General features: G+C 43.1%; 2 protein-coding genes across 2 annotated transcripts; one reads left to right on the plus strand and one right to left on the minus strand.

Annotated features, from left to right (window-relative positions):
- Positions 1 to 4,991: 4,991 nt before the first annotated feature.
- On the plus strand, positions 4,992 to 33,453 carry scn4ba (sodium channel, voltage-gated, type IV, beta a). Its single transcript, XM_028808485.2, has 5 exons — positions 4,992 to 5,358; positions 29,553 to 29,725; positions 30,266 to 30,485; positions 30,564 to 30,693; positions 30,799 to 33,453. The coding sequence occupies exons 1-5, from the start codon at positions 5,310 to 5,312 to the stop codon at positions 30,890 to 30,892; spliced, it is 666 nt and encodes a 221-aa protein (XP_028664318.1). The 5' UTR covers positions 4,992 to 5,309; the 3' UTR covers positions 30,893 to 33,453.
- A 3,583-nt stretch (positions 33,454 to 37,036) lies between these two features.
- tmprss4a (transmembrane serine protease 4a) lies at positions 37,037 to 58,873 on the minus strand. Its single transcript, XM_028808483.2, has 13 exons — positions 58,617 to 58,873; positions 45,601 to 45,649; positions 45,399 to 45,509; positions 43,248 to 43,400; positions 43,007 to 43,136; positions 42,790 to 42,912; positions 41,214 to 41,257; positions 38,630 to 38,789; positions 38,292 to 38,458; positions 38,042 to 38,137; positions 37,733 to 37,878; positions 37,474 to 37,623; positions 37,037 to 37,383 (listed from the first exon to the last, which is right to left on the minus strand). Exons 1-13 carry the CDS (start codon positions 58,638 to 58,640, stop codon positions 37,372 to 37,374), a joined length of 1,365 nt encoding a protein of 454 aa, XP_028664316.2. The 5' UTR covers positions 58,641 to 58,873; the 3' UTR covers positions 37,037 to 37,371.
- Positions 58,874 to 72,089: the final 13,216 nt, after the last annotated feature.

Consider the following 72,089-nt stretch of genomic DNA (forward strand, 5'->3'; position numbering starts at 1 on the left):
TCCTGGAGTCACCATGTGGCTGCAGGGTGTTGTTCCATTCACTTTTGCAATCTGTAAGCCTTTCTATGTCAGAGTGATCTCGATCGTTACTTAGGTGGTCTTATTCTGTGTTCAGAAACGTGCAGTAGTGGGAGGGTGACACTTATAAGAAATGTAGTCTTAGTCTTTAATGCTTAATTTTTGTCTTTTTTCACCCCTTATTGTGTCCTAATCTTGGCGACTGATGACGAAACAACACAGAGTGATGAAAGGTTGCAGCTTCTTGAGTTTCAGAACAAGTGATGAGTGAAACAACCAGATAAACAGACCAAGGGGAGCCAGAAGGAGAGGAGGGGCACCAGCCAGGAAACTTAATTGGCACAAAAAGAAAACCCAACAACAAAAGAGGTGGTGCTCTTGGCACAAAACAGGGTGGTCTCTAATCAGCCTTGCGAGAGTAAAATTCTGCCAGCGGATGCTCTATCCTCACTGAGGGCACGGCCCACACTGTCAAGGTTCAGCCAGCATATTCCCTAAGTTGTGTTTCTTGTTTCTTTTGTATTATTTGATGCCATGTATTTCTATTAAAGGTTTATTTTCTTTATTATGTGCATTTTCCTTTGTGTCTGTTTATCCTTGGTTATGTGACTTGTGTTTTGTGGGTGGCTCCCCAATGGGCGGGGCACACCTGCCAATCACCTCCAGGAACGGCCCTCCACTCTATTTAAGGGAGGGCCTCCCATGGTTCCTAGCGGTTCATTGGATGTGTCGGGGAGAGGAGAGTTCTGGTGAGTAGCTGTGCTTTTTGCTCTTCTTGGCTTTGTGTTTTCCAGATTTTCGACTTTGCTACTTGGATTCTTGTATTGTGACTGTGTAACTGATTTTTGAACCCTTGCTCTGTCTTGACTTCAAATTTTTGGGATACTGTATTGGGACTCTGTTTTTACATTTCAGGCAGCTCTTTGTGCCTGCATATTCTTTTGTGAAAATAAACCTTTATTTTTATAAAGATTCGTCTTGGCCCTTTGGGATTCTACTTGGGGTGTTTTGATGGTGTTTTCCCCCTTTAGTGGGGGAAATTGGAAGTGCTTTTGCAGTTGTGCGTTTTGAAATCAGCCACTTCATGACACATACTGAAATGACACCTTCCAGGGAACCGCCCATTTTATGTGGAAGGGGCGGAGACAACTCAGGGCTCTGTGGGCGGGGTTAGGCCTCCTCCTTTGCTGTCTTCTCAGAACTACAGCAGAAAGAGAAGACACAGTTAGTACCAGCGCCACCTCTCATGCTGGAGTGGTACTGCGCCCCTCATCAGAGCCAGGATGGTGGTCCCCAGGCACACATACGTGACAGCATGAAACTGAACAAAATAATTTGCAAAATAAATGACATTTCACAACATGAAAAAAATCATACCATTGCCACATCTTTTTTTCATCACATCTGTAACCTTCTTCTCCAGAGTGGATACAGTGTGCTCAGTATATCAACATTTTTTTCTCATTAAGCGTTTTTCAGTTGCAGCAACTCACATTAAGTTTAGACCAGAAACTGGTATTAAAAAAAATTGGCAACAAAATATTTTAAAGGAAGCAAAACCTCAATGTGATGCCAATTGTCCGCCCTCAAAAAACACTTGCGGTGGCTGCGGTGACCCTAAGATTCACACCATCCGAGGATGGCGATTTGTTTAGTTTATTGTAGGGACCCCTGGAACACACCCAGCCATGACCCGGCATGGATTAAAAGGTCAGGGGGAAGGAAGGGGCGGGTCCAGGAGGATGGGCAACAAAATTGACATCAAAGATGGTGTGGCTGTCAGTCTTCCATTCTGCAGAAGGAGAAGAAGAGAAGGCACCAGTACTCAGAGCCAACCCTTGGTCCGGCTAGTAATTTCCATCACTAAAACCGTTAAGATGTCCTCCATGCACACACCTGTGACACGATCCATTATCTAATCCCTTTGTTTTCCACATAGGATGAGTCTTATTACATTTTGAAAAACCCAGGCACTGATACTCATGGCTCCTTACCATCAACAAGCCCAGGGCCATCTTACCAGCATCCTAGGCCCTCGGATGAAGTAGTACGCTGGGGTCCCTGTTATGATAGAAAAGCAGAAACATACAAAGGCATCAGAAACATCGTGGGCCCCTATGATCCTGGGGTCCCCATCCAGTGCCTATATGTTAAGATGGCCCTGTATTTATCTATCTATTATATAGTGCCTTTCACATCTATCTATTGGTCTTCCTTATATAGGGCCTTTCACTCCACCTGCTCATTGTACACACTTTGTCTACACTCAGTGTATCCTATTAAACTTTCTCTTTCTTTGTACACACAATGACATGTGTCTCATAAGTGACACTTTTACATTATACACACAAGCACATGTAATACACACCACCAATAAACTCATCCACCATCTCTTCACCATTCCACACTGATATGCCTCACAAAGTGAGCACTTACACACACACATACGCTCACACGCATACACCCTCACCTATACAGCTGCCTTCAAATCCCTGTAAGTAAAGGTAAGGTATTAATAATAATAAAAATAACAGGAGTTCTGAATCTTGAAAGTATGCTTTATAAGAAAGATCTAGAAGTCATGGTGGCCTCATCACTATCTACTTCCAGACAGTGGGCAGAAGAATGCTAATAAGATGTCCGATGACATGGTGCCCCGACATGTGAAGTACAAGTCGAAGGAGGTGATGTTGAGTAACATGAGGCCTCACCTGAAGTACTGGGCACAGTCTTGGTCTCCATATTACTAAAAAGACATAGCAGCACCAGAGGAAGTCCTGAGAAGAGTGACTAAGCTGATTCTGGGACTGAGAGGTCTGAGCCATGAGGAGAGACTGAAGTAGTCAAATGACGAGAAGCAGGTGTTCAAAGGATATAGTACGGTGGATTATACTTTAAAACAAATCCAGCAATAAGAGCAAGGGGTCACAACTAGAAACTTGTTAAGGGTAGAACTAGAGACATATCGAATAAATGACCAGGTAGTGTGGTGGAGAGCAGGCCTTCAAATCTCGACTTCATGTTGATGTATTGGATGGATGAGTTGTCCTGTCCTCCTCTCCACTGCTCTCCTGTTTTTATGTTTTCAAGGCACACACCCCATTCGTGTCCACGTTTTTCTCATGAACCTTCTCTCTGTGATGGTGCACAAATCCAGTAGTGTAAGATACCCCACCAGAATTTGCACAGCAACCTGCCCTGCTCTCCGTCTATTTTTGGCCCTCCAGAGATGCCACCTTGTCTCATTTCCAATTTTTCCTTTATCGACTATTTTCTTTCTGCCTCGGCTGTTCCTTACAGTTGAAATTTTCCGCTACCCTTCTGTTCATTGTGGATGGAAGGCAGATGACTCATTTGACATGTGTTATTCAGATAAGGATGAGGACAAGCAAAGCCCTGACTGACAACTCATGAGATCAGAATTCAAAACTAATACCTCACACTTTGCAGAGTTCCAAGCTGCATAACAAGAACATCTCTGGGACTGCGAGGCGCCGCTATATAAGGTAAGTGGGTTCTGAAATCAGTGCAATGGAAACTTCAGACACCAGCTGATGGACAGCAACTGACTACGCTTCTCAGGGGTCCGTATCACACAAGCATATGTGAACATACTTATCACCCCACTCAGAGGAATGTGTGTCTGCAGCTCCATTTAGGGGTGGCTTCAAGTGTGTGACGACCGCAGCTTCGTCCTTCGGTGCCTGTGTGCCGCGTGTATTCAGGTACAACTGCAAATGCCTGAAGAGGCTGAGCGGTGCGACTGAAGGTTCTGTCAGAGGTGCGTGTGAAGTGAGCAGTGATGAGAAGAGTGTGTGACGGCAGGTTGTTTCAGGTTTGTGAGCAGGTGTGAGATTGCGGACACACTTAAACATTGTGTGTGTGTGTTCTGGAGCTTGCCTTCAGGTCTGTGTCTGAGGTGGGACTGCAGCTGCACTCACGTGGTGTCTGAATTCAGTTCTGCTCAGTTGACTGTGTTAAGAGTTTGAAACTGCAGATGTCCTTGTGTGTTGTGCGTCCGCAACATAATCCAAGTGTGTGCCCGTGTACGCGCAATCTGCAACTCCACAGGCACCAGAGTGAGCTGGCAGGTGCTCAGGTGATGCTCGTCTGCATTCTGCTCAGGTGTTGGTTGTTGCCCTCAGCCATGTGATTGCTGCAAATGTGTATAGGGTTAGTGGAGTGTCTTAAAGTGTGAAATTGTAGATCATGTTGTATGAAATTAGCACAAGTCAGAGGAGTGTGCACGACTCTGTTCTGTGGTTTGTGAGAATTGAAACTGCAGGTACACCTGCCTTGCATTTGTGTGGCTGCAGATCTGTGTGTGTGTGTGTGTGTGTGTGTGAGTGTAAACTGGGCATATCCTCAGGTGTTGTGTAACTGCGGCACACTCCACGTGCGTTTATTCTTGTATCGCTGCTGCTCTCCTCGAGGGTGCTTTTCTAAATGTGAAACTGCAGATACAGTTTGGTTTTGTGTGACTGCACCACCGCTCAGGTGTGTGTACCTCAGGAGGAAGTGCGGTCCACTGTGCATGTCTGTGTCTGTGTGCGTGTGTATGCGCGTGTGTGTGTGCGCGCGCGCGCCTTTCCGCAGCACTCCGAGCTCACGGGCCGCTGGCTTGGCTTGTCCAGTTAGAGTGAGATGGACAGGTCCGATGTCAACCTCCCTGGAGAAATGACTTCACCACGGACCCGCACCCCCGCATTGCAGAAATCCTCCAGCCCTGAAAGTCCTGGGCAGAAAAGTGCAAGCGTCTGCAATCGCAATGAAGAAAGGAGGGAGGGAGGGAGGGAGGGAGGAGGGAAGGGAGGAATGGAACGGAGCCAACATAGAGAGAGCGAGAGAGAGAGAGAGAGAGAGAGAGAGACATAAAGAGAGAGAGGAGAGAATGAGCGAGTGAGCGAATGGGGGGGGGGGGGGGGGCAGAGAGAGAGAGAGAGAATGAGCGAGAGAGCGAGCGAGTGAGAGAGAGAGAGAGGACAGCGGCAGCGGGCGGCTGGCCAGCGTTGAACTGAAGAGCCAGGATTAGTGGGAGCCTCCTCCATGGAATCGGATCTCCAGCCGGAGAGCCCTCATGCGATCCTCCCGGGCGCCTGTCCAGTTCACTCATCCCGGTGCTAGCGACGAGTTCCTTTCGTCTCGACTCGCCTCGCCTCTCCGCTCAGCCAGCGGATGCTGCACCGGCGGATCTGCCCATCCTGGCTCTGTGTCTTACTGGCTGGCGCCTTTGCCGACTGTCCCCTCGCCGAGCTGAGTGAGTGACCAGCGCAACCCCCGGGACACGCAATATGTGGCGCATCCCGCCTGAGACAGGGCTGCTGCTGGTCTACCTGATAGGTAAGTGTGTACAGGATTAAAAAAAAAGAAGAAAAAAAAGAAAAGAAGGGACTAGGGGCATTGGTGACTCCACACAGTAAAGGGGACTAGGGGTATTGGTGGCTCCTCCTAGGATTGCAGATGGGGTAGATAGATCGGAGACGCAGCGTCACAAACTACGAGATACAGTACTGGAGTGTCCAGACGGTGATCTATAGGCGCTTCGAACCGTCATAGTGTCATCATGTTTGACTGCATGAACCGCAAATGGGTCGCATTTCAAATCTGGACGCAAACACCGGGCATCTGACGTAGTCGTAGTACCCATCCCATTGCTCCACATCTTTTAAGGCTGATGCCACCTACGGTTCTGTAAAACCAAGGAGCGTGGGAATGTGACTTATTGAAGGTCTGTTAGGCACTGCCAGAAGGAGGTTGCAGCCTCCCCTATCAGGGCGGTCTACTAGGGAGAAGGATGGGGGCCCGTTCTTGTGGAAGGGGGGGGGGGGGGTGTGTGTGTGTGTGTGTGTGTGTAAATGATGACTTTATGGCTGTTTCAAGAACACGCCTGGTGTTGGCGGTGATAGCAGGACTGCTTGGGATGACAGCAGAACATCGCGTTCTTATTTTCAAACTTCTTGGTGGAGAGACTGGACAAGCTGGAGATGTCAGGCGGCTTGAACAGCTGCCTAGAATACCACAGAAAAGAACGACTTTTGAATTTCTTGAGAAAATTCTGCAATGTACATCTATCTATCCATCCATCCATTTTCCAACCCGCTGAATCCGAACACAGGGTCATGGGGGTCTGCTGGAGCCAATCCCAGCAAACACAGGGCACAAGGCAGGGAACCAATCCCGGGCAGGGTGCCAACCCACCGCAGGACACACACAAACACACCCACACACCAAGCACACACTAGGGCCAATTTAGAATCGCCAGTCCACCTAACCTGCATGTCTTTGGACTGTGGGAGGAAACCGTAGCGCCCGGAGGAAACCCACGCAGACACGGGAGAACATGCAAACTCCACGCAGGGAGGACCAGGGAAGCGAACCCGGGTATCCGAACTGTGAGGCAGCAGCGCTACCACTGCGCCACCTCTATCTATCTATCTATCTATCTATCTATCTATCTATCTATCTATCTATCTATCTATCTATCTATCTATCTATCTATAAAAAGAAATCCTGTCCTGGAAAGCAAAAAGCAAGTCTACTATACGTGATCTTCTCGGGAGACATTTTAAAGACCCGCGAGACCAAAGACACACCCTACTTACAATCTATCAAATAGGACAATAGGCAGCAAAATATTCAGTCTTGTGAAGGATTTGAGCACACACAGATCCAGGGCTCTCAGCGCATATAAAGCGTATAAGGACAGTACGTTATAAATTAAATGTCGACATATAAGCGAAGAAGAAAGCAGCGCGGAGAAAAGAGACTCAAATACGTTGGACAGAAAAAAGAGCAAAAAAGAATAATCGAGGTGCAGATCCAGAAAATAAGGAAAGTAATTATTAGCCCGGAACAAGTGGAATTGAAAAAAAAAGCACGTCCAATCCGGCTCAGAATTAAATGACAGTGATTAAAAGACAAAGTAGAACTTCATAAAGACGTTTACAAACGTTGGCGCTAAACACATGTGGAGAAAGTTAAAGGATATAAAAGTAGGAAAATTAGAAAATATAAAAAAGTAAAGATCGCAGTAGCGCAAACAAACAAACTGCCTCATTTAACTATGCACCAGTCTAACTTTGGTTTTGCACAATAATTACTACACTATTGCACCTTAACACTTAATTCTACTTTATTCACATAATTGTACTTATTTATTATGTTCTACTATACTGTTACCTTTCAATCTATGACTTTTTGTTAATCTAACTGATATTCTTCTAACTTTGCACAGTTTTTGATAAGCAGATCAGGATGCATTTCACTGCGTGTTGTCCTGTATAACTATGCATGTGACAAATAAAGAATCTTGAGAATTTCAAAAACGGAGTTTACCGCACATGCATTTATTGGTTACTTTGTTCATGTATATATATTTATCTGTCTGCTTATTTAAAAACCTAAATTTATCCCAAGAGTCAAAAATGTTCTGTCTAGCCCTTGTACAAAAACCTAGACAAAAGCTGGGGTATCACTTTGGTAACCCCATGTACTTTTGGAACTGTGAGAGGAAAATAGCACGACATTACAGACAGGAGTCCAATGCAGAACTCTACTTACTTTGTTACTTTGTAAAAAAAAATGATTAACTGCTGATGATGTCGATCGTTTTGTCTGTGCTGAAATTCCAAACAGATAGACCTATCCTGACCTCATTATAAAGATTCAGCATATTGGAACTCGCAAGATTACAAATAACTGTTTTTACAGAAGTTCTGAAATAAAAGTGAAACTAATGAAATAGCAACAATTCAAAGAAAAAAAAAATTTAAGTGTGTATCCAGAAAACCAAATACGGGGGTTGGTGAGCGAAGCCCCCTAGTATGTTAAAAAATAAACACAGCATTTTACCTTTTTTAACTTTTTGTTACCGCGAATTCGGATCGCTTAGGGGAAAAAAGGGGGAAATTAGTTTCAAAGATAACAAAAACATCATGTGTATGTCTTTTTGTCGTTAAGGCTATGGACTTCAAACTCCAAGTGTGTGGGTTCAAGTCGCGCATCTGTGTGACCACGAGCAAGTCACTTCACCTGCCTGTGCTGTAATTAAGAAAACAAAAAGAAATGTAACCAACTGTATGTCGGTCGACCTTGGGTAAATGTTTTGAGCATCACTTGTGTCCGCCAGTCCGTCTGTCTGTAGGTATGCTTCAAGAGGTGAGCGCGCACGCGTGAAAGTAAGAATTTTTCTATGGCGATCTTAAGTTTACACGTCGCTGTGCTTCTGTGCATAGCCCTCAAGTATGCGTTTGAGTATTGGGCAGAATATACGGGCTTGTTATGCGTGAGTCTGTGTAAGTCTCTGTCTTTTGGTCTTTCGGTATACTGCATGAGTGTGCGCACGTGACGGCCTGACTACCCGCGTATACGCATGCGTGAGTGATGCCCGTCTCTGTAATCTGTCAATATGTGTGACTGAGCGAGTGCAGACTCCGCGTATCTGTATTATAACTTTTCTGTCTTTGTACATACACTGTTAAAATAAACAGGTACAGAGCGATGCCATAGGGGAATAATTTTTGGTTACTAAAAGAACTATCCATATTAAGGACCCCGAAAAAAAAAAAACAAGTTTTAGGCGGATCTGTTATATAAATAGTTATGAACAGATGATAACAGATTTGTGAAATACCAAAGGGTTTGTGACTTTACAAGGTCTCCTGGTGCAGAGACAGACACAGGCTATTATACAATTAAGATTTCTGTATTGTCCATATATTTAGAACATTTTTAAATCCCAAAGAGAACCAATTTCATAAAAAACAACCCTTCTCAGAATAAAATGGTTCATTATCAAACAACGGTTCCACGAGGAAAACACAACCCAATAAAGTGCCACTTTGTAACTAGCATTCTTAAGAGTGTACAGTGTGTACATGTGGGTACAAGTGTTCTCACTTGCTGGGTCTAAATGAACTTAATGGCACAGATGGGGTGTTAGGATGCGATTGCCCTGCTGTACGTGTAGCTCCATGTGTGTGTGTTGGTGTGTCCTTAAATGTGTTACACAGTAAAATCAGCAGTGTAAATCTAACACTTAATAGTGCTAAACTGGTAAGTCTTAAAAGAGCAGATATGGAGAGGTGGACCCACACACTGCTTTGTCATGTTAGGGTCTTTTTAGGGGATCCTACTCCCCTTTTATATTCTTTATTATGTAGACCCTAACCGAATACTCCAAATTCCATACTCTTACCACACAAACAATTCAAATTTTCCCCCTTTCTTTCACATTCTTAAACCCCCAGGCAATTAGACAGAGTACAGAACAGGCAGAAGAAAAAGTTAAGCATATATTAATTATGTGTTATAATATGGCCAAAATAATAAACAAAGTGCAAATGTAAGTGTTGGTAAAATAATATCAGTAATAACTGGGTAATAACCAGTTCATCTTACCTAAGATACCAGATGGCTTTTTGTCTTGTTTGTTAGCTGGCCTCTGGTTCAACGTGGTCCTTGAATCGAATGGCAGAAAAACACAGCATGGCCTGTCAGAATATGGCAGCTGAGAGAGAGAGAGTGTGTGTGTGTGTGTGTGTGTGTGTGTGTGTGTGTGTGTGTGTGTGTGTGAGAGAGAGAGAGAGAGAGAGAGAGAGAGAGAGAGAGTTTATTTGTTGTCTTTTCTTAATGTTTGTCTGGGTTCCATGATGTATCTCCCAGACCAATGGGGAAACCCGACTCCATAATTCATACCAGTTCAAGTTCAGCATGACACAGTTCAGGCAGATTCAGCCCCCATTCTAGACCATGCTTTCCTATTGAAGGCAGAAGATGTGCCATACATTTTGCTTATCCCTTCCATTCCAGGCTGTACTGCCTTTCATTTCAGCCCATCTGCATTCCCCCAGGCTAGCTGGACAGAATTTCTGATATTTTTTAACGATAGATGTTCTAACCTGCAGTAAGTACAAAGATTTCTCTCTAAAGTATTATGGTTAAGTACAAATTAATACACTGTTCTCATGACATATACACACACAGACAGAAATATATACTGTAATATTAATTGGTCCTTTCTTCTCTGTTAAAACTAAACAAACAAGCTTGATGGACTGAATGGTTTCCTCTTGTTTGTTAAATTGCTTCTGTTTCTTTGGTTATTTTGTTTAACATATGCACACACACACACATAATATATATATTCCTGCGGTGGGCTGGCACCCTGCCCAGGGTTTGTTTCCAGCCTTGCACCCTGCATTGGCAGGGATTGGCTCCAGCAGACCCCTGTGACCCTGTAGTTAGGATATAGTAGGTTGGATAATAGATGGACGGATGGATATATATATTCACTATAGCCAGTCCAGGGATTGTTCCTGTCATGATGCCTGCTTTGATAGTCTCCAGTTATCCTTCAATCCTGCTCTGGATAAATAGCTTTAGAAGATAGATGGATGAATATATATTAGTAGGTTAGATTACTGTAGATCAGATAAATGTTATTAAATCCCACGGGGAAATTCAGATGCATACAGCACTAGAAACATAAAAAGCACAGATACGTATTCACAGGACAAATAATACAGCCAATCTATCAATCTAAGCTATGAGTGTAAGACTTGTTCAAATCTAAATAATCAAGGTGGTAATGTTTGCAATGTACCATGAAATTCATCTCTGTTATATGCCACTTGGTATGAGATTTGTAAAAGCTGCGTTAAGTGTGATGCACCATCTGTTGGAATGACAGAGATATAAAGTGTATCCAGAAAGTATTCACAGCACATCACTTTTTCCACATTTTGTTATGTTACAGTCTTATTCCAAAATGGATTAAATTCATTTGTTTCCTCAGAATTCTACACACAACACCCCATAATGACAACGTGAAAAAAGTTTACTTGAGTTTTTTGCAAATTTATTAAAAATAAAAAAACTGAGAAATCCCATGTGTGCATAAGTATTCACAGCCTTTGCTCAATACTTTGTCGATGCACCTTTGGCAGCAATTACAGCCTCAAGTCTTTTTGAATATGATGCCACAAGCTTGGCACACCTATCCTTGGCCAGTCTCGCCCATTCCTCTTTGCAGCACCTCTCAAGCTCCATCAGGTTGGATGAGAAGCGTCGGTGCACAGCCATTTTAAGATCTCTCCAGAGATGTTCAATCGGATTCAAGTCTGGGCTCTGGCTGGGCCACTCAAGGACATTCATAGAGTTGTCCTGAAGCCACTCCTTTGATATCTTGGCTGTGTGCTTAGGGTCGTTGTCCTGCTGAAAGATGAACCGTCGCCCCAGTCTGAGGTCAAGAGCGCTCGGGAGCAGGTTTTCATCCAGGATGTCTCTGTACATTGCTGCAGTCATCTTTCCCTTTATCCTGACTAGTCTCCCAGTCCCTGCCACTGAAAACAATCCCCACAGCATGATGCTGCCACCACCATGCTCCACTGTAGGGATGGTGTCAGGTGTCTGGCATTCACACCAAAGTGTTCAATCTTTGTCTCATCAGACCAGAGAATTTTCTTTCTCATGGTCTGAGAGTCCTTCAGGTGCCTTTTGGCAAACTCCAGGTGGGCTGCCATGTGCCTTTTACTAAGGAGTGGCTTCCGTCTGGCCACTCTACCATACAGGCCTGATTGGTGGATTGCTGCAGAGATGGTTGTCCTTCTGGAAGGTTCTCCTCTCTCCACAGAGCACATCTGGAGCTCTGACAGAGTGACCATCGGGTTCCTGGTCACCTTCCTGACTAAGGGCCTTCACCCCCATTGCTCAGTTTATATATATATATATATATATATATATATATATATATATATATATATATATATATATACACACACACACACACACTTAGAGAGTTAACATTATTGATTTCAATATGCATATGTGACAGACAGTAATGTTAGACTATAAATTCGAATGTGTGAAGAGCGTGTTATAATGAATGTGCTGAGTGTGTCTGGTGATCTTCACGTGAGTTGGCACGAGTGTGTTTGCTATCACTGTGTGTTATTTGAAAGTTTTAAAGGGTGAAAAGTTACGTGAAATATCGGATTTAAATTCCCCAGAATTATCGTGACGTCCGAAAAATCAACTGTACAAGTTTTTCTCCTTATACTACACGTTAAAAATTACATTTTTTTGGTTTGTTTTGTTTGATTGCATCCTTGTGGAGTTTTCACCATTTTAAAACTCGAGTGCCTCAAATTTACTTCGCCACAGTCCGAGGAAACGCGCGTCTCTTATGGCCGTTTGTTTCCGCCTCTTTGTCCTCAAGTGCGAAATGACAGGCGCCACAGAGCATCACACGCAGGGAGCCACGTCCATCTGACCGGCAGGATCAGATACATATAATCCTTTGCATAATGATGCAGATTAGCAGAGTTTTAAGAGTACAGATGGACGGAGCATTAAGTGGCGAAGGAAGCCATCCGAACATACAGGCGGCTTAGGCGCTCCTTGGCTCCCACACCCCTCAGAGACCCGGACAAACTATAAAGTGAGTGCAGGTAGAATCTAGAGGGTGGCACCTCGCTAGGGTCGTAGTAGGGGCCAAAAGATGCCCGATGTCCTGAATTGAAGTGACTCTGCCGACACAGTATTAAAAGGCAGAATGCAAAATCCACTCGTATGGTTTTCCCAAAACGTTACGCAAGTGCCTGCTATTAGTGAAAATGCCGTCAGTTACATGAGCAACCTTTACATGAACCCAGTAATCAACCTGAACTGGGTTTAGCTTTACGAGATCGTGAAGAATCAAAATCTGGAGCCCCCGCATTCCATCCAGCCAATATTTTGTAACTTGGGCTGGGCATACATTCCATCAGCATTGGGCACAAGGCGGTAACAACCCTGGTCGACATGCCAGTTCATTAAGGCTACACTGATAACTCAGAGAGGGAACAGAATCGCCAATTTCCACACAAAGGCATGCATGCCTTCCATAGAGAAAACCCCGACAAATTCGAAGATAACGTGGAGATGCTACCCAGCGACCTGGTAATCGAGATGTAAAACAATAGCGTTGAGGCCGCCATCATCTCCGCGGCCAGTTGTTAGATGCCTCACACAAAAAGAAAGACAACGAAAAGCTCGCCAGACCATCGCAGGCTACATCCGTCCATCCGTCCACCCACAGTAATAGGAGCTGTAGCTAAGTGTTTGTTAATTTAACTAATCTGCCAGTACCTGAAATGGGGGCTTGGGGGTGAATCGAAGAACGCAAGGAGGCTGTAATTTCAAAATTTAAGTCACGGGACAGTGATGTGATGTCGCTGTGAATCAATTGTAATTGATTTTAATTACAATTCAGTTTAACTTAAATCAGTTTTTTTTTTTTAATATAGCATCTATCTGGGTGGTCCATACGAATATTTTAATGAAACTTATTATTCTAAATGTGCTCGGTGTGAGTGAGTGAGTCTCACATGCGCCGGACAGCTTTTTCTTTTTTTTAAACCAAGTTTGGTTCCTGCTTTGGGGACATCTTTGCCCAGATAGGCTTCATCTTCCAGCGAAACTGTGTTGGAAAGTCAGTTTATATATCCATCCAACCATTATCCAACCCGCTGAATCCGAACACAAGGTCACGGGGGTCTGCTGGAGCCAATCCCAGCCAACACAGGGCACAAGGCAGGGAACCAATCCTGGGCAGGGTGCCAACCCACCGCAGGACACACAAACACACCCACACACCAAGCACAGACTAGGGCCAATTTAGAATCGCCAATCCACCTAACCTGCATGTCTTTGGACTGTGGGAGGAAACCGGATCGCCCGGAGGAAACCCACGCAGACACGGGGAGAACATGCAAACTCCACGCAGGGAGGACCCGGGAAGCGCTACCCACTGCGCCACCGTGCCGCCCCAGTTTATATATAGTGATGACAAAGTCGATTTATATTTACTAAATCCGCCAGTGTTACATGAACACTTGAGTTATATAGACCACATACTGAAGAGATTGTAAATAGTTGGGGGTCTATTGCAAAAATAGGAATGGGGCTCACATAAATGCCATTGATCACACTTTTCCCTACTTCTTAGTGTAACGCAGGGGTGATTTTATTTTTGTGAAAGCGGGTCAAATTTTAAATATTGACTGAAGCAGTGGGCCGGTGTGTCTATGAAACCAGGTAAACTCGCGTATGTCTTAATCACAAACATTATGTTTAAGAACAGTTCTAAATATAGTTTGAATTATGAAGGTTTTTATTAACAGCTAAGGCAATGCTAATCATTAATAGTTATTTTATGCCATTGTTCTGGTCATGAACCTGATGCTGCTTGCTTCTGCCTCAACGGTAACTATCAAATGAACTGCTGGCTGGATGTCGCAACAATTTATTACAAAGATGGGTATCTGTTAGTGCGCTTCCCTACATGCTTTTACGTGATTTCATTTGTTTAAAGACTTACACACAATTGAAACTGACACCTCATACTGATGCCAGGACAGTTTGTCTGCAAAACCTTGAGGAAGGAAAAATCCTAAGCAATGGGCAGTCTGTAGAAATCATGAAAAGAAACGTTAATAAGGTTATTTTGGAATTGGCCCAGTTGCCAAGGAGTTCAATCATTTCAGCTGCATAGCGTTTGGCAAATATATGGAACTCGAGAAACTTGAAAAATGTGTCTAGCGGCGCTCCAAGTCCTGGAATCAAAATTCAAATTGACGACAAAGGATGACAATCTGAGCTGCATGTCTGGGAGTAATCAATTTCCATAGATCTGCTTTTAACCTCCACGTCCGGAAACGGCGCTCTTTTTGCTGATTTATGTACAGCGACACCGTGACACCCGTCGTTCCGCTTTCAGGGTGCCGCTACACCAACGAAATAAAATCACGCAGCGCAAACTCATGTTCTTTAAAAATGAGCCTGCAAGACAATGGCAAGCAACGAGCTAAAAACGTCGCCATCTCTCTCTCTCTCTCTCTCTCTCTTCAAACGGTCCCTGTTCCAATGGAAAAAAAAAGCTTCGTTTCTTTGGATGACACCGCTTGGCGACTTACTGTGCTTACACCAGCAAACTGCAGTAACATTTTGTTAAGAGCACCTCACGAGGTACGAAATATTCCGATAATTCTACAAGTAGGCCGCGGGCTGTTTGCACCTGTGCCGCAGGTTACAGTCTGCCCACCCCCGACTGTACGAGGCGGGGCTGTCATGGCTGGCATCAGGAGTGGATGACGCGGTGGTGGTCGGTGTTTGATACTCGCGCATTATCCAGCAGTTTGCGTTCTATTTTCTCTGGCTATTGCACTTATTGAAATGTTTTAAAAAGACCGTCTAAAATATATAGTATCAAGCATTTCAAGAAAAAAGAAATTACTTTTGGGTGGTTCGCAACATTTTTTTTTTTTTTGCTTTCTTCCTTGTTTTCGTTTTTCTGCTCCACTACGGTATCTTTGTTTAATTTTTAAGTCATTAACTTGTTTTTTTGTAGAAAATACTAATGCTTGTATTCTTAGGTATGTTGTAAGTTTACTCTTTCAAGCTTCCCTTCCAACTGTGCAGCATAGTGTGGCAATAACGTGGAATAGTCCGGACCGAACGGGGGAGCCGTCACGTTGACACAAGGTCGTTGAAAATAACTTCTATAACTGCAAGTTTAAGAAGTTTTAATTAAAGAAAGGGTCCAAAATGCAGTTTATCATTGGGCCTTGAGCTACTTTGGGACCCTGGGCACTTACCTATTGCCTTGCCTAATGGTTAAGTCCGCCCGCATACGCATGTAAAGCGTTAAATTGACAACTGGTGGTTTTAATAGTGGTGAGTGTACAATCAGTGGTTATGTCGTATTATGTTTGTTCAATTTTTTTTACTGCACTACTAGTAGTATAAACTAATACCATAAATTGCATATAAAACCTACATTAGGGAACCGCCTGGACCAGGGGTCTTAAACTTGCACCTGGGACCCCCTGTGGCGACAGGTTTTTGTTCCAGCCAGCTTCTGTTTTAAATTGGACTCCTGGGCTGATTGAGCGAACTGTTATTTCCTGGCGTCTGTGTTTTGGGTACAAAAGAGAAATTAGAAAACAAAAAAAAAAAAAATGATGTATTTTTTTCTTTTTAACAATATTGACTTTATTCTCTGCGGTGGGTTGGCACCCTGCCCAGGATTGGTTCCTGCCTTGTGCCCTGTGTTGGCTGGGATTGGCTCCAGCAGACCCCCGTGACCCTGTGTTCGGATTCAACGGGTTGGAAAATGAATGGATGGATGGACTTTATTCTACCTTTCCACGATTCTAATCGGTTAATTAATCGATTGTTTACTAATTAGAGGGTCTGACCTTAAAGTAGTTGCAGCCTTTAACGATTCAGTGTTCTTTTAACTGGGTGTGTCTGCTCTGCTCGTTTTTAAATGCCATTATTAAGGTACAATGAAGGAAGCAAGCTGCACACAGAGAGAGGGCAAAACATAATGAAATCAACAAAAAAGTTAAATTTAAATCTATAGAAAATTATTCTAAATGTCTTGTACATGTAAAAATCATGCTGCTTTTCTTTTCTGTATGTAGATTAAGAGAAAAAAAAAAGATACCAGCTAATTAAATGAGATCAGTGTTATCAGTTGTTGTCACTGATTATAAATCGGGTTGAAACTAAAACCTGAATCTACAGTGGGCCCCCCATGACCGAGTTTGAGAACCCCTGGCCTGGACCATTCCAGGTAATCCCACCAGGAGTTCATTAAAACGCAGAAACTAGGGCATGAGCGCCAGTATGTGCGCAGTGCTACCACCTAGCGGCGCTGATCTGCTACTACAATTGATACGAGTTTTGGCTGGCAGACGCAACGGCATTGTCCTCTTTCTTTAATGGTGCTCTGTATCAAATTTCCTATAAACGAAACGTGAACCTTTTTTATGACCGAAGGGAAAAGAGAAATCAGTGAGGAATATAACAGATACACGCCAAATAAATGCAGTAGACACGGAATTAGATTAGATAAACGTTATTAATCACAAGTCAAATTTACAACAGCAGTAATAAAAATGCGATCAACAGCCAATGAACAATGAAATAGTATGTACAAAGAAAGGGAAAGTTCATAGAGAACCATAAATAAATAACATTCCCAAACTACATCCTTAAAATATAAAGGTGTCAGAGCCGTTCTACAGAAAGATGCCACAGTGGATCCATTTTGGTTCCCTAAAGAATTATGCACACGGAGGTTCCAGACAGGACCTTTCTTTATTTGCATCCATCACAGGCTCCTTAACTCACCTTGAACAGATGGTAGCAGATTTATCAAATTTCAATGGGTTCTTCTTACTATACACAGGTTGAGTTGAAGTCTTCTTGTTTTTATTGTATCCTGCAGTACCTTGCAATACAATAAAAATGTATTTTTTTCTACAGAATGCTTTTCAAAGACAATGTTAAGGGCTATTGCCAGAGAAAGTTAGACAATGGCTCAGCGAGGAACCACACAACATCCAAAAGTGCCATTATGTTTAAATGCGGCGTATAGTTCAATGAAATTCATGGTCGTGGTATCCTGACATTATCGGCTGAACGACAGGAAACCAGATTCCACCAGGGCGTCAGTCTATTGGGGAAAAATACATACAAGTTAACATGAAATAACAAAACGTAGCATTATCAAATCTGCATAATTCATGTCATGGTAGCAGGTGCATAAATCACCCACCCATATTTACATAAATCACAGAATGGTTCGGAGTCGACTATTAGTCTAATCTAGACAACTTTAGAATAAAGGAACACAATTGGGTTATCTTGCGGAAAGCCTATACAGTATCGAGAAATGACACAGCTGGACTGAAATCTACATTATGAATTGTGGAGCCGCGAGGCAGAATCACTAACAGCTGTGCCCAGTGGCGTCACTATAGGACAAGGTGTCACACAGTACCGCCCTATACGCAGAGTACGTCTGCGTAGGGCACCAACTCCCAGGGGGGCACCATCGAAGCTGCTCAAAAAAATTGTTTTTATATATTATAATAATAAATTAATATTAATAATATACATATACAAATAAACAAAAATATAAACGTATATATTGCATTTTACGGTGAACGCAGAGTAGGCTAAGCACACGTGATGACGCGCGCGCCCTCACCTCTGTTACAGCTGCCTAACTAATATTTGGGGGAAGGGGCACAAAAGTAAATTTCTGCTTAGGGCACCCATTTGGCCAGCAGCGGCCCTGGTGTCACCCAATGTGGTGACTGAGACCTCCACAGGTTCCTGAGTGACTTCATGGACAGAGACAGACACCGCGATAATCCCCACAATTAATTCAAAACGCTGCAGCTAGAACACTTATAAAAACCTCCGAATCACATCACGTTACGCCATTTTTGCGTGACCTTCCTTTTTTTACCCTTTTCATTTAGAACAGATTTTGTATTCTATTTTCTCACTTACGAAACACTTCTTGGACTAACACCTTCAAACATCACTGATCTTTTAACTACAGGGTGGTCCAGATCTAATTATGCAACTGTTCGACAGAACCGTCTCCCAGCCATTTTGGAATGCAGGGCAGATGCTGCCATCTATCGGAAACAAAAAGAATTTTAAATGAAATCTCTTTGTGCAGGGCAGGTGCTGTGAATTCTCTGTGTAATAAACTAAATAAGTTATAGCGTAATAAAAATTGCATAAGTAGATCTGGACCACTCTATATTTGCACTCCCCATCATTTACTAAGGTCACCGAATTGTAAGGTTCTCCACATACTTAGTAGTAGCAAGTACAGCTAGGAATTCATTGTTTGACGGAAAATGTCATTTTCAAGAGTAACATCGATAACAGAATATAATTTACTTGTGTTAGTGGACTTTATTAGATGCGTGCTTTATAACAGCACTTTACATTGGAGTTAAAACGGAGCAGATAGGCTAGTGCCCAATGGCTTTCATACACAGCAGACTACAATTCAACCGATGTGTGTTAGTGGGGGTCGGTGACTAAATGTTCAACTTTCTTATACATAAACAATTCTGGACGTATAACCAATAGAGAAGTATCCAAAAATTAGCAAATGAAAAGTAACTATCCATCCATCCATTTTCCAACCCGCTGAATCCGAACACAGGGTCACGGGGTTCTGCTGGAGTCAATCCCAGCCAACACAGGGCACAAGGCAGGAACCAATCCCGGGCAGGGTGCCAACCCACCGCAGTGAAAAGTAACTATTAATTCAAAATTACCAATACTAGCATATGTACATCACTATCAATATTACCGTGTTAAAGAAGAAACGCAACTGAAATAAGGTCCCCATAGCTATTAATATTAGTTCAAACGCAGTGATGTCTTAAAATGAAATAAGTAACTACGAAATTTAGAAAGGATCTGATTCATTGAATAACTCGGGAATACGCAAGGTGACGATTATCTTTAAGATTTTTAATCTAGGCTACACGGAAGCAAAGGCGGTCCTTTCAGTTTTAAAATCCCTAGTTCTGCAGTGGCACTTGACTGGGCTGAGTGGTCCCTCGCAGAACCATTGCAAGTGTTTCATTATAAGGGTTCTTTGCGTTCGAAAGTGACTCTTTGGGCTTTGAAATTTGGACAACACAAAACAAAACCTTTAATATATAGTATAGACTACCTAACAGGAAAATCTGAACTTGGCCTTGGTTATTAATGTCTTTTCAAAATGCTGTATCCGTGCACCCTTATTTAACAACTCTGTTATCATCAATTTGTGGCTATTTAAGTAACCTGTTACAGATCTACATAAATAAAATGCATAAAGGTTCTTTCTGAAACCTTAATGTGAACGAATAATAATAATAATAATAATAATAATAATAATAATAATAATAATTCATTACATTTATATAGCGCTTTTCTCAGTACTCAAATCTTTATTGAATCAAAAATTGTTCCCACTGCGGTATCGTCCTGAAGAAGCTCTCTGGTACCTTGATGTTTAAGAATGTTTGGGTATGGATAAACCTTACAACGCCCACTGCATATCAGTAAATACATCAGCGCGACGCAAACTGCAGTCCTGTCCTGTCCTTCCTTGTCCTTGCTATCGGAAGACAGCACGGACCGCGTTGTAAACCTATAGCGGCTCCGACCTTCTGCCCACAGATCAACGTCAGTTTGTAAACCCGTCTCATGTGCGTCTCATAACGCACCTCAAGCAACAAAGGTATGAGCTGCGTTATGAGCAATTTGCGCATGCGTTCTGCCAGACGTTCGACTCGCTTGCATTGGGCACCCGCGGGGCTGTAAAATGAGATTAGGAAAATACACAAAATATACAAGCCGAAACAACCGATCTCAAGGTAAAACTTAAAACAGTAAAGTCATTCTGATAGCTGAAGTCACACAGGTCGTTCTCCTATTAAGACAGAAAAGTTTGCAAATTCTCCAATACTTTTTAATCTGAGATTTTAAAATTTCAAAACTTTGTACAGCGCAATCTGTTCGAGATACGTCAACAAACTGTTTCGATACATTTCCCTGAAGAATAAACGTGCAACACGGAAACAGAATTGGCCCATGAGGGAGTCCGAGTTGTTTCGTGTAGACAGATAGATGGACGTGGCTATCACAACAGGTGGTTTGCGCATTATATGCGATAGAAAAGAGGCAGAAGACATTGTCTGTGATGGGCAGGCGCCCTGCCCAGGGATTTGTTCCTGCCTTGCGCCCTGTGCTGGCTGGGATTGGCTCCAGCGGACCCCCGTGACTCTGTTTTAGGATGTAGCGGGTTGGATAATGACTGACAGAAGACATTGTTTTATTGGAAAAAAATGCCTGATATTGGAAAAACAAAAAGTAATCATTTGTTCAAACAGTTTGAAAAAACTTAAAATACTGCAGTGGAAAAGAACGAGATAGTCAGGAGATTGGCTGCCGCTCCCAGCCGCTTTGCCAACAGTTCTGCGGAGTCCGACATAGACGGGGACATCAGTGTTGTAGACATCAAGACCACTGCACGAGATAACATGCAGCACCTAACGAATAATTCTATTTTCATGTTTTTATTATATTCGGTGCAATTTTTCCCCCCAGGAAGCTCAGTTATATAGCACCTTTTGGCTACAGAGTGGCAAAGCTGTTTTAAAAATGTTTAGCTGATGTTCGCTAACTGCGCTGCTGTTACGTTGGTTTCTTGCAGATGTCATATTTCACTTATCCGTTTCTGATATTCACTGTGCTTTTTTGTTCTTTATTTCGCCTTATATTTCTTGTATTAGGTACTTGTTAGTGTTCGCATACCCCTTGGGGTCAGAGCGCAGGGTCAGCCACTGTACAGCGCCCCTGGAGCAACTGCAGGTTAGGATCCCTAGGATACGAACCGGCTGAAATGAGTTTCCTCCGCAGGGTGTCTGGGCTCTCCCTTAAAGATAGGGTGAGAAGCTCAGTCATCCAGGAGGGGCTCGGAGTAGAGCTGCTGCTCCTCTGCATCGAGAGGAGTCAGATGAGGTGGCTCGGGCATCTGATCAGGATGCCTCCTGGATGCCTCCCTGGTGAAGTGTTCCGGGCACGTCTAACCAGGAGGAGGCCCAGGGGAAGACCCAGGACACGCTGGAGGGACTATGTCTCCCAGCTGGCCTGGGAACGCCTTGGGATTCTCCCAGAAGAGCTAGAAGAAGTGGCCGGGGAGAGGGAAGTCTGGGCATCTCTGCTCAAGCTGCTACCCCAGTGACCCGATCTCAGATAAGCGGAAGAGGATGGATGGATGGATGGATGGATGGATGGATGGATGGATGGATGGATGGATGGATGGATGGGATTTGAACCGGCAGCCTTCCGAGCACCCTTAGCCTACACTAATGAACAAAAAAAAAAAGAAGATGAAGCTGAGCCCATTTAAAGATCTGGACTTTTTTCCCTACTTCATTCCGTGAAGCTGTTATATTGTTTCACGTATGTGACGTCCATAGTGCTTAAGTATTTGCCTGTGTGGCCAGTGGAGGTGTCCTAGGTGGGGGGCTAGTGAAGTGAGAGGTTGCCTTTGACATCTATGGAGCTTTGACATCCATGGGGCCTGTGGGGGTCTTAATCTGACCTTGAGGCTGTTGTGGTTTAACAGGAGTGCAGATGCTATCAACAACACGTCGGCCTTCATAAAAACATAAACAATCTGGAAGAAGAAAAACGCATTCCAGAAATCAAACAGAGCACATCGGGACATGTTCACAGTGGATCATAACTGGTAATCAGCTGCCAGAAAGAAAGAAAGAAAGAAAGAAAGAAAGAAAGAAAGAAAGAAAGAAAGAAAGAAAGAAAGAAAGAAAGAAAGAAAGAAAGAAAGAAAGAAAGAAAGAAAGAAAGAAAGAAAGTGCTAATCTCAGCGAACACAGAACTACACTGTTTGGACCCTCACAAATCACTGACAGTTTCCCCCATTTAACGCTCTGCCCCATCATTCCATTTAAAAACTCAAAATAGGGGCTTTACTGTGTTCCAAGCCCACCTGCCCCTCCACTGATGTTGGAAACTGTTTTTGTGACTGGCGTCTGGAGGTCCCCTGCTCTGTGATTATTGCAGGGGCTTCTAGGCCAGTGTTATTAACTGTAAAAAGATGCTTTATAAAATTAGTTTGTTTTTGTTTTTGACATATCTGCTTACCTGCTTTCCTTTTAGATAGATAGATAGATAGATAGATAGATAGATAGATAGATAGATAGATAGATAGATAGATAGATAGATAGATAGATATGAAAGGCACTATATCATAGATAGATAGATAGATAGATAGATAGATAGATAGATAGATAGATAGATAGATAGATAGATAGATAGATAGATAGATAGATAGATAGATAGATAGATAGATACTTTATTAATCCCAAGGGGAAATTCACTTACTCCAGCAGCACCTTACTGATACAAAAAAAAACAATATTAAATTAAAGATTGATAATAATGCATGTAAAAACAGACAATATTTAACACTCACACAATCTTCCTCACTGCTCTCTTCTTCCACTAGGGACCAATTAGCTATGCCTTTGAGTTCAACGGTCCCCGGTGGACCACCCCCACACTCACTTATAGACTCCCCAAGTCATTTGCAAGACTAGGACTGCTCTTTATAAATTTTGTGGCCCAAGTCACAGTCCTGGGTGCTCTTCAGCCTCACTGTCTGGTTAGCCATTAAAGGCGCTGGTTGCAATTCCAGGCTGCCTGCCCTTCTCTTATTAAAATTGAGCTCCAGCACCTATGGGTGTTTCAGAAAGCCTCTGGACTTTTGCTTCTTAGATCATCAACTATGGAGATTCTGGGGCTCTGACTGTAAAAATAGGACCCTTATCCCAAAAAAAAAACTTCCCAAGCCCAGGGATGACCAGGGACTTTTTTTTCCCTGACCCTTACCAATATCTCCGAGATTGCACAGGTGGTGAACCAGCTGAGGGTAGGATCTGTGTTATCAGGGGTGAACTTCTCCAGCCTGGTTGGTAAGGCTGTCCTCATGGCATTGCAGGCAATCTTTGCTTCTGTTTGGGAGACTGGTGTCATTCCAACTGAATGTAAAATGGGACTTGTCATCCCTATCTGTAAAAGGAAGGGTGATCACCTGGATTGTGTCAACTACAGGGGGATAACACTGCTCTTGGTGCCGGGTAAGGACCACGCTAGGGTCATCCTCAATAGGTTTTGTGATCACTTGCTCACCTACCAGTGACTGGAGCAGTCTGGTTTTACGCCTGAGAAGTCTGCCGTCGACCACATCCTGGCACGGAGGGTTCTCATTGATCACATAAGCAAATGTTTTCAGAGTTTCCTTTGCAGACTTTGTCGATTTTCATAAAGTGTTTGACTCATTTGATTGAGCTGCGCTGTGGGACATCCTGAGACTTTGTGGGATCCCACCAAAGTTACTGGAGATCATGGCTGGCCTGTCCAATGGTACTGTGAGTGCTGGGCAGAGTAGAGGCAGAACCACTGTGTTCTTCCCAGTTAATTCTGGGGTACATCAGGGGTCTGTTCTTTGTTCTACTCTGTTCAACTGGGTGTTGGGCAGGGTCATGGGGTCCAGCAGCTGTGGGGCATCTGTTGGTGAAGAGAGATTCAGTGATTTTGCCTTTGCTGACGATGCAGTGATCTTCGCGTAGTCAATGAAGACTCTGATCGGGGGTCTCGAGAGACTGACTGGTGCTTCTTGTTTTTCTATATGGTTGCGAGTCATGGACACTATCCATTGACCTGAGATGAAGACTGGACTCCTTCAGTTCTGTGTCTCTTTGGAGAATCCTTAAGTACCGCTGGTTGGACTTTGTGTTGCTCATGGAGTCCCTAATGAGGCACATTGTGAGGGAGCGTCAGTTACGGCACTACGGCCATGTGGCACGATTCCCCCAGGATGATCTGGTTCACAGGACCCTCATTGCTGACACCTGACTGTGGCAGATAGATGTTCTTTTCTGCAGGGCGGGACTGGATCACGTGTCTGCCTGGGGGGTTGCCAACCGGTGATCCCGAGGTGGGTCATTGTGTGGTGGGTGCGGCAACACGCTGCACCAGTGCATGCCCCCAACCTGACCTGACCTACCACAGGCCATATTGGAGACAGCCCCTTGGTATTTTGGGCCAGTACTTGGACCTCTCCTTCTCCTCCATGGACTTCTCTTCCTGGCACCCTACCTGCTGTCTTCCTGTTGTTCTTTGCAGTCACTAAGCTTCATCACAATGCACAGAGTAGAATTGACATAAAATTTAGAAAGAACTACTGAGAATGTAGGGAGATATAAATAATAATAATAATTCATTACATTTATATAGCGCTTTTCACAGTACTCAAAGCGCTATCCACACAGGGAGGAACATATTATGCCATTACATCCTGCACAAAGCAACGCCTGAGTGATGAACTTATCACAATTCACGTACTACAATACAGGATTCCTAAATAATATTTACTGATGGATGAGCCACACAAAAACAGAATCCACACTAGGCTGGCAAGTATGACAAAGTGTGACGTCAGGGCTTGACGAAGGCATTTAAAGTGACTTTAGAAAGAATTCAGGCCCCTTTACTTTTTTCACATTTTCTTATGTTGTAGCCTTGTGCTAAAATCATTGAAGTTCACTTTTTCCATCATCAAGTGACACTCGATACCTCAAAATGACAAAATGAAAACAGGACTTCAGAAATTTTTGCAAATTTATTAAATAAATAAATAAAATCTCACTTTGACACAAGTATTCAGGCCCACTGCTACAAACACTTGACCTGTGACTTGGGTGCATCCCATTCTATAGATCACCATTGAGATGTTTCTACCCCTTGTTTGGGGGTTCACCTGTGGTCAGTTGGCTTGACTGAACGTGATTAGGAATGGCACGCACCTGTCAACAGAAGGTCCCACAGATGAGCAGAACCCAATTTATGGGGTCAAAAGGAATTGATTGCCTGGAGAGCTTAGAGACAGGATTGTGTCAAGGCACAGATCTGGGGAATGCTGCAGAAAGCTTCCTGGAGCACTAAAATGTTCTCAAGCACACAGTGTCCTCCATTATTCTTAAAGAAGTCTTGGAAGAAGTCTGGAATAACAGTATGCCTTTTTAGAGCTGGCCAAACTGAGCAATCAGGGGAGAAGGGCCTTGGTAAGATAGGCATTGAAGAATCCAGTGATCACCAAAGCTGAGCTCCAGAGAACCTGCGTGCAGATAGAAGAAACTTCTAGAATGACAACCATCATTGCAACACTCCGCACACATTATGACAGAGTGGTCAGACAGACGCCACTCCTCAGTAGAAGGCACATGGGGTTTGTATAAAAGCACCTATAGAACTCTCAGACCATTAGAAACAAAATTCTGTGGTCAATTAAAACCAAGTGTGATAGACGGCCAGGAACCCTGCCCCGCCGGGATGCTTGGAGGAAGGAGGGACCGAGAGAGTGACACTTCTCTTCCCTGGGCACCTGGATGGACCTTGATCCCTGGAGGACAGCGCTTCCAGTACACCAGGAAGTGCTGACGAACCAGGGATGGTGCACGCCTGGAGTGCTTCTGGGTGCAAGGGCTGCACTGGGGAGTGCTGCCGGAAGTTCGTCATCAGGCACCTGGAGCACATCTGGGGCGTTAATAAAGGGGCCGCCTCACTCCATTCGAAGAGCCAGAGTGAGGCTGAAGTGGACAGAGCTTGCGAGACAGGAGTGGAGGCGGCCCGGAAGAACAAGGACTGAGTGCAATCGTGTAAATAGTTATTGTAAATAGTGGAATAAACGTGTGTGTGTTTGAACATCTGGTGTCATATCTGTCTGTAGCCGGGCTAGCTCTTACACAAGATTGAACTGTTTGTTCTCAGTTCTGGAGGAAACCAGGCCTCACTCATCATCTGTACAATACCTTTCCAACAGTGAAGTATGGTGGTGGCAGCATCATGCCGTGGGGTTGTTTGTCAACAGCAGGGACTCAGAGACTAGACAGGGTTGAGGGAAAGCTGAACAGAGTGAAGCCCAGAGACATCCTTAATGAAGACCTGCTCAGAGGGCTGCGGACCTCAGACTGAGCTGAAGGTTTACCTTCCAAAAGGACAAAGCAAAGACAACACATGAGCTACTTAGAGTCAACTCTATGAGTGGTCTTGAGTGGCCCAGCCGGAACCGGGATGCAACCCAGAACTAGAATGTCATCCAACATCCCTGCTGAACCCTTAAAATAACTGTCCACTGATGGTCTTCATCCAACCAGACAGAACTTGAGGAGCTCAGCAGAGAAGAATGGGAGAAAATCCCCAAATCCAGGTGTGCAAAGCTTGTTACATCCGAACCAAGGAGACTCCAGTCTGAAATCTCTTCCAAAGGGTCTTCAATGGAGTACTGAGTAAAGGCTCTGAATGCTTGTGTCAATGGGATACTTCAGTATTTTATTTTTACTAAACTAGGGGGCTCTGCCCGCTGCTCGCTTCACTCGCCAACCCCCGGGCAGGCACTATGCGCTAGCCACTTCGCGGCTCTGCCGCTCACGTGTGGGGAAGCAGATGTACAATTAAAACAGATTTTTATTTTCATTGGAATTGTTACATATGCATAATAGAACTAACTATTTAACATTACAGTGAGTAATTAACCATAGTAAAAAAATAGTAAAGCATAATAAATCGGAAGAAAATGATGTTTAATGTTGCATTAGAGGTATTCATTGCGTAATATGTTTTCGTTTTGTTTGACTTTGACAATAATGGGCAAATACTTTTTAAACTTACACTTTTACAGTAAAAACAGTATTTGGAATTAACTTTTCGTCAATATTGCATTGAATTTTGATTCCGTGTTTGGAGTTACATCGTGACAACGCAACGTATAACTGCCCATGAGTTAAATTCATTTCTTTCTCTCTAATAAATAAACCAACTTATTGGAATATTTGTCCCTGTGATTTGTCAATTGTCTTTGCTAAAGCTATGCTAACGGGAAACTGTAAATGTTTTAATACGAATGGCATATCAAGATCTCCTTTGGTGTCTAATGTTATCCCCTGAAGATTACCTTTCTCATTGCCTGTTAAAATTCTACATGTTAGAATTATCCATCCATCCATTATCCAACCCACTATATCCTAACTAAAGGGTCATGGGGGTCTGCTGGAGCCAATCCCAGCCAACACAGGGCGTAAGGCAGGAAACAAACCCCAGGCAGGGTGCCAGCCCACCACAGGGCACACACACACACCAAGCACACACTAGGGACAATTTAGAATCGCCAATGCACCTAACCTGAATGTCTTTGGACTGTGGGAGGAAACCGGAGTATCTGGAGGAAATCCACACAGACACGGGGAGAACATGCAAACTCCACGCAGGGCGGACCCGGGAAGTGAACCCGTGTCTCCTAACTGCGAGGCAGCAGCGCTACCCACTGTGCCATGCCATGTCAGAATTATTTTTTACCAATTTTGAATACCACTAATCTTGTCCCATTGCATAGCCCATCACTGAGACATAAATTACACAATAACATTATGATACATCCTTCCTTCTACAGTAATTCGGCCAGTGGAAGACCGGACGATGTTAATTGTTGTAGATATTTTACAGGATATTGCAAGTTGATGTTTTCATCTTCCGCACCGTCACCACCAACTGTCTCAGCATAGTCTATTCATATGCATTTAACTAATATGGCGTGTAACTGATTTTCATGGTGTTTCATTTGACTTCATCGTTTCTCGATGCTAGGATTGCCTGTGTACTAATTTCTTCTGTTGATAACCCTTGAATAAGATTTGGACATAATAAGTCTTCTTTTATTGGGAACTCAAAGTGAGGAAAATTTAAAAATTTATAAGAGCTGAGAGAGCAGGAACTGCGTCTGACAAAAGCATTGACATGAATGAGAGGTGAGAGGACCGCGGGCGTGGGCCGTTAACCGGAAATGGTTGAGAAGAGGGTGGGACTTGAAAAAATCTGTTGGCAAAAGTCTTGTCTCAAGATTTTCTTTTATAATAGAGAGATATGCAGAAGTTCCTAAAATCCTTTTTCCCATTGCTTTGTCTTGGTGGAGTTCTCTATTACTCAGCTTTCCCCTTTTGTATTATTAATGCATAGTCTTTGTCAGAATGCCTCATGTCCCATAGACTTGCCACTGTTTCTAAGGTATTGAACTTTATAACTTCTCCCCACCTTCCCTTCTACATTTATAACCTTCAGGCAATTAAATAGAGTAAAAGACAAGCAGGAGTCAAGTTACAACTTTAAATAATGTATTGATAATATTCATAAAAAATAAGAATAAGCAAAGTATAAGTGAATATTGGCAACCATACAACCTGATAAATACTGATGCATAATTTCAGGCGGCACACAGACTTGTCAGTTACTTTAAATGTCTCCAGTTAAGTCATCATTTTTGGTCAGCTTTCTTCAGAACAGGCCACATGCCTGCCTCAATATTGGCTGCTTCTCAGTGTGGTCTTCTTTTCAGTTCATGGTGTTTGAGGTGGTCCTTCATCGTGATGGTGTGAGAGAGACAGAGAGGGAGAAGGTTACAGCACTCAAATGTATACATTCTCTGTCCAAATCTGTACACCGATAGGGTGTCGTGGTACAGAATGGCCTCTGATTAAAAACCAATCCCAAACAGCCATACTTGAGACCAATGGGGGCACACAGTACCTTTCACACCTGCCCCCAAAACCATTTGTTGAGCTGATGCTTTGACATTTCTGTGGGTGGTGATTGAGAGAGTCCTGCAGAGAATCACTGGTCAAACTGGTTTTAGGCGTTTCACCCGACCCTGTCATAAAATAATAAAGACTCAGTTCTAAAGGGGGGGGTGGGGGGTTAATTAAACATCAAACCATTGCTGTTCTTATCAATGATATAACACTAATATTGCATTGTTTTGTCTAAGTTACAAATAAAGACATACAAAATATTTATCAACTTATATCCAAAATTTCACACCACAACACCCGTTGTCCTTCTGGGGTATTATGTGTTATTTGACAAGGGAAACAAATGAATTTACACAATTTTATTCCAGAACTGCAACATAACAAAATCTGTAAAAAAGTGAAGGGGTCGGAATACTTTCTGAAGATACTGTAAGGTGGCACTGGCAGAGAACCCCCCTGTCTGACCTGTTCAGCTGCATGCTTCATTCCGGTTTCATCCTTAATGTTTTTCAGGACTAGCATGGCTGCCTGCGATTCAGCCACTGGAAGTGTCCGTCGGAAAGACATCAAGTCTGGAAGCTCTGAACGGGACGGACGTACTGCTGCCATGCACCTTCTCCAGTTGCATCGGCTTTGATAACCTTTACTTTGAGTGGTCCTATGACCAGAATGGCACAAAGGAAGAGGTAAGAGAGTGGCAAGCACAATAAGGCATCAGTGAGCTTATATTGCGTCTTTTAAACCTTCAAAAAAGATGTGGCAAAAAGTGGGTAGACACCAGAGGGAATGGAATGAATAGGAGGTCAGTGGGTGGGAGCTGCAGTGATGTCCCTAAGTAAACTGCTAGAATGTCAGTCCAGTGCCCAGCCAATGGCAAGTGTGTCACTACATGGCACCTTGACAATGCACTTTTGACCTCACCTTGGGAGATTGTTCTGTGCCCCACTGCCAGAATAAAAGCTTTGGCATGTGGGCCTACTGGGTATGTGGTGATCATTTGGACTGGCTAGAGGTCAGACCAGGCTTTGATGCCAGCTGGGCACTTCATAACTTTATAGTGTGAATTGAAGGTCAGGTTACCACACTCCCATTCTCAAGTATCAGGCATTTCGTCACCCATTTTCAGTTCTTGCACTTTTTCTGGACTGTTTGCAGAGTCCACTTTAAAGAATGAAGTATGGACCCTGCTACCCACATCACTGTTTTGTTCTTCATTCTTTTTACAGTTGTTAAAAGGGACGATAAAGTCCCTTGGCATGGAGCCCCGTGTCCAGTTCAGCACAGACAGAGTGGTCTTTGCTGGTAACACCAAGCTCAACAACATCTCCATTATTCTGTTCAATATTGACTTTGAGGACAGTGGGAAATACACTTGCTATGCAATGAACCCCCGGGAGAAGTATCGGGACCACCAGGCAGTCTTCACATTGACGGTGGTCTCACAGAGTGAGTGCTGTCTTAACATTGCTCTCCCTCTCAGTCTCATCTGGTGGTTAATCCAAGTCTTCCTCTTTGTCTCGACAGTGAAGGTGGTGGACAAAACCCTGACGATCATCATTGCGTCAGCTGTCGGGGGGGTCATCGGCCTCATCATCGTCATTATGATTCTGAAGAAGCTTATTGTCTTCATCATTGCAAAAACTCGGGAGAAGAAGTGAGTCAAAGCTTCTGCTACCTTTCAATTCTTTTTCTCTAAGGTAGATCCCACAATCCTTCTCCTCACTTCCAAACCTCTCTTCTTTTCTCTCTGTCTCTCCAGTAAAGAGTGCCTTGTCAGCTCCTCAGGTATCGATAACACGGAAAACGGCCTCTCAGGATCCAAACCAGATACGAAAGCCACGCCCAAAGCATGAAGACTACATACTTTACACTTCAAGGACTGTTTTTCTTTCTTAGTAATAATAATAATAATAATAATAATACGAGTAATAAGTTATGCTCAATTATATGGATGCATAAGAAGCATCCCCGAAGAGGCTGGGCTGGACCGGACTTCACTGCTTCTCCCAACAGGGGTATGTTGGACTTGTAAGACTCTCGCTTCACAGTGGTGCCCGAGCTCAAAAGGGTACCTGTGATGTCATGGTGTAGGGAGGGGCTTCCTCATTTTACTTCTGCAAGTTGTCCCGCCATAGCTCAGATCTGGTCTGGCCCAGCCCAGGTTTGAATCTCAGCGCTTGAGATGAACCCATGTGCCTGCTTCACGGCTGCGCCCCTACTGCTGGAGCAAATGGCAGCACTGAACCCCAACCCCTAGCTCCAATGTGAGCGGCTTGTTATGCGCTTCCTGTAGCTATGCAGTTTTGGATTTCAAGTTTATTGTTCCTGTAAAGAGTGGTTTAAAGTGCCCCCCTCCCAAACCCTTTCCCACCATTGCCCGTCTCAGTCCACCGACTGAATCTATCACTCCTTTTTAAACACACCAACATTTCATTTGCCACCCATGCCTTACATGCTTTGCCTCCTAGTCCACCCACTTTACCCCTTTATATCAAGTGTGCACTTGCACACTTTGAAGGGTGTTCCAGTTCCAGGCGTTCATCTGGCATCTGGGTGTCATCAAAGTGTCCATGCATTCTGCACTACGGCAGAAGTGATTTTACCTTTGAAACCTGCCATGTGTTGCATTAGCCCAGGTGAGCAACTCCTTGGTAAGTAGTAGCTGGAAATGGAGCTTAAAAACACACACACCCACACATTCAGAAAGTTTTGTCTTCATAAAGTGTTGACATATCAAGATCCTTTTAAACATTCCATGGTGAGCAATCTGTCCCCAGTGTTCCTCACCAAAGAAGTGTTTTACTATGCAGGCTGGAATGATTTAGCTCCGCCCCCTGTATCTTGCATTGATCAAATAGCCCCGCCCACTCTTGCATGGAAGTAAACCTCAGGTTTAATAACCTGCATCATTGAGGTCAGCATGTCCAGCCTTCACTTAGATGACCCTTGAGACAAAGCAGCAGATCATGTTGAGGCTGGACAAGCATGCAATGAAGCTCTTAGGGTCTGGACTGTTGACCGTCTCCCAAAGCGTCTGGCTGACAATCAGCACTGACTCACTTTGTGCCAGATTGACCGCAGAGTCCCTGGCACGTGACCACTTTGAGAGGTCAGAAAACATGCGCACTTATTCTGTGTGAGTCAGGGTGTCTCCTTCAGCACTTCCCCTAAGAGCCCCCCACTCACCCACCCAAGGGCCAGCCCTTCACAACGCAAATGATGGCATGGTGGTCATCCTCTGAGCCCTGCTCTTGTTCCTTTACCACCCTGCATGAGCATGTATAGCCATGGCTTTCAGATTGCCATTTTTTAGTTTCCGAGTCCAGGAGAAGACACACGTGTGAGCTGCGTCTGCTTGCACCGCCATACGTGCACTCCAGTGAGGTGCAGTTTCCGAGTTCGCTGCCTGGTTACTTCATTTTCACTCCATCCACTTTTCAGGTTTTGTGTTTTTTTTGGGTGGTGAAGAGGTGTACTGGAGAAAAGTCGCAAAGAGTGAGTGGTCCAAGTGTGAGGCTTCTCACTCTGTAACTTTATTTTGTTGTTCTATTGAGACACCTCACTCCCCAGTGTAATAGAGAGATGTCTCACTTATCAATGTCGACTTTTACTTTTTTTTTTTTGTTTTGTTTTGTTCATTCTTCAGTAGAATTGTGCAGCTTCACTCCTCACTCCTCATTATAGACCATGCCTTAGTCTAAGCATGTATCACTTTTCAGGATCTTTCAATGGCACCCATAGCACTCACTTTTTTGGGGTGACTTAACACATGACTTGTTGTTAATGTAGAAGTGACTCACTCCATAGTCTGAACACATACCACTTTCCACTTTGACTCCTTGGGGTACAAGTGTCACACTCCTCTTTTCATCCCCTGCTATAGAGACCCCTCATTCCACAGAGCTGAAGCAACTCACTCCCCAGAGTAAACACATTCAGTTCTACTTCACAGCTCACTTTCTTCTTTGCACATTTATTTAGAGTATCTTTTCTCATTTTAGAGACAGCTTCCTCCTTTAATGTAGCAGCACTTTACTCCTCCATATAAAGATGTCTCTCTGCTCAGTGTAAACAAAGATCACTTTATAGCTTTACACCTTAGTGAAAACCTACTCGGCGTCACACCTTAATATCATTGAAATTACTTTGAAGACGTATCACTTTTGAGTCTCACTCCAGAGTGTTGTGCAGTTGCAGTGGTTGTGGGAGTTTGTGCCCCTCTGTAGCCTCACTGTGCCACGGGAGGACAGTTTCACTCCTCAGGGTAGAGACATCTCACCCGTCTTTGTAGAAGCCTATAAATGTTTTTTTTTTGATAGACACAAATCACTTTTCAGTTTTACTCCTCATCTTTTGGTGTAGAAATTCCTTATTTGAAACAATTTTCCCATTACAGTGTCACTCCATAGCATTACTGTAAAATACACTCTGACCTTACACGCTCACTCCTCAGTGTAAACAAAAGCTGTTTTTTACACACATTTACCTCTGCACATCCTGCTGCTATCTTTGATTAGAGGTACATCATGCCTTAGTGTAAATCCTGAAATATCACTCCTTGGGGTTAACACATCTCACACGAGGTAGACATTTCTACTGCACTTTGGAGAAAGATTGTGCAAATGCCCTTTCTTTAGGGTAGAAATGCATCAATGTATCTTTCTCTTCATTAACTGGTGTGGAAACACCTCACTCCTGTATGTAAACACACCTGTTTTATTCTTAGGTGTAGAAGCAGCTCACTCCTCAGTTTTAAACACACCTCTTTTTTACTTACTAGTGAAGGGGCTGCTCCCTCCTCACTGTAAAGACACCTGTTTCACTCAATGCTATGGAAACACCTCACTTCATAGTGGAAACACACTACTGTTTTACTCACAGGTGTAAAAGCTGCTCACTCCTCAGTGGAAACACACTTGTTTTATTTGCTGGTGTACAAGCACCTCACTCCACAGTGTAAACGCGCATGTTTTATTCATAAGTGTAGAAGCAGCTCACTCATCAGTGTAAACACACCTCTTTTTTACTCACTATTGAAGGGGCTGCTCACTCCTCACTGTAAACACACCTGTTTCACTCAATGGTATGGAAACACACTACTGTTTTAATCACAGGTGTAAAAGCTGCTCACTTCTCAGTGTAAACATGCGTGTTTTATTCCCAGGTGTAGGGACAACTCACTCCTCTGTGTAAACGCGCATGTTTTATTCATAGGTGTGGAAGCAGCTCACTCCTCAGTTTTAAACACACCTCTTTTTTACTCACTATTGAAGGGGCTGCTCACTCCTCACTGTAAACACACTTGTTTCACTCAATGATATGGAAACACCTCACTCCATAGTGTAAACACACTACTGTTTTACTCACAGGTGTAAAAGCTGCTCACACCTCAGTGTAAACACTCGTGTTTTATTCCCAAGTGTAGGGACAGCTCACTCCTCCGTGTAAACACACTTCTTTTGATCCTTAGTGTAGTAGCAGCACACTTCGAGTTACAATACGTGTACGTTTTTTGGAGCCCCTCTGGTGTATGTGCTCTGTAGACATCAGGTAACCAGACTTAAGCTTTGGTACAAAACAACATCAGCCCTCGGTGTAAACTCTGAAGTCACTCTGCTGTCTTCCTCCCTCGTGTGGAGCCACCTGACCCTTTTCTTTTATTCATTCTTCTATCCATCACAATCCTTTATTTGAAGACAAATCCATTTATTTTTGGTGTGGAGGTGCAGCACTTTACATCCATGAGTGGAGTTGTATGGAAGATCCTCACGCAAGTTTTGAACACAAATCATTTTGAATTTGCACTCACTTCCTATGGTAACACTTCACTCTTTCTGTCCTTCCGTTTCCAGACTTGAACAGTCTATGTCTCGTCTTGAGACAAAACACTTTAAAGCTCCATTTCTCGATTTCTAATACTCATTCCATCCATCCATCCATCTAAAGGTCACTTTGCTTCCAAGACATAAACAGTCCCTCTCGCCCCTCGGTGTGTAATGATAAGACACTTTAAAGCTTCATTTCACACCACAGAAGCTGTTGACTCCATCCATCCATCCACAAATCCACTGAATCCGTTTAACGTCATGGTGTAAACCAACGCTTGCTCCGGCCCAAAATGGTGAAGGGGGGCCATCTGAGATATGTCTGTGTGGCCTGTTGTGATAAAGTCTCAAAAGCCCAAGAGTATAACTGACAGCATGGGTGGGGTGCTCAATGTGATATCTGAGTGGGCTTAATCTTGTTAAATGACCTTCTGGAGCTGAGCCTGGTGTGAACACAAGTCATTTTCAATGTCCACTCTCTTCTATAAACCCCCCCACCCCCTCAAAGCTGTCATCTATCTGAATCCATGATGTGAACACAAATCACTTTAAAGCTTGACTCGTCTCACTCAGGACCACCTCACTCCTTGTGTCCTTCGCTCATAAATGTAAACAGTTCTTCTCGATACGTAGTAAAGAGACAAACCACTTTAAGGCCTAATTCCCTGATATGGAAGCCCCTCACTCCATTGGTCCATCCATAAATCATGAACTCCGCTTCCCACTTTGATGTCAACACTAATCACTTTAAAACCTTCGTACTTCTTCCATCCCTCTAGTCACAGGTTTACACAGATCCTCTCATTCCTTGATGTCAAGATGAAGCACTCTGAAGCACCTCGCTCCATCCATGCATTCATCCTTCCACATATTAGTTGATGTTGTCACACTCTGTGACGTAAGCACAAATCCGTTTTGATCTTCACTCTCCGTTACAGAGGCATATCACTCTTAGCTGTAAGCAGAGATCACTTTAAAGCGTCTTCTCTGATCCAGAGGCCCTTTAATCCTTGTGTTAAAACATGTCGCTTTATGGATCCTCTCCCTGGTGCACAGCAAAGTCACCCTTGTTAATATAGTGCGAGTGTGTTTCCAAGCACCCTTTTATTAATTCTGGCAATCTTGTGGTGTGTAAACACAAATTATTTTAAAACCTACATTATATTCAAGCATCACTCTTTGGAACAGAGACACCACCTGGCTTGGTGTGAACCCTCATTACTTTTCAATCGTCACTTTCTGGTAAAGGGACTCCTCACTCCCTGGTGCATACCCACATTATACAGGAACAGAGACGCCTCTCTCCTTGGTGTTCACCCATATCGTTATTTTCAAGCGTCACCTCACTCCATAGTAAGGACACACATTTTTCAAGTGCAACGCTCTAGCACAGAGACGCGTCACGTCGTAGTGAGGACTCACTATTTTCAAGCTTTCCTTTCTGGCATGAAGACATCTCACTCCTTAGTGTGCACTTACCTCATACTCAAGCATTACTTTCTGGCACAGAGACGCCTCACTCCTTGGTGTGCACACACATTATTTTCAAGCATCCCTTTCTGGCACAGAGACACCACCTGGCTTGGCCTGAACCCTTATTACTGTTCAAGCATTACTTTCTGGTAAAGGGATGCCTCACTCCCTGGTGCGTACTCCACATTATATTCAAGCATTACTCGCTGGCACAGATACACGTTACTCTTTGGTGTGCACACACATCATTTACAAGCATCATCTCACTCCATAGTGTGGACCCATATCATAGTCAAGTGTCACGCAGTGGCACAGAAATACCTCAACTCCTTAGTGTGCACCCACATTATTTTCAAGCATCACACTCTGGCAGAGAGACACCTCACTCTTTGGTGTGCACTCACGTCACACTTAAGCGTCACTCAGTAGCACAGAGACGTCTCACTCCTTAGTGTGCACTTGCATCATACGCAAGTGTCACTCTCTGGCACAGAGTGGCCTCCATCCTTGGTGTACCCACATCTCCATTATATACACACACACACACACACACCCCTTTTTCATTGTCCAGGCTATCGCCACTCCTGGCCCGTTCCCACTTGCTGGCCTCAGGCATGCTGCAACTGAGAGATGGACGAGTGTTGTTTAAGATTTCATGTCTCCATGTTGTTTTTCAAATGGAAAGTGTGCCGATAAAAGGACATTTGAAATGTTTTTCTTTACTGTACATATGAGAAGAACAATAAAAATTGTTTTTTTTTTTTTCCTTTTGTCTTCCCCCCCACATAAAGAGCTGGATGGTGTCCAGCACTCAGCAGGCATGTCTGGTTTCCTGAGTCAAGGAGAGGTGCTGTCCAGTCAGGTTGAGGCCATTCCTGGAATCTCCAAAGCAGTGTGGGAAGATCGAGGTCTCCAATCCTTTAAGGGCGAGTCCCCCATACACTTCATGAGAAAAATCAAATACAAAGCCAGCTCATCTGAAGACCTTGGCAGTGCTGGCAGGGGTCACCGGCCTCTTGCAGCATCAGTGCTCCTTAAGGGTTCGCCTGTACACAAAAACAAGGCAGCCATTTGTCCCATGTAACACAACGGGTGTCCCCATTATACCCACAGTCTGTCTGAGGGAGGAACCTCACCTGCATGACATTGTAAATCCAGTCCAGGAAGGCAGGAACATTGGAGTAGACACCCGGATGAAGCTTTTCTGCACAGCCGCTGCCCCAGCTCACCACTCCCACTTGCGTCCATTGTTCAGCCAGGTAGACTAGAGGACCCCCACTGTCTCCCTTATCAGGGCAAGAAAGAGTGAAATATTTCAGAAAAGTGTCTTCTAGTTAGTAAAACATTTAAAGTCTTAGACAGCAGCAGACTAGTGCCACTCCAACACCTGCGTACCTGACAGGAGTCCACCTTGCCTTGCAGGGACCCAGCGCAGATCATTCGAGGGGTAATGTAGCCGTCATAAATATCAGGAAGGTTGCATACACTGCGGTCCACGTACTGAATCCTGGCTTGCTGCAGGACCGTGGCCAGAACGCCCGCTACAACAACAGGAGTGGGCACAATAAGAGAAGGGACAATATCACATGACCATAATCAGTCACAAAAAGGGGACAGTAATGACCCCCTCCAGTTTACGGAGAAAGAAAATAGCAGGAAAGCATCCCACTTGGGTCACCCTATACCTGAAGACTTTGGTCATACCATTTTCCTTCATGTAGCCCCATCCTGTCACCCACAGACTGTCATTAGGCTTTAAGGCAAGGTCAGAATACGGAAGGCACACCGGACGAATGGCTTCTGTAAAGAAAGTGAGAGTGTCGATGCCGTTGGTCAGTGCGGCAGATACTGCGAGTTTACAAGTCTCTCATCTCCACTGAGAAAGTGATGCATTACTTTAAATGTCCACTAGAGGTCAGCATGATTACACATAGAGAGGATATTTTAAAATTACCTGTGAGGGTCAAGGGATTCTGTAGCCTCAGCAAGGCCAGGTCGAAGTCACTTGTTAACGTACTATATTGTCCATTGGTAAAGATCTTGTCAACACTGACTGCGCCACTCGAAGACTGTTTGGTTATCCCTGGCACTACTGCCCAGCGGCTTACCATATGATATTCCCTGAAGCAATTAAAAAAACAAACATACACACATTGAAAAGCTCACACAAAGAACAGCCAAATAATCCAAAACACCAAGTGAATTTCTACAAACAACTTGAACAGTCAGTTACTAGATTAAGCTTCGGCCCACCATACGAGGGCATCGCGGAAAGACTTTAGGCAAACTCACTTTGGAAAACAGTGAGCCGCTGCCATGATCCAACGTGGGTTGATGATGCTCCCACCACATGTATGGTCACCACTGAACTGGAGGCTGACCTGCCAGGGCCACTGTTCAATTTTAGCATCCGTTCCACCCACTATGCGATCATCTTGTCTAAAACCACAGGCTAGGAGAGATGGTCAAAAGCAGAAATGTGTTACCAAGTCACCTCCTTCCCTTTGTTTTCAGGTGGAGGTGCCCACTCTCCATGATGTTAGCAGCAATAAAATTGTCAACGTCTAGAGCCCTAAAGCTTTGCTTGCCAGGAACTTAAATAAATAGTGAAGCCCGACCACTGCAAGACCACATAGACCTGTAGAGATGGCCATCTGTAATCATCACAACGACCAAGAGCACCACCCTTCCTATCTCTGCTGTCTTCTGTCACCCATCATCAAGAGTGGAAAGTGTCACTGCTGTGGAAAAACACCCTGTAGTGCAGTGTTTCTCAACCATCAAGTATTTGCGACCCGAGTTTTCATAACAGTTTTAATCGCGCCCCCCTAAGGTTTTTTTTGAAAGGAGCCCACTAATACCAATTTGTTCTTTTTTAATTAATGATACATCATAGATTCATATTTTATTATACCTACTTAACTTTTATCGACATTTATCTAACTCTATATTTATTTTTCTATTATCAGAATGTAGTTTAAGTTAATTTGTTTTGGTTTCAATAGATGTATTTTTCATATTTTCAATTCTTGTTTTCCTTTTTTCACATCTTCACGCCCCCCCTTTCTGTTACTTCACACCCCCCTAGGCAGTCCACCCCACAGTTTAATGACCACAGACCAGTGGCACTTGCTGTCCCACATCTTGAAGACGTTGGAGAAGCTGGTCCTGGATGTGGTAAACCACCTGGACCCACTGAAGTTTTCCTATTGGACACAGATTGAAGTGGAGGACGTAATTATCTACAGTATCTGCTCCACAAGGCTTAATCCCACCTGGACAAAGCTGGCAGCACTGTGAGGATTATGTTCTTTGATTTCTCCAGGGCCTTCAATACCATCCAGCCATCCCTGTTAAGGGGTGAACTCAGAGATGTGTAGGTGGATGAGCCTGTGGTGTGCTGGGTAATGGACCCTCTGCCTGGCAGGCCACAGTTTGTGTGACTCAGAGACTTCTGCTTCTGATATGGATGTGAACAGAAGACAGTCCTGTCTCCATCACTCTGTACACCTCTGACTACAAATCGAACACCAGGACATGTCACTTGCAGAAATTCTCAGAAGATTCAGTACTTATGGGTTGTCTCGATAAGGGTGAGGGAGGTGAGGGAGAAGAGGAGTCAGGTGGAGAACTTGGTGAATTGTCTGAATTGTGTGAGGTATGAATACACAATAGGAGCTCTAAAAATTGAAAGTACCCCTTTATGAGAAGGATTTCAGAGTTGTAGTGGACTCTACAAAAATCAACTGTCCCAGCATGTTCAGAAGCCATTACGAAGAACAGAATGTCAGGTTATACAGCGTCTTGACGTGTGCAGCATAAGTCACAGGAGGTGACGCTCTATAATGTGCTTTAATAATTTACTGCACTCAGGACTCCAGATGAGGCCTCACCAGTTTTGGTCCCCAGGCTATAATAAGGAAATGGCAGGGCTTTAAAAGGTCCAGAGAAGAGCGACTGGGCTGACTCCAGGACTACAGGGGTTGAGTTATGAGGAAAGATGAAAAGAGCTGAACCTTTACAGGAGATGAAGAGGAGACCTGAATCAAGTGTTCAAAATTATGAAGGGGATCAGTGCAGTGGACCGAGACGGTGACTTTAAATGGAGTTCATCAAGAACACAAGGACACAGTTGGCAACTTGTGAAGGGTAAATTTCGCGCAAACATGAAGTTTTTTTTCAGATAGACAACCACAGACACATGGAATATGTGGCCGCATAGCGTAGTAGATAGGAGGACTTTAGGGGCTTTCAAAACTCTACTTGATGTTATTTTAGAAGGAGTTTAAGTGGATGGGACTGGCAGGCTTTGTTGGGCTGAATGGCCGCCTCTTGTCTAGATATTTTTTCTTTAGAACATTAGAACAATTTGGAACCTTTTAACAGTGGACTGAAAATGCCAAAAAGGGATGACCGTGCTTTGGTGTCATCGGTGTTCTTTGGATGGTTTGTGTGTAGAGTTTTGTTGGCAAACCTGCCATTTTTAGAAGAGCTCATGTGATTTTGAATAAAGTGTGCGTCTGACATTCTTCGTGTTGTGTGAGTGTTTTGGGAAATTGCATGTGGAGTATTAAAAAGAACGACCTCTAGTTTTAGAAACCACGTGTAAGCATTTAGAAAAACCTGTAACATTCCAAATTGTGCTTCCTAGCTGGAAATTCCTGTCCTGATGAATGCATAAAGACCTAACGCGGAATCAATGGCAGCTCAAGATGGACAACGTGTACAGGATGGACGGTTTATCTACTGTTATGTAACATAACGCACTGTTTGAAATATGACTAACGCACATCTGCTAGCCTGACTTTGAGGACGGGAGTCCATATCAATTATGCATTATTCTGCGGAGACAAGATAAAAGAAATATGGTTGTTACCTGCACAGGTAAGAGCAATCACTGATCCAGAGGCACAGGTTTTGCTGAAAGGAAGGCAGAAATGAGAGAGAAAATAAGCCATTAAGGAATAAGGAAACAGTGTGTAGACATTAAATAAAGAGAAAAAAAAATCATCAGGGCTTGAATTTGTGGATCCTTCTACCAACTCCAGCCATACTCCTTCACTTGCGTGTGGTGGGGCCTGCGAGGGACAGACTGGAATTTCTGATGGCTGCCTGTCCTGCAGGTGAGCTGAATCATCTACAGCAGGGGTGTCCAACTCCGGGCCTGGAGGGCCGCAGTGGCTGCAGGTTTTCATTCTAACCATCTTCTTCATTAGTGACCTGCTTTTGCTGCTAATTAATTTCTTTTGCCTTAATTTTAATTAACTTGACTCTGCACCTTTTTGTTGCTTCTTTTTCCTTAATTAGCAGCCAAACAATAATGAGACACAAAACAAGCCGCCACACGACCAGCTCACCTGTGCCCATCACACAATATCTGAAAATAAAGAAAGGTGAACGTCTCGGTAAGGGTGATCTGCTAAGGTCACCAAAGCATTTTCACAGAAAACAGAAAAATCAGAAATGTCTGCTGTAGCAGAATGAGAGCAGCAACAAGCCATGGAATTAAATAACGGGCTTAATTAACAGCGAGAATCGGATTCTCATTAAGAGATCTGTTGGAGTGAAATTGGTTGGAGTTTGAAGTCCCGATTTAGCTGGTCATCTGTTGGCTCATTTCTGTTTGGCTGCCATTTAATGAAGAAAAGAATCAACTCATAGCATTGAATCCTTAAAAACAGGACAATTAAAATGAAGGGAAAAAGAATTTAAAATTAGCAGTGAAAACTGATCACTGACTTGGAACAGGGTTAGAATGAAAACCTGCAGTCACTGCGGCAGGGCCATCTTAACAGCATTATAGGCAAAGCAGTGCACTGGGGGTCCCTACCTACACAACCAATCACAGGAATAAAAATGTAAAATGTCGATAAAATTAAACGTATTTATTGTATTGGTACTTCCAACAAAATCAGTGTTAAAATTTTAAAAAAGCATGCTGTACAGCAAAGATTAAAACGTTTGAATGAAAAACACAAAAGTTGACTTATAAATGATACTCAATTAGTAAACCATACAGACGGAGTATGAAATTACTATGAATTATTATTAATCAAGTGTTCAAAACAAACATTTGCAAAATTTATTTGCAGAGAATTGAGCTGAAATGATGTTAAAATATACACTTTTATGTGATGTTGTGCGTGGGAGCCGTACACATACAGACACGCGATACTAAATCAGAGGCAAATGCCAATGTCCACTTGTAACACAATACCAAATATTTATACTTTAGTATAGTGTAGTATTTATTTATTGACAGCAAATCACAACATACAAAGACTGGCATGGGGCAACACTGTTCATATGGCCCCCAGGCAACTGCCCAGCGTGCCCATGTGTTAAGACAGCCCTGCACTGCAGCCCTCCAGACCCAGAGTTAAACACCCCTGATCTACAGGCGTCACCATGACAAACCCCTGAACCCCACTCTTCCATATTTAATCACCTACCTATCTCTCAGAAGTGCCTGGATGCCAGAAGCCTGCGTCACAGAAGAAGCGTTGACCACGCTGTATCGTCCTTGCATATTATAAGGCACGCTGGACACTGGAATGGATGTGCTGGTGGACTGACTGAAACATGAATGAAAGCAATAGTCAGCTCTGGGGGCATGCATCTACCAAACCTGGCCATGGGTCTTAATTTCCGTCTTCTGGACACACTGACCTGGCATAGCCGAGTTGCTGACACACTAAATTAGTATGCTGGACCTGCCAGCCATCGGCACACACAAACAGCCACGTCAGACTGGTGTTACTGTAGACCTGCAGCAGGGAATTCTCCGTCATCAGTTTAACTGAAAAAGACAAACAAGTGGACAGCGTGAAGGCAACAATGAGCACCAACTTTCAGAAAACTCCTTACTTTAGAAAAGGTTCAGGAGAGATGTAAATTACGGAGACCTTACCTGGAAAGGTGGTATTAGCAATAAAGGGTGAAACGCAGTTCATTTCGTCCTCTCCGCCCTGGCAGTCTACCTTCCCATTGCAGACGGACGTCAGTGGGATAAACTTGAAGGATTTAGTGCAGAAGAAGTAGACCGAGTTCAGCCATATCTTAACTGCAGGGTGAAAAGAGAAAAAAAGGACATCAGGAGGAGGAGGAGAAGAAGGAGTAGCAGCAGCAGAAGAAGGAGGAGGAGCAGAAGAAGAAAAAGAAGGAGGAGCAGCAGCAGAAGAAGGAGGAGCAGCAGCAGAAAGAGGAGCAGAAGAAGCAGCAGGAAGTGGAGGAGCAGAAGAAGCAGCAGGAGGAGAAGACTGGACAGTCATCAAGTTTCCACAGTTAGACTTCGTGGAAGAAAATAACGTTAACCTCATTCATTATCAAGCAGTTTGAATTGAAGAATAAGAAACTGAAAGAACATGAAGACCTGCCACAGTATGCATCGGGCCATTAATTTTTCTACTTTATATCCTGCCCTGGGGTCAGATTATTCGCAGACATGGCCTTAACTTCCACTGTTATGCAGACAATATACTGTACAGTTATATCTTGGAACACGACTCCCCTACAGACTCGCCTCCCAGCACGCTCATTGACTGCATCACTGATCTTAAGCTGTGGATGGAGAAAAACTTTGTCAAACTTAATACCAACAAAACTGAAGTGTTACTGGTAGGCCCAAACTCCCAACTTTCTAAGGAATCCAACTCATCTGCTTCTGTTGATGGTACGCTTGTCAAACCTGCTCCTGTTGTCAGAAATCTTGATGTTTGTCTGATTCACCACTTAACTTTGAGCTACACATTAAGTCTCTTTCCAAAATTTAATTCTGTCATCTCCATAATATTGCCCGCCTCCGTCCATTTTTGTCCTTTAATGTTGCTCACACTCTGGTTCATTGTTTCATAATGTCTCGTATTGATTACTGTAACTCCCTCTTCATCGGTCTCCTTGCAAGATCTGTATAGTGGCTACGGTACATTTAGGCAAACCGAAAATTGGATTGACTCAGTTTGTTTAGATAATTCAGCTACTTCTGATTCAGCTTCAGTCTCTCCAGGTCCCACTGTAGTCAGAGCGCAGTCAAAGTTAGAAGCACCAATTCAGCCACAGGGCAAGTGGGTAACAGTAAGACGGGGGTCTAAGAGGAGAAAATTTTGTCACTTGGCACCCAGGACACCAATTCAGACCCAGAACAGATTCTCAGCACTCTGCAGCGCGCCTGTGGATACTGAGAACAAGAAAGTGCTCATAATCAGCAATTCAATAGTGCGGAATGTTAGACTTGCAAACTTTATTAAAACCAGCAGTTAATATTAAATGCCTCACAGGGTCCAAAATTTCTGACATAGAGGCCTGACTGGATCGTGTCACCGACGATGAAGTATCTACCTTATTGCTGCATGTCGGCACTAATGATATTTACTTACAGCAATCCGAGGTTTTAATGAGGAACTTCATCTCTCTGTGCACCAAAGCTAAAAGAAAATGTCAGAATTTAGTTGAGAGGGGATGTGATTTTGAGCTAGAAAAAAAAAGCCCATTATGGCTCTTCTTGTGTGATTTTGGGCCATGCAAAAATAAATTGTATTGTATTGTACAGAGCGTTCTGCTCACATCTCCCCTGCTCTCTCCCAACTTCATTGGCTAACTTTTCCATCAAGGATTAAATTCAAGATTCTGCTGCTCACCTTCAAAACCCTACATAACCTTTGCCCCCCTCTACCTCGCTCAGCTCCTTGCACTCTTTATTGCTCTCTCAGGTCTCCTTACTGTCCCACACACCAGACTCTTCACCCTGTGAGGCAGTTCCTTCAGCATTATAGCCCCTCAACTCTGGAACTCTCTTCCTCAGTCTCTCCGAGTTTGCTCCTCTTTCTCCACCTTTAAATCTCAACTCAAAACTTTCCTCTTCTACAAATTTTTGTCTTCTGTGTAATTTTTTATTTTTTTTTTGTTGGGTTTGTGAAAGGCGCTCTATAAATGCAACTTATAATTAATGCCCACAGTGACCCATACAGAGCGAAAAGCCCCTAAGCAACAAGCTCTACCAAAATTGGAACCCATGACCTCATGGTTTCTAGTTCAACCCCACCGCCCGGCGAATTGTGCTTACTCAGAAAGGCGGCAACTATGATGATGGTCAGCACAACTAGCACCACCAAAGCAATTCTCAGCAGCTGTTGCTTCTTTAACTTTCTCTTGGGCTTATCCACCTGGTGAGGACCTGCAATACAAGGAGGGGATTATTACTCAGACGAGTCCAAAAGATTCTGTTGGAAGACATTGGTGACTGCAAGAGATGGCCAGTTGTCTACCTGGATTGAGCGGTGCAATCACTTCAAAAGACTGTCCTCCATTTCTCTCCTAGAAAGAAAAACAAAACAATTAGCCTCAAGGCTGCAGCAGTCAACACAGATCTTTGATGCCCTCTACCCCCAAAGGCACAGGGGGGTAACAAGACAGAATGGGGGCCCCTAGTATTAGCTACATCAATATACATATAGGCATATCAAACATTTTGTATGTTTACAATAGCAAATTGTGCTTGTGAAAATTTTGCAAGAATAAAAGCGTTGATGAAATGATGATGAGGGGGAAAAGAACATCACACGTTACAGTAAGAAAGGAGATTATTTTAATAAGCAGGGACTTGTGAGAGGACTCAATATTAGAATAGTCATAGGATTAGTATGGGATGTTATTATAGTTACAACAGCATGAATATTTACAATACAAAGCGTAACACGAATAGGTTAACAGAATACTGTATATCTATATAAACGGCTCAAAAAAATTAAAGGAACACTTTGAAAACACATCAGACCTCAATGGGAGAAACAAATCCTGCTGGCTATCTCTACTGATATGGACTGATATGGTAATGTGTTAGGAACGCAGGGATGCCGCATCGCTTGATGGACATGAAAATGATCAACATACAGGGGACTGAATTTAAAGACACCCCGAAAATCAAAGGGAAAGAATGATGCGGTAGGCAGGCGAGTCCATTTGGTCAAAATTCGATTGCAGCAACTCCAAATCGTACTCAGTAGTTGGTATTGCATCAATGTGCTTGTATGCATGCCTGACAACGTCCTAATGAGACGACAGATGGTGACCTGGGGGATCTCCTCCCAGTTCTGGACCAGGGCATCACTGAGTTCCTGGACAGTCTTGGGCGTCAGTTGGACGGAAACATGATGTTCAACCCAGGGGTGTTCTATTGAATTGAGGTCAGGCGAGTGAGCGTGGAGGGGCCAGTCAATGGCATCAATTCCTTCATCTTCCAGGAACTACCTGCATACTCTCGCCACATGAGGCCGGGCATTGTCATGCACCAGAAGGAACCCAGGACCCCCTGCACCAGCATAGGGTCTGACAATGGGTCCAAGGATTTCATCCCAATACCTAAAGGCTGTCAAGGTGCCGTTGTCTAGCCTGTAGAGGTCTCTGTATCCCTCCATGGATATGCCTCACCAGACCATCACTGACCCACCACCAAATCGGTCATGTTGAACGATGTCACAGGTAGCATAACGTTCTCCACAGCTTCTCCAGACCCTTTCACGTCTGTCACATGTGCTCAGGGTGAACCTGCTCTCATCTGTGAAAAGCACAGGGCGCCAGTGGTGGACCGGCCAATTCTGGTATTCAATGGCAAATGTCAATCGAGCTCCATGGTGCCAGGTGGGCAGTGAGCACAGGGCCCACTAGAGGGCGTCGGACCCTCAGGCCACCCTCATGAAGTCTGTTTCTGATTGTCAGAGACATTCACACCAGTAGCCTTCCTGCTGGAGGTCATTCTGTAGGCTCTGGCAGGGCTCATCCTGTTCCTCCTTGGCAAAAGGAGCAGATACTGGTGGGTCCTGCTGATGGGTTAAGGACCTTCTACAAGGGGCCCTGTCCAGCTCTCCTAGAGTAACTGACTGCCTCCTGGTATCTCCTCCATGCCCTTGAGATTGTGCTAGGAGACACAGCAAACCTTCTGGCAATGGCACATATTGGTGTGCCATCCTGGAGAAGCTGGATTACCTGTGCCAGCTCTGTAGGGTCCAGGTATGGCCTCATGCTACCTGTAGTGACACTGACCGTAGCTAAAGGCAAAGCTAGTGAAAAAACAGATGAGGAGGGAAAAATGTCAGTGGCCTCCACCTGTTAAACCATTCATTCTTGTTTTGGAGGTCGTCTCATTGTTGCCCCTCTAGTGCCCCTCTTGTTAATTTCATGAACACCAAAGCAGCTGAAACTAATTAACAAGCCCCTCTGCTACTTAACTGACCAAATCAATAGCCCACAAGTTTCATGGTCTTGATGCTATACGCTCATTAAAAAGTAGTCTTTTAATTTTTTGAGCAGTATATTTAAAATCCAAAGTCAGTCAGTCAGTCAGTCAGTCAGTCAGTCAGTCAGTCAGTCTGTCAGTCAGTCTGTCTGTCTGTCTTTCACGAGAAAACTACTTAACGGATTTAGATTGTTTTGTTTTTTTTTCCCCCTAGAATTTGCTTGAACATTCTGGTTGATTTTGCGACTTCTCTCATCGTGCTAAGAATCATAGTTCACTTGTGGGAGCGATATATTCACGTTAATCCGAGACAGAGGCTGCAGGCCAAGGGGAGGGGGAGGAGTGACGTCAGGAGTGGGGAGCCGGGCAGTGCCCTCCTCACTGTCCTGTTTCACTACTGCGCAGGCGGAGCCATGGAGGACGGCTAGCATTGGATAAAAATGGAAATGCAGGGCACATGTAGTGTGTAGTATACCAACGTCTACAATAATTGTCGGAAAATGCAATTTGTTGCACAAACGTTATTGTCAGTGAAAATATTCCCCTGTGTGTAACCCACAAGTACCTGTACGTTTAACTTGGGCTTTGATGTAACTCTGGAAAATGTAGTGCACAACTGGCCATGGGTACAAACAGGGTATAAACTGTGACGTTATTAAACATTGGTCCATGTGACTGGGTGATAGTCATACAATATGCTAAATGAACGGGGAATTCTCTACGCCGTAATACAAAGGGAATATCTTATTTTGAGTTGTCTGTGTTATGGAATCCCTGGAGTTTTTCCATTGCAATGTTTCTTGTTTGCCCCTGCACTTCAGAAAGGTTGTGTGTGTGATTTGTTTTTTGTTCATTTTCTTTGTGCAGGATTTGCTGCCGCTGATCTCTGGATAACGTCGCTCTGTGGTTTGTCATACGCTGTCGTTGTTGCTGTAAGGCATCTTGCTTGTGCTGGTTGGTCTGGCGTGGTGTCGATGTTTCTGCTTCTGTGCGTTGGTCTGAGTATGTAGGCCGGCGAGATCATTTCTGTTGGTCGCAGCTACGCTGTATGTGCCTTTTCAATTTATCAGGAGGCTTACATTGAAGTGAAGGAAACAGGAGGTGTAAAATGGTCGTGTCATGCAGTTTCGGTCAGTAACAAAGTAGGCACTGAATAAACAGTCAAATACCACAGTCGATTATCGGTCACACTGAAGACTTGAAGATAATAAGCCCAACACCAAAACCCTGCCAGATTCCTCGCTATTGCTGTGGTAGGATAGAATAATTGTGGCAACCGTTGTTTATATCGAGTACAAACGGACAAGCAAAATAATGAGGATAATGTAACTAACACGCAATTTAATTTAATTACAAGTGATGTTCTTTGCACTAGGATTGCCTTACCCACTTCACATTGGTGCCAATGTGTGCATCATTTAGAAAATGGCCCACGTAATTTTTATAAATATTTGAGTATTAGAATGCTTTTTAACATTTACTGTAAAATTATATATTCCAAATACTGATGGTAATCATCACAAAATAAAATATACATTTTCATCAAATGTTGAAGTTCTAGGAAACCCAGCTTTAGTACGCAGTACCAGTACACATACGTTATGGGAAGCACTGCTGTCAAATGTTTCATAAACTTGAAAATGAAGTGGCATTGATTAAAAATACAGGATACTGCAGTAGCACTGACAACAACGAAACTTTAGGAAGAAGTCTCATTATGTAATTTGTATACGATACAAAAAATAAAGAGAAATGATCCATAAGGAAGTTTTCTGCATACTAACGGTGGATTCCACTATAGAAACAAATAACAAAAACAAGTCATTTTAATAGATATTACTCTTTCGGAATTTTAATTTGGGACACCTAACATTTAGGTGCTTAGCTCTTCTTGACTCTATTGATAAAATTGCTTACTCGTGATCAACTTAAATGATCGTAAAGCAAGTACTTTTTAGCGTCTAGTTTAAAAACACTCTGATTCATTTCCCGTTTGTTTAATAACAATTTTTTGTGGATTGCGAAAATGTATGAATATTACGTTGGCTAAATATAGGACAGGAAAGGAAACTTAAAATAACTTGCAAATATTGCATGTCTGGAATTAATTTGGACAACAATCCCAGCTGTCTAACTGTCTCCTAATGACATTTCTAACGAATGATCTGAAAAATTTTCATATTTAGTGTGGCTATGGAATAAAATGTCATGTCTTATCCAGTACTTCATGTTTTGCCAATACATTGACATTTATTTTGCTGTCACGTTAAAAACACGAGAATTAGTGCTTATAAATTTCTGATTACATCTGTCATTTATAATTTTGAGGTTAGAAGTTTTGATGACATCGAAACCATTTTTGATCTAAGCTAAGACAGGAGTTCTTTTTTCCACAGCCGCCCTAACTCTGAACATTTTTGTATCATACGATAATTTCAAATAAACAATAATGATTTTTAATGGCCATGCTTGAGGTATTTTTTAATGAATCAGTCCTTACTTTCAGGTAGCTATATTGATACATTTGCGGAATGCCATACACATAACATAACTACTTCCATAGAAGGCTGGCGTCCTTCAATATCTGCAATAAGATGCTGCAGATGTTCTATCAGACAGTTGTGGTGAGCGCCCTCTTCTACGCGGTGGTGTGCTGGGGAGGCAGCATTAAGAAGAAAGACGCCTCACGCCTGGACAAACTGGTGAGGAAGGCAGGCTCTATTGTAGGAATGGAGCTGGACAGTTTGACATCTGTGGCAGAGCGACGGGCGCTCAGCAGACTCCTGTCAATCATGGAGAATTCACTGCATCCACTGAACAGGATCATCTCCAGACAGAGGAGCAGCTTCAGCGACAGACTGCTGTCACTGTCCTGCTCCACTGACAGACTGAGGAGATCGTTCCTCCTCCAAACTATGCGACTCTTCAATTCCACCCGGGGGAGTAAATGTTAACATTTAACATTATACAAAGTTATTGTCTATTTTTCACCTGCATTATTATCATTCTTTAATTTAATATTATTTATTTTATCAGTATGCTGCTGCTGGAAAATGTGAATTTCCCATTGGGATTAATAAAGTATCTATCTATCTATCTAGAAGTTATGAGCATATTTGTATCTGTTGTTTCAGACATATTATAAAAAGTTATAGGGTCGCGCGAGGAAACAGGAAATTTTCAATTGACATTCAATGCACGAATAAACACATTACAAAATACATTTAATGATTAAATCTTTTGTACAGGATATGCCATTAATGATTAAAGTCAATATTTATTTTTTGCTTTGAAGAAAACATCATGAAGGTGTTGTCCATTTCTCTGTACACCTTCTGACAGCCTGTTGTGGAAATTCTGCATCGCTTGATGTAACACGTCAAGAGGAACTCCAGCCATTTCCTCTGCAATCCTCCTTTTTAGCTCAGCAAAGGTTAGAGGACGTGTGCGGCACACTTGGCTTTTAAGATGTCCCCACAGAAAAAAAAAAATCACAAACAGTGAGATCTGGGGATCTCGGAGGCCATGGAATGTCACCGTTGCGTGAAATGAGGCGCCTTCCGAACAATCGTCAAATAGCTGCCATCGACTGTCGGGCAGTACGGGAAGTGAATCTGTTTTAAGGCTAAACCGAGAGCCGGACTGACGTTTACAATCAGCGCCTGCTATACCGGACTTGGACTGCCAATCAGAGCAACCAGTGAAATTAATGATGAAATTATATAATATTATTATACTGGAAAACGAGCAGGCGTTATTGCTCTGTAGTGGGCACAAATCCTTTCGGTTTAACAGTGGAGGGTTTCTTTTCTGATTTCTGCTTGGATGCTTCTTGTTTTCGTTGAAGTCAAGTTTTGACTTTGTGTTAGTCTCGCGTTCTGACAGCTAAACAGGAGCGCAATGATGAGAGTAAACTTATATATGAAGATTGTTTAAAAGTTTATCATATACTTTGAATTATATTTGGATGCTGCATGTATGGGTTGTGGTATTTGTTACTGTGTATTTGTTTTGTTTTATTTTTGTTTCAAAGTTTAATGAAGTGTAACGTATGGTCACATTTTTAATGTTTTATTTCCGTTTTCCCTCAGAGTGAGAGAATAAACTACACAAAATGTTTTATTTTTTAATTAATGAAACGCGTATGTGAGTGGAATGATTTGTGTTTTAAAATGTACCCATTGTTATTTATTTCATGAGAAGTTTGTTAATGAACGTGTTTTCTTTTTACTTTAATATTTTTAAAGTGCATCTCTCGCGCTCTGACAGTTAAACCTTAGCGCTGTGATGAGAGAGTGAAACGAAATGTTTCATAGTTTTTTGTTTACTAAGTGCATTCTTTATAAAAAATGTTTGACAGAATTCTGTGGCACTAAGACATTTTTTGAGTCTTTAGCCTATTGAAGAAATTCAAAGTGGTCTTTTTTGACCAACACTTCAAACTTTAAGAGCATTCAGCATTACCATCCAGACACTGACGGCGGCTGTGGAGATTCCAGACTCAGAGTTGAAACTGCAAACATAATCTATGCACTGTGGGTTCCAATGACAACTACTTTTTGTACATTTGGTTATATAAATATTATAGAACTACATGGTTTTATTTATTTATGAGGTGTTGTTCCACACTTTATCAGAAGTTGTCCTGAGACTAATATTTAAGAGCGAAATGTATGTGTAAAAATGGAATCTACTGTCTCCTCATTCATAAAAAATTCCAAGACAAAATGGCGTTTGTTGGTTTTTTTGGATGTCTTTGCCTGTACAAAAAAAACTAATGTATATTGTGTGGCCTGCGTTAGACTTGGGATTCCTGGCCTGAATAAGCTTCCCAGTCCGGACCTGGCTGAACTCCCAGTTTCTTCTAAATTCCGCACCTATGTTGTAATCGCATAAGCAGACGGGACAACATCGTGTCCTGCGGTGGGTTGGCACCTTGCCCGGGATTGTTTCCTGCCTTGTGCCCTGTGTTGGCTGGGATTGGCTCCAGCAGACCCCCGTGACCCTGTGTTCGGATTCAGCGGGTTAGAAAATGGATGGATGGATGGACAACATCGTGACGTCCTAACTGGTAATGACGCCGACATTCCCTTTGCGCAGCAGTCACGCGGTCTCCATTCTTATAAAAGGCTTTCACAGCGAGCGCTCGGTGCGCACCACTCCACTGCTCCATTAGAACTCATGGCAAGGGGTTCTAAACAAGGTCGCATTGAGTACTTACTACTTTCGACTAGAAGAGTAATTAATTCAAATGCACATTATAACAGACTATCTCAGATTACTTGACCACTTTACTTTTGAAATGCCACTGCAGTCACGCGAAATTGTGGACTGAAATAACTGATTGCAAAACCAAAACAGTGTAAGGATGCGTTCGGAAACATTACTAGCAAATTCGCGCTGTCTGCGTTCGGTTTAACGTTAGTTATGTTTGATTTTAAAGTCCAAAATCAACTCCCGGGCTGCTCGAGTAATATGTGGACTTCTTTTTTCTTTTGTATTTATTATTGTTTTATTTGAATATACAGGTGCTGGTCATAAAATTAGAATATCATGACAAAGTTGATTTATTTCAGTAATTCCATTCAAAAAGTGAAACTTGTACATTAGATTCATTCATTACACACAGACTGATGTATTTGAAATGTTTATTTCTTTTAATGTTGATGATTATAACTGACAACTAATGAAAGTCCCAAATTCAGTATCTCGGAAAATTAGAATATTGTGAAAAGGTTCAATATTGAAGACACCTGGTGCCACACTCTAATCAGCTAATTAACTCAAAACACCTGCAAAAGCCTTTAAATGGTCTCTCAGTCGAGTTCTGTGGGCTACACAATCATGGGGAAGACTGCTGACTTGACAGTTGTCCAAAAGACGACCATTGACACCTTGCACAAGGAGGGCAAGACACAAAAGGTCATTGCTAAAGAGGCTGGCTGTTCACAGAGCTCTGTGTCCAAGCACATTAATAGAGAGGCAAAGGGAAGGACAAGATGTGGTAGAAAAAAAGTAGACAAGCAATAGGGATAACCGCACCCTGGAGAGGATTGTGAAACAAAACCCATTCAAAAATGTGGGGGAGATTCACAAAGAGTGGACTGCAGCTGGAGTCAGTGCTTCAAGAACCACCAGGCACAGACGTATGCAAGACATGGGTTTCAGCTGTCGCATTCCTTGTGTCAAGCCACTCATGAACAAGAGACAGCGTCAGAAGCGTCTCGCATGGGCTAAAGACAAAAAGGACTGGACTGCTGCTGAGTGGTCCAAAGTTATGTTCTCTGATGAAAGTAAATTTTGCATTTCCTTTGGAAATCAAGGTCCCAGAGTCTGGAGGAAGAGAGGAGAGGCACAGAATCCACGTTGCGTGAGGTCCAGTGTAAAGTTTCCACAGTCAGTGATGGTTTGGGGTGCCATGTCATCTGCTGGTGTTGGTCCATTGTGTTTTCTGAGGTCCAAGGTCAACATAGCCATCTACCAGGAAGTTTTAGAGCATTTCATGGTTCCTGCTGCTGACGAACTTTATGGAGATGCAGATTTAATTTTCCAACAGGACCTGGCACCTGCACACAGTGCCAAAGCTACCAGTACCTGGTTTAAGGACCATGGTATCCCTGTTCTTGATTGGCCAGCAAACTCACCTGACCTTAACCCCATAGAAAATCTATGGGGTATTGTGAAGAGGAAGATGCAATACGCCAGACCCAACAATTCAGAAGAGCTGAAGGCCACTATCACAGCAACATGGGCTCTCATAACACCTGAGCAGTGCCACAGACTGATCGACTCCATGCCACACCGCATTGCTGCAGTAATCCAGGCCAAAGGAGCCCCAACTAAACATTGAGTGCTGTACATGCTCATACTTTTCATGTTCATACCTTTCAGTTGGCCAACATTTCTAAAAATCCTTTTTTGCATTGGTCTTAATTGATATTCTAATTTTACGAGATACTGAATTTGGGACTTTCATTAGTTGTCAGTTATAATCATCAACATTAAAAGAAATAAACATTTGAAATACATCAGTCTGTGTGTAATGAATGAATCTAATATACAAGTTTCACTTTTTGAATGGAATTACTGAAATAAATCAACTTTGTCATGATATTCTAATTTTATGACCAGCACCTGTATATATATATATATATATATATATATATATATATATATATATATATATAATTTCCATCTGACGCTGGGGCCTGTGTGATGTCACACCCTACATACATGATACAGTAGTTACGGCCCTGGTGAGGCATCCATTCACACCTGGGAGACTCACAAACAAACAAACAAACAGAAGGAACTCTGTACATGGAATCTCAACCACCAACAAACCATGAAAAGAGCTGCGAAGCCGCCCTTGAACTGCTGTCACAATACACCGCCATACTGTCAGCTACTGCATCTGAGCAGTGGCGTGTCTCGAGTTCGGGCGGGGCGGGGCTTCAATTTGCCGCCCTCCAACATATCTGAATATGTTAACCTATTTAAACAGAAAATTAAAATGACGTATAGAGAAAAATTAAGATAAATTTTGCCTAGATATATTCATACATAGAGGAACAGCAATAATTTTTCACATATAATTATTTATAAGTATCAGCTAGACAAGAATATAATATAGACGCACTGATAAGCCCTGTTCTGATTATTAGTTTAATATACAGTAATTACGCTGCGAAAACCAGAGCCAGTGTAGTGTACAAGTGATAGGTGGGGATGTTTTCTGCGCAGAGCAAGAACGCATTCAGATTGATAACGAAACTAAATTAAATTATTAATTAGTTGTTCATCTTCCTAGAAATTATTATCGGTGTAATGTTTATTTGTTTTTGTTGCTGCCTCATAAATTTCAACTGCTGTGTCTGATACCGTCACAGAAGGACAGTCCGAAAATAATTATTTTTGAAGCATTTGTGGATTTAAAAATTATTATATATTTTAAATCAGAGAATTTTACTTTTTTCATTCATGAGTGATACTTTTCCAAACCCTGCTGCTTACACACAAATTATATGGAGCCTTTTTGGCCGATAATACCACCCCCAAAAATATGCCACCTCCAAAAATGTGCCACCCCGGGCGGACCGCTCCCTCTGCCCACCCGTACAGTATCTAGGCCACTGGATCCGAGGAGAAGAGAGCCAGCCTCATGATGTCCACCATTCTGTTGGTGTCCAGAACATACACTGCTAATGGTCAAACAGACCTGTTCAGTCAGTCAGGCAGTCATTTTCAAACCAACTTAATCCTGAACAGGGTCGTGGGGGTCTGCTGGAGCCTATCCCAGCTTTCATAGGGCTAACCCTAACCTGCGTGTCTTTGAACTGTGGGAGGAAACCCACACAGACACAGAGAGAACATGCAAACTTCATGCAGGGAGGACCCGGGGATGTGGGAAATGGGTCCACCTTCACTGGGATACCAGTCCATTACAGGGTGAACACACACACATCAGGAGCAAATTTAGCATCACCAGTTCACCTAAACTAAAGTTCTTTGGACTGTTGGGAGGAAGTTGGAGCACCCAGAGGGAAGCCACATGGACATGGCGAGAACATGCAAACTCCACACAGGGAGGACCTGGAATATGAACGTTGGTGTCCTTACTGCGAAAGAGCAGCACTGTGAGCCACCGTGCACCCATCAGTTCTGTTGAATATTTTTAAACGGTGACCATAACTCACCAGGTTACGTATGGCTACCTGGACCCTTAACTAATATTACAGAATGGACGAGCAAAAGTTCCTTCAATTAAATGAGGAAAAAACAGAAACTCAGCGTATTGCCTGAAGTATAAAAGTGAGGATCTTAGGAAAAACCGGTTCATCTAGACTGCAAATTACACCACAACTGCAGAATCTAGGCGTGATTATGGATTCAGAATTACATTTTAAATGACATTAATTACAAAGACTGTGTTTATTCATTTAAGAAAAAGAGCTCACATTTGGACTTTTATTTCCAGGTGCTAAAAAAACGAGTATATGGTTTTATTTTTAGCCGACTTGATTATTGTAATGCTCTACTATTACAAATACCAAAAAAAGATAAATAAGCTGCAGCTTGTTCAAAACATACCAGTGATATTCTTAAAGAATTAAAAAATAAATACATTTGAAAGCGTTTCCCCTGTACTGGCACCATTACACTGGCACCCTATATCCTTTAGGAATGATTTGAAAATACTTTTAATTGTCTATAAGGCTCTGAGAAATTCTGAACCTTCCTATATTTGGAAATAGATCTTGAAATATTCTAATATTTTTGTGCTGTTCTTTATTTCACCTTATGCAATTTCTTGTGTTTGGAATTTGTTAGTTTTCGCATACCCCTTGAGGTCAGAGTGCAGGGTCAGCCATTGTCCAGCACCCCTGGAGTAAGTGCAGGTTAAGGGCCTTGCATGCAGTAACAGGGATTCGAACCGGCAACCTTCCAGATACCAGCGTAGATTCTTAGCCTCAGAGCCAATGATGATAATAACAATAAAATAAAAAATATTAAAAAAAACAATAACATTATATCCCACTTGCTTATGTTGAAACTTTATCTTTTCTAACTTTGTGGGAGGGGCCCTTAGAAGGCTAGGACCACCAATGACGAGTAAAATATCCAAAATAATAACATTTTTCGTGATCAGCAACCTGAAAATCGCAGAAGACGACACTCCGCAGGTCTCTATTACCAATCCCCGTTCTTTTAGAAGTTTTGTGAAGCTAAGTCATTTTGACCCCTTATATCCCATTAGTGGTGAAGCCCTGGGGTTGGCTGATGTGGCCTACATACACAACTTCAGGTCCTTCTGATTACTTGTGCTAGTTTACTTTTTGTCATAAGGGTGTACTTTCCTGTACAAACTATGCTCTAACAATGTGGCGTTTTTGGATCTAGAAGTCCAAAAATGGGGGTGTGTTATTATAAAAGCTTGACATCCATTAAGGGGGTTTCTCATACTGGTGAGCCAGGAGGTGCTGAACAATAAATAACTGAATTGATTTGAAAGCCTTCATACATAATTCTTACGAACACAATAAAGGGTCTTCTTGGAACCCCCATGGTGATGGTCCTTTGGAGAACCACCTTTATTTTTAAGAGTATATTCAAAATAGGGTAATGCAGCTGAAGTGCCATTGACAAAAAAGTATTTTAAGAGTGCAGTTCGATCAAATTTATGGTCATAGGATGAGCAAATCTATCCCAGCATCATTGAATAAAAGAACCAACTTCATATTCCCCTGAATGAAATCTTCTTTGTCAAGCGACAGCTTTATGAGGAGCCACACAACCCACACTCAAAAAATAAAGCAGTGGTTCTACAGAGCGATGCCATAGGGGAGCCATTTTAGGTTCCCAAAAGAACCATCCACATGAAGGTTCCAGAAAGAACCATTTATTCAGATCTGCAAGAGGGTCCATGCAGTAATTAACCAGGAATAGATAGTAGCAGATTTGTGAAATACCAATAGGTCCTGATTTTAAAAGGAATCTTGCTGCATATGTACAGTTACCAAGATTATCTTAATCTGTTAGTTGTCATGCTAGATGGCCTAACAAACATTAAAGACTTCCTAATTTGATGGGAAAAAATACTGAAGTTTTTCAAAGCACAAAGAACCAACTGCATATGCAAATAACCCTTCCTAAAATGAAATTGTTCTTCCTAAAAGCAATGGCTCTATGAGGAACCACACAACCCAGTAAAATAAAGTGCCATTAAAGAAGCAGCATTTTAAAAGAGTGCAGTAAAGAGCCTTTAAAGCGCTGGTATTTTTTAGTGTAGACCCAATAATGCACTGGCCACTTCTTTCCATTTGAAGAAGGATTGCTCATCTTAGTTTTAACCAAACAGCTTTGCCTTATCTGGAGAAAGGACCCCATCACTGGAAGAAGTGCTGCTACCAGAGGGCCCAGACCTCAACTGGTCATTATTACCTGACTCAAAAAACCTTTCTGACCACTCAAATTTACTTTTTTGTGACATCACTAACATTAAATCAGTCCTATCTGTTTGACTTTTTCTCAGTTAAAACGAGGACTCACCATTGTCTGTAGCTGCATTTCCATCCAGGTGGCAGTTGGACCGTCTTGAACCGCCTACAGACGCCTCTCGGCTCGTTGACCAGGTGCTCTTCTTACCTCTTCTGTTTTCCAGAAAGGAACTGTGAGGTGCAAAGCAGGGTGGGGAGGGGAAGAACCGGGAAGCGAGACGACGCAAAACGCCAAACAGAAATAGACATCTACCTCGTCCACTTCCGTTCCAAAATTGTTTACCTCGCGCCGGCAAGCAGGACACGCCCACCTGGAGTTTCGTTAGGGTGGGGCCCGAAGTCATTTAGTTGCGCTCGCGTGCGAGGATTAGCGCTGACGGGCTATTAGCAAGGTGACCATCCGTCCCCGTTTTCCGGGGACAGTCCCCTTTTTCGGACAACTGTCCCCACTCAGAAACATGTCCCCGGTTTCAGCTGGTTCACTTTTTTGAATGTATCTCATCACCACGATAATTTGAACTCGGATCGCGTGCGCGGTGTTTTGACGGAGGTTATGCTTTATCGCATCCTACAACTTTGGCGCGGAATCACGTGATAAGCTTTCGCTTTGTACTCTGTAGTGTTTAGCAGTCTACGCTCCACTCCCCCCCAGCCCCCCAACCTCATGTCCCCGGATTGGCCCAAAAAATTCTGGTCACCTTACTATTAGTGGCCAACGGACCAGCTCCAGTCAGGCCGCAAAGAAATTAAACAGAAAAATTAAAGGGCTGCTAGCATCACTACGTAAATGTAACCGGGTTATAAATAAAAGATAAGCAGATAAATAGATAGATATTACTCGTCTCTATAAGGGAAACTTGCCTGGCTGTATTTGTGAAAGCGCTGTTTTGGGGGAGCGGGGAGCAACGTTTGAACACTCCGTTAAATTCGGATTTGAACGTTTTTAGCCATACCTTGGTTATTACAGCGTACAAAGTCAACAAGCCTTACAAGAACATTGGAAAGACGCTATTTAGATAAAATGTATTATTATTATTATTTTTATTATTGTTATTATTATTAATTTTTTTGCTGACAAAATAATAGAACGACGAATTGAAATAATATAAGTGAAAAAGGAAACCGGGAAAAAATGCACTTGCGTCTTAAATGAGTTTTAGACGGTGCGCCAATGTAGTATTAAAACGTACAGAGCTAATATGGAAACGCTGCTGTCTATAAATAGGTACTTAAAGTTTTTTTTGTTTTTTTTGCTAAGTGTGTGATCCTCTGTACTTCATAATGCCACTCATAAAAGCATTCCCCTCCTGGCACACTTCGAGGATTTGCACATCGAGGATTTAACAATTACTTTGCCCACTATAGGCGTGAACAACATTATTTTCTTTAAAATGATTAATATAAGAAGCAGTGCATTCGGCAACATTTCAGTTAAAACAACCAGGCAAGAAGCCAGTTCCAATTAACTAATGGCTACCCACCCATCTTCTGTTCTCGATACGTAGTCTCGGCGTGTAGACACCTGGCCCTGAAGCAGAGTGCGCAAGACACGCTCCTGCTATAATAATAACGGCGGCTGCGGCAACAATAATAAAAATAATAAAACGTTTTATTTATATAGCACCTTTCCCATTATCAAAGTGCTTCACAAATATTCAAAGTAATACAATGGGAACAAACGCAAAGATGACATTAATAACGCAAGATACAAACTAATATCAAACATTAAACACCAAATAACAGATAAAAGTGAATTTCCCCTTGGGATTAATAAAGTAGGCGGCACGGTGGCACAGTGGGTAGCGCTGCTGCCTCGCAGTTGGGAGACTTGGGGACCTGGGTTGCCTTCCCGGGTCCTCCCTGCGTGGAGTTTGCATGTTCTCCCCGTGTCTGTGTGGGTTTCCTCCGGGCGCTCCGGTTTCCTCCCACAGTCCAAAGACATGCCGGTTAGGTGGACTGGCGATTCTAAATTGGCCCTAGTGTGTGCTTGGTGTGTGTGTGTGTTTGTGTGTGCCCTGCGGTGGGTTGGCACCCTGCCCGGGATTGGTTCCTGCCTCGTGCCCTGTGTTGGCTGGGATTGGCTCCAGCAGACCCCCGTGACCCTGTGTTCGGATTCAGCGGGTTGGAAAATGAATGGATGGATGGATTAATAAAGTATCTATCTGTTTTTCACCTGCATTATTATCAATCTTTAATTTAATATTGTTTTTTGTATCAGTATGCTGCTGCTGGAGAATGTGAATTTCCCCTTGGTTTTAATAAAGTATCTATCTATCTATCTATCTATCTATCTATCTATCTATCTATCTATCTATCTATCTATCTATCTATCTATCTATCTATCTATCTATCTAAATAAAGTATTTGAAAATCAGGCCGGTGTCCTGCCTGTGTGGAGTTTGCATGTTCTTCCCGTGTCCATGTTGCTTCCTTCCAGGTGCTCTGACTTCCTTCCAACGGTCCAAAGACTTGCAGTTTTGGTGAACTGCTGATGCTAAATTGGCTCCTGATGTGTGTGTGTGTTTGCCCCTGTTATAGACTGGTATTCGGGTGAAGGTGGACCCACTTTCCCTTAACTGGATGGGAGGTCGACAAATTAATGGTCTCAATCAGTGTGACAGAAGGCATAGCAGGACAGGCGTCCTGTCCAGGCTTTGTTCCTGCCTTGTGCCCAGTGCTTGCTGGGATAGACTCCAGTTTTCCCCAGTGACCTTGCTCAGGATATATAGGTTTAGAAAATGAATTGGATGGATGGAGCATAGACAGAAAAAAATGAAGATAGCCAAATAATGATCAAAACACAACACCGTGTTATTTTGACGTTTGTGACATTGCACTCTATTTAAATGCTTATTTAATTTACTGATCTCTATTGCTGAATTTTGCATGTGCATCCGGTGCAGAAGTAATACTCCTCTCATTAAATATTAAAATTTTTATTTTGAATCATGTTTAATTTTGTTTAATTGATTCACTGGTGTGTTTCTGTCAGTCTACACTCCTGTATATTATTAATGTCCTGTCATCCTGTGTTGTCTAAATGTGGACTGCTGTCATTTTGGTTTTTTTACAAATTGAAGAAAGCATATGGTTGATATTGTTTAATGTACTTAATCACTTTTAAAAGGGAATGTGGTGGTGCGTATAGATAGATAGATAGATAGATAGATAGATAGATAGATAGATAGATAGATAGATAGATAGATAGATAGATAGATAGATAGATAGATACTTTATTAATCCCAAGGGGAAATTCACACACTCCAGCAGCAGCATACTGATAAAGACAATATTAAATTAAAGAGTGATAACAATGCAGGTATACATCCATCCATTTTCCAACCCGCTGAATCCGAACACAGGGTCACGGGGGTCTGCTGGAGCCAATCCCAGCCAACACAGGGCACAAGGCAGGGAACAATCCTGGGCAGGGTGCCAACCCACCACAGGACACACACAAACACACTCACACACCAAGCACACACTAGGGCCAATTTAGAATCGCCAAGCAGGTATACATGCAGTAAATATATAATACATATACAACAACATTTATTTCTATAGCACATTTTCATACAAGGAATGAAGCTCAAAGTGCTATACAAGATGTCAAAGAGAGAAATAAGATTAGATAAGAATATTAATGGAACAAAGAAAATTAAAAAATTAAATCCTTGTGCTTTTATAAAACATAGATATTGTGGTCAGGCAATGAAAGAACAGTCACAAAAAAGGAGAATTTTTGGGGTGCCAACCGGGTCGCCCCTTTCATTCGTCTCCAGATGTAACTGAAAGCACAAAACAAAATGAAAGAAAAGGCGGGGCTTAGTGCTGCTCATCAAACTGGGGTTCCCCATAAACAACATAAGGTTCAGCTTTCTCATTTGCATAAGACAGCGCTCCGTCAGGCGGCATGGCTCTGGGCTCCTCTAAAGACGCCATCTTCTGGGTTGTCCGGGTTTTATAATGGTCAGACCAGAAGGAGGCATTACTGGGTGGTCTCTTGGCACTGTGAGAGAAGAAGAACAAGAAAACATAATTCGAGGTAGCCCACCCCCCCAGTCTCGGCGGGGTATTGTATTCCTGAACTGAGCCGGCGGAGGAGTGTGTGTGATAATATACAATTAGTAGAAGGGTAGTGTCATTATATACAGTAAAATAAATAAAAAGAGGTAATACGTTCTGAATTATATCTCATATTTTGTTGTGGTGCATTACATGATAAACTACACCTGTTGAGCACAACACATTTAACGTACAATGTCTAACTTGTATTTCTAACTGGACGAGTAACAATTTCCTCAAGCTAAACAAGGAAAACTCGGAAATCTTAGATGTTGGTAAACATGAAAATGAGGACAGTATTACAAATAAACCTGATCCCATAGCAAGAAAACTATTTAGGTTCAATCATGGACTCTGAAACCTAAAATTGCACCTTAACCAGATTACTAGGACTGCATTTTTCCATTTAATGAACACTGCAAAAGTTAGACCTCTTATAATATCCCTAGATATACTAAGAAATTAATTCAAGCTTTTGTTTTTAGATTATTGTCACACGCTCCTGACTGGCCTACCTAAGAAAGACAGCAGTCAGTTGCAGTGAGTTCAGAATGGCGCTGCCAGCATCTTAACTAGGAACAGCAAATCTGAGCACGTCACACCAGTCTTAGCGTCGTTACACTGGTTACTGGTGACTTTAAAATACGGCTAATGGAGTGGAGTTTAAAGCTTTAAATAATTTTGCTCTTTCCTATATTTTGGAGTGCCTGTCCTTCTACATTCCCAGTTCTAACCTTAGATCCTCTAATGGTGGTCTTCTTATTATTCCAAGGGCTAAGCATTAAAGAAGTGCTGAGGCAGGGTTTTGATGTTATGCACCTAAAATCTGGAATGCTCTCATATTTGAAGGGGTCTGTCTTCACTGGGATGCTGGTGCATCTGTGACAAAATAAAACTAGAATGGTCCTGTCACAGTGCACAGACATGTCACGGATGAGTTTGTCCCATTTCATATGTGAAAGGGTCCACCTGCACCAGGATGGTGGTCTATCTATGACTACACAAAACTAGAACAGACCCATCACAGAGCACAGACATGTCACGGTCAAACATGTCACATCATATCTGAAGGGTTATGGATGGGAGGCCTCACTCTTTGACATGTCCGGTCAGTTCCCACAGGTCCATTGTGGAGACAAGTACTTCATCCAGCTGTGTGCTGCAGGTGTTGCCACCAGTGGTCTCTGAAACAATTAGAAAATGAATGAATGGAGAGGCTGAATTTCATCTGTGCTTCTACAAAGACAAAGAGATGTACATAAGGTAGGACTGAAGCCTGCAAGAACATCTCTTCGTGCAAAGAGCTATGAGAATTTCGGAACAAACTACCAAACCGTGTATGAAGCACAGACCTTGACATCCTCTGAGAAGGATCTAGATGAGATATTGAGGGCAGCTCAGCTAGTAAACAAATGAGCCCGATAGACTGAATGGTCTCCTTCTGTTTGTCAAACTTCTATTGTTCTTCTTCTGTTCTGTTTGAACTGGTGGCAGAAGTTGTGGAATTCAGGCAACAGGGCAAGAAAACAGCAACAATACATTCTGCCTATCTATTTTCTGCTCCTGCATCTCCCATTTCATGGTCATAGGGGAACAGGAAAACATGCATGGCACACTCCATTTAAACTGAAGAGGTGTGAAGCAGCACCGCAGCAAGCCAACAAAATTCTTCAACATATGACATCAGATCATAGCGCTTGCATTTAATTGTGTACTCTCCTGCCTCAGACTTAAATGATTGTGAAAGTGTGTCACGAGTGTGACCCAAGTAGAAACTTGAAAGTTGATTTACACGCTCCCCTTCCCCCACTGCTTTTCAAACAAGACCAAACCAGCTTGCAGAGCCAGAAAACCAGACAGACGGGATGAGCAGCTCTTGGGGGTGTGTCACATCATCCCTCAGGTCACGTAGTGTGTAGAGAGAAACTTCTCAGCACCTGGCCTTACAACTCTCTGTAATGTACCTTCACCTGCAGAGGCTAGAAGTGGACTCCTCTGGACCTTTGTGTGGAGTGGAGGGGGCATTGAGTCTTAAAATACAGGGATGACAGTTGAATTTACTATCCTGAACAACCACCGTGATGTGTCTGTTCTTGTTTTGTATTGTCAGAGATGGACCACCATCCCGGTGAAGGTGGACTGCTTCAAATACGACATGTTATACACTCAACCGTAACATGTCTGTGTGCTGTGATGGGTCTGTTCTAGTTTTGTATTGTCACAGTTGGACCACTATACCGGCGAAGGTGGACTCCCTCAGATATGACATGTGTCATGTTCGACTGTGACGTGTCTGTTCTTGTTTTGTATTGTCACAGATGGACCACCATCCCGGTGCAGGTGGAACCCCTTCAAATACGACATGTGACATGTTCGACTGTGATGTGCCTGCACTGTAATGTGTCTGTTCTAGTTTTGTATTGTCAGAAATGGACCACCATCCCAGTGAAGGTGGACCACTTCAAATACGACATGTTATACGTTCGACTGTAACATGTCTGTGTGCTGTGATGGGTCTGTTCTAGTTTTGTATTGTCACAGATTGACCGCTATCCCAGTGAAGGTGGACCCCTTCAAATATGACATGTGACGTGTTTGACCATGATACGTCTGTGCACTGTAAAGCGTCTGTACAAGTTTTGTATTTTCACAGATAGACCACCATCCTGATGCATGTGAAGCCCTTCAAATATGACATGGGACATGTTTGACTGTGGCGTGTCAGCACTGTGACATGTCTGTTCTTATTTTATATTGTCACAGTTGGAGCGCTATACTGGCGAAGGTGGACCCCCTCAGATATGACATGTGTCATGTTCGACTGTGATGTGTCTGTTCTTGTTTTGTATTGTCACAGATGTACAGCCATCCCAGGTGAAGGTAGACCTCTTCAAATATGATATGTGGCATGTTCAACCATGATCTGTCTGTGTGCTGTGATAGGTCTGTTCTAGTTTTGTATTGTCACAGATGGACCACTATCCCGGTGCAGGTGAAACCTCTTCAAATACGACATGTAACATGTTCAACTATGACGTGCCAGCACTGTAATGTGTCTGTTCTAGTTTTGTATTGTCAAAAATGGAACACCATCCCAGTGAAGGTGGACCCCTTCAAATATGACATGTTATACGTTTGACTGTAACATGTCCGTGTGCTGTGATGGATCTGTTCTAGTTTTGTATTGTCACAGACTGACCGCCATCCCAGTGAAGGTGGACCCCTTCAAATATGACATGTGACGTGTTTGACCATAACACGTCTATGCACTGTAAAGGGTCTGGCACTGTAAAGGGTCTGTACAAGTTTTGTATTTTCACAGATAGACCATCATCCTGATGCATGTGGAGCCCTTCAAATATGACATGGGACATGTTCGACTGTAACGTGTCTGCACTGTGACATGTCTGTTCTTATTTTATATTCTTACAGTTGGACCGCTATACTGGCGAAGGTGGACCCCCTCAGATATGACATGTGTCATGTTCGACTGTGATGTGTCTGTTCTTGTTTTGTATTGTCACAGATGTACAGCCATCCCAGGTGAAGGTAGACCTCTTCAAATATGATATGTGACATGTTCAACCATGACCTGTCTGTGTGCAGTGATATCTCTGTTCTAATTTTATATTATCACAGATGGACCGCTATACCAGCGAAGGTGGACCCCTTCAAATATGACATGTGACATGTTTGACCGTGACATGTCTGTGCACTGTGACAGGTCCATTCTAGTTTTGCATTGTAACAGATGCATCAGCATCCCAGTGAAGGTGGACACCCTTTGAATATGATATGTGACATGTTTGAACATGACATGTCTGTGTGCAGTGACATGTCTCTTCTAGTTTTGTATTGTCGCAGATGGGCCTGTGCAAATGGACCCCTTCAAATACGAACTGTGACATGTTTCGACTGTGACGTGTCTGTTCTAATTTTGTATTGTCACAGTTGGACCACTATACCGGCGAAGGTGGACCCCTTCAGATATGACATGTGACATGTTCGACTGTGACATATCTGTGCGCTGTGATGGGCCTGTTCTAGTTTTGTACTGTCACAGATAGACCACCATCTCGATGAAGGTGGGTCCCTTTCCCTTAACTGGATGGGAGGCTAACATAATAGATGGTCTCAGTCAGCATGACAGAAAAGCCAGCAACACTGGCATCCCAGTAGGGATAGTTGAGAGGTGCTTACTGGGCCACTGGTCAGTGTAGCGTATGGACACAGGTCAGGATGGCTAGCGTTCCCTTTACCGGTTGGCAGGCTTTGTGCTCACGTGTCTTCTCCGTACATTGGAGGGCAGCATGCCTTCTGCCAAGTCCCTGTTTCCGCAGAGCAGAATGGGAGTTGTGGTTCCATGGAGCTGCTCGGTTGGTTTCCATAGGTTGTGCCAAGGGGAACTGGGGGTTGAATCCCCTGTCTTGGGCTGACTCCACCTGACTCAAAGGTGCTTCCCACAGAGACTGCAGGATTTGGGTACTGTGGTACATTCGGGTCAGGTTGAAAAGTGAGCACTCCACACAGCCCAGGGAGTCGGAGTCAGGTGGAGGTGGACAAAGCCCACCTGGAAAGAGTGGAGAAGGAAAGGAGAAATTGCGATTTTATAGATTTTGAGGAAAACACACCTGTGGGAGGTGTTTTCTCTAAAAATAAACATCTGTTTAAATCCAGACTGAAGTTTGAGTAATTGTGCTTATGGGGTGCGTCTGTGACACCCTCTAGTAGCCACAGCATCACCAAAGCAAGCATGCTGACAGCAGTGGAGTCCATCTCAGGACACACTGGCATTCATGCCACTTTAGAGCTGTCTATGAACTTGTCGATGGATGTGGCTGGGGAGGCACAAGCACAAAGGGAGAACATTCAGACTCCACACCACATATCACAGTCAGCTTTAAATGGCAGTTGTACCCACTGTGCCAAAATGTCACAAAAAATGAAAGGTAATTCTGAATGCTCTATTGATTTGTATTGGATACTGCAGAATGCCCAGGAGCAGGTGGGTGGCCAGTTGGCCGAGTTCTCCAAGACTAGAATTGGGTCTGACTTTGTCTGCACTTACTGACCGCAGTGGACACCCTGAGGTAAATTTTCTTCAGGAATGCTACTGCTGACTGCAAAATTTTAATTTCCTCTCCTCCATTACCAAAACTGAATTAATGGATGGATGTTGCGGGGTTCCTGGCTGGGCTGTTTTGTTTTCACGTCTGTCTGAAATAATCAGGGTTGTTTTGTGTATTTGTTGTGGATTGAGTGATTTGTAACGTTTGCATTTGTATTTTACCTGAGAACGCATCCCAGCCCTCTGTGCCTGCAGCCGGCGAAGAACCCCATCCAACATTAACGGAAACTAATGAATTTGTGCGTGCCTCCCCTGTTTTCCAAGCTCATGTGCCTTCTGCCATCATGTGCTTTATTTGGGAAGTGCCATTTAAAAGTGACAATACAGACCGTAAGGACTGGTGACAGGATAATCTTGTGTGGCGTCACCATTGTTACAAAACATTGCTCACCCTGCAAACAATGGCGCAGGCCCTGTGCTCCCTGACGTCGGAATCATCTCCATCCCGCCAGGACTCTGAAGTGGATGAAAGTGTACATGCAAGAGCAGCTTTTGGGAGTGACAAATGGGGTGACTGCCCCAGGCCCCGTGCCTAAGGGCGCCCTGCTTTTGAGGTTCACATGTCCCTTTCAAACGGATTTGTCAAGTTATATTCTCCAGTGTGTATATATATATATATATATATATACACACAGTATATTTGAGATGCTTCTAAGAGGAACTCTTATCGCATATCGAGACTCAGAGTAGACTTGCTTTTCTAGAAGAGACCCTGCTAATTTCCGCATGACACCACATCGCATTTCGTACTATCGTGGTATTGTCATGAATTATGAATTACACTTTTTAAATAGATTATATCATTTTATTTTGATAAAGTCTGCATGTTATCTTTCAAGAATTTAGCTGAATACTGTAATGAGAAAATTCAGTGTATGTTACCATTATTTTTTATTAAATTTGCGCGCAAGTTTATACAGTCCACACATACTGGTAATAGCGTTTGACGTAACTAGCCCTGCGTGGGGTTGGTCAGCCCGAGGCCCCGCACACCCCTAAGGCCACCTCTGTGTACACGCAAAATAAAATGTTTGGAATGCAGAGAAAATTTGAAAAGGTTCAGAAAAATGAGCTGCAACACTGTAAAAAATAATGCGTTAAAAGTACTTACAAAAAATAAGGCAACAAATTACAAGCAATATTTTTGAGTAGGGGCGGCACGGTGGCACAGTGGTAGCGCTGCTGCCTCGCAGTTAGGAGACCTGGGTTTGCTTCCCGGGTCCACCCTGCATGGAGTTTGCATGTTCTCCCCGTGTCTGTATGGGTTTTCTCCGGGCGCTCTGGTTTCCTCCCACAGTCCAAAGACATGCAGGTTAGGTGGATTGGTGTTTCTACATTTGCCCTAGTGTGTGCTTGGTGTGTGGGTGTATTTGTGTGTGTCCTGCGGTGGGTTGGCACCCTGCCCGGGATTGGTTCCCTGCCCTGTGTTGGCTGGGATTGGCTCCAGCAGACCCCCGTGACCCTGTGTTCGGATTCAGCGGGATGGAAAATGGATGGATGGATTTTTGAGTAGATTTAATATACTGCACTATTGAGTAAACTTGATTTATTAATTTACTCAAATTTACCTAAAATAAATGAGTTTGATTAAAAATAAGTAGTGGCAAAAATGGTTTAATTTTACTCCAATTTTCATTTGAGTTACTCAAAAAAATTGAGTAATACTGCAACGCTGGACAGTAATGACTGTATAACAAACACATGCTAAAATTCCATATATTTTTATTTATTTGAACATACACAGATAGTCACAACATCAATCCATCCATCCATTTTCCAACCCGCTGAATCCGAACACAGGGTCACGGGGGTCTGCTGGAGCCAATCCCAGCCAACACAGGGCACAAGGCAGGAACCAATCCGGGGCAGGGTGCCAACCCACCGCAGATAGTCACAACAACGGAGTCATATTTTCAAAGGAAAATTAAATCAAATGTCTGAGGATAATTTTTACTGAATTACTGACATTCAAATGTCAATGCAAATTTTATTTTCTTTTTTTAAACTTACACAAAAAGCATATCTCAATCAAATAATGTCCCAGGAATGAGAGGTAAACGGGAAGGAAACGTAGAGAGTGAACTGAGTGAAATCCTAAGGCAGATGGCGCTCTTCAAACACTTCCTGCATTTACGCCAATCTATCCGGTTAAATGAATGGCCGCCTTTTCCACTTCTTTTCAGTATGCGATAGTGAAAATCCTGAAATAAAACAGGACGCAGGAAATCACAACAGTTTTTTTTTCATCGCCAAATAAATCAGTGCTAAAAATTAACCAGAAAATACATTACCTATGCAGAACACTAATTAAATAAGAGGTCAAATAATACTGTGACGGGCGGCACGGTGGCGCAGTGGGTAGCGCTGCTGCCTCGCAGTTGGGTGATTTGGGGACCTGGGTTCACTTCCCGGGTCCTCCCTGTGTGGAGTTTGCATGTTCTCCCCGTGTCTGCGTGGGTTTCCTCCGGGCGCTCCGGTTTCCTCCCACAGTCCAAAGACATGCAGGTTAGGTGGATTGGTGATTCTAAATTGGCCCTAGTGTGTGCTTGGTGTGTGGGTGTGTTTGTGTGTGTCCTGCGGTGGGTTGGCACCCTGCCCGGGATTGTTTCCTGCCTTGTGCCCTGAGTTGGCTGGGATTGGCTCCAGCAGACCCCCGTGACCCTGTGTTCGGATTCAGCGGGTTGGAAAATGGATGGATGGATGGATAATACTGTGACGGTTAGGCAAACGTCTTTTTATGGTGTTTACAGTTGGTAGTTTAGGACAAACGCCATAGCGTTCTCAAACTCATCTCAAAGTGTCATTTTCTTTTTCTGTGTAAAATAAAAGTTTTAAACGATAAAAAAAAAATGAACATACGTAACTATCCGAGAAATGTGCTTGCTTTTTAAAGCAAACCAACGAGGTAGGTTGTTAAAAAGACGCTACCTTGCTCGCCATGTTTCCCACATGAAGGGAAAAGTTTCGTGAAAACAACAACTGCTTACATCTGTAATTATGCTAAATGAAATACTAGTTATTAATTACGGAATTAATATACTTTATACTTACACATTCGTAGTAAAATAGCTGTTATTATGGATAAACGTTACAGCTGAATGTGTTGTTGTAAAGACCAAGAAATCAATGTGAGAGGAAGTTCCGTGTCATTAAATTTAACTTAACTTATATGTGTTCAGTTCACAGTATAGTTTTTTTACTTAGAATAAGTTATAAAAAATATTTACATTTTAAGAAAAATAATAAGTTAACATTATTCTTCATTTTTTTATTGAATTAGAATTAAATAATCAATTAAAAGGGTAAAACTCTTTTTTATTAATTAAAGTAGCGATTATTTTGCATATAGTTAGCTATTTTTTGTTATTATTTTTCACACATGCAAGATTTATTTTTTACAATAATATCCAACTGCAGCGCAAGAGCCCCATATGGCACCACAAGTCAACCGCAGCAGTTAAGGATGGCAGTTAAGGTTAGGGGCTAGTATGGATAGCAAATAAATGGTTAAGGGTGTGTAAAAGGATGAAGGTCCAAGTCTTTAGAGTCCTGGGGCTCCTGTTTTGCTTTCTGTTTGTGAGACATGGACGCTATCCAGTGACCTGAAACGAAGACTGGACTCCTTTCTGTTCAGAGAATCCTTGGGTACCGTTGGTTTGACTTTGCGTTGCCCATGGAGTCCTGAATGAGGCACATTACCTGCATTGTGAGGGAGCAACAGTTATGGCACTATGGCCATGTGGTGCGATTCACAGAGGAATGTCCAGTTCACATGACCCTCATTGTTGAAGACCAGAATGGCTGGACCAGGCCAAGGGGATGCCCACCTAACACCTGGTTGTGGCAGATAGAGGATCATTTCCAGAAGGTGGAACTGACCGCGTGTCTGCCTGGGGGGGTACCAACTGGGATCCTGAGCTGTTTCATCATGTGGTGGGTGTGGCAACTAACTGTACCAGTCCCTGCCCCCCAAACCTGACCTGATCTTAGTGTTTGGTGTGGTTAGCATATCAATCAATTTGATTTGTAACAACCCATAAGTGTTTATTACCAAACTGCTGGTCTAGCCATGCCGTGATGTCACTTCCATTGTGAAACTGCTGGTGTAGCCCTGCTTTGGCTCTGATACATTTTTAATAACCTTAAAGATGTCATGCCAGGCATCATGCACCACACGTGCAGCACATCTTTAATAATGATGAGGGTGAACGCCCCTTTAAGAAAACCTGAAGATGTGTGACGGAGCCAATCAGGTACGATGGTGGGTGGCATGGGAGTGCTGTGCTTCTGCCTCAAATGTGGCGAGAGTCTCCAGCATTCCGTATGTAGGAG

Source organism: Erpetoichthys calabaricus, chromosome 9 (assembly GCF_900747795.2).
Source record: "Erpetoichthys calabaricus chromosome 9, fErpCal1.3, whole genome shotgun sequence".
In the NCBI taxonomy this organism is placed as follows: domain Eukaryota; kingdom Metazoa; phylum Chordata; class Cladistia; order Polypteriformes; family Polypteridae; genus Erpetoichthys; species Erpetoichthys calabaricus.

Excerpts from the sequence above, each read along its gene's own strand:
- scn4ba (XM_028808485.2), top strand. The coding sequence starts at position 5,310 with ATGTGGCGCATCCCGCCTGAGACAGGGCTGCTGCTGGTCTACCTGATA. Across the intron at positions 29,726-30,265 it reads AGAATGGCACAAAGGAAGAG|TTGTTAAAAGGGACGATAAA; the intron begins GTAAGAGAGTGG and ends TTCTTTTTACAG. Across the intron at positions 30,694-30,798 it reads GCAAAAACTCGGGAGAAGAA|TAAAGAGTGCCTTGTCAGCT; the intron begins GTGAGTCAAAGC and ends CTGTCTCTCCAG.
- tmprss4a (XM_028808483.2), bottom strand. The coding sequence starts at position 58,640 with ATGGAAATGCAGCTACAGACAATG. Across the intron at positions 43,137-43,247 it reads TGCTAATACCACCTTTCCAG|TTAAACTGATGACGGAGAAT; the intron begins GTAAGGTCTCCG and ends TGTCTTTTTCAG. Across the intron at positions 42,913-43,006 it reads CAGCAACTCGGCTATGCCAG|TCAGTCCACCAGCACATCCA; the intron begins GTCAGTGTGTCC and ends TTCATGTTTCAG.